This window comes from Peromyscus californicus, unplaced genomic scaffold (genome assembly GCF_007827085.1).
Source record: "Peromyscus californicus insignis strain IS unplaced genomic scaffold, ASM782708v3 Scaffold_4__1_contigs__length_199733344, whole genome shotgun sequence".
In the NCBI taxonomy this organism is placed as follows: domain Eukaryota; kingdom Metazoa; phylum Chordata; class Mammalia; order Rodentia; family Cricetidae; genus Peromyscus; species Peromyscus californicus.
The window spans coordinates 197,865,594-197,937,682 of record NW_026294562.1 but is presented as its reverse complement, the minus strand read 5'-3'; the positions used below and the strand labels follow the sequence as shown (position 1 = coordinate 197,937,682).

Below are 72,089 nucleotides of genomic sequence, written 5' to 3'. Positions count from 1 at the left end.
GCCAGTGTGTGCAACACACCAAGTGATTGCCTCAAATAAAATTTATTTTGGCAACAGTAATAACTTTGTAAGACTGCTGAAGTATTGAAGTGTACACACTCAGTTATGGAATAAACATGATAAGAATGTCAGTGCTTTCATTTGATCTAATGTTTGGATCATGATGCCATAGCACAAATATAAAGTAGGAAACAGCAGCTATTTGTAAGCATTGGGATAAGCAAGCATTTACAGAATGAAAACAGTGATCACACTGTAGCCAGTATTTTGGAAACTGGAATTCTGTATGTTACTGGAAAGAATATAAAATTGCATGTCAATCTATGGCTTTGCCTTCAAAATTCACAATTCATCCATACAATTTACCATCTAACTTTAGATTCCCCAATACTTCCTTTAAGAGTGCTAAGCCTCAGCTGATACTCACATGGTGCTGTCTCTGAAGTAGTGTGAGTGAAAGATCAAGGAATTCATAAAACTCATATGCAGTGAAATAGAAATAAAATAGGAAAAAATAGGAGTTTTTACATCATGAGCCCAATTAGGAAAAGCACGACACAGGTCAGCAGTGATCCAGTCTCTAACAGGCTAACACAGATAAGAACTCATCTTCCTCAAATCCCACCTCACCCACTAGTACAGCAAAACACTATTATCAGTGACACAGTTTTGGATTGTACAAGGGTAAATGACAATTTCATATTTCTATTTCTTGGTGGTGGAATTTAGTAAGGGTCTCATGCTTTAATGTATGCTGGCCTGGAACTTTCAGCAAATATCCAAATAAGCCTCTGGATTCCTGGGTTTGTCATACCCCATGAATTTTTGTTTTATTGATCTATATTGAGTTTCATTTGTGAATTCAAATGATAGACATTTATGTGTTCTATATGGTTTTTTGTTTGTTTTGTTGTTGTTTTTATAACATTGCCTATCACTAAAAAATAATGGGAATTGTTCCAAGGGTTGTTGAAATGTGATTGATATGAAGTGGGAGTCTCTACAGTACAAATATCATGTAACTACAGGCACAGATCATGACATAATCATGAAAAATCCATGGATATATACGTGATGTAAATTGTAAGTTCATTATGATGCTCACTGGAATGCCATCCAGATCCTTTGTTATACTTATTTTGTTGAGAGAACAAAGGCCCTTGAACCCACAGATATCCAGGGAAACCTTGTCTTCTTAATGGAAAAGATGTAAAATTTCTTCTTCTATCCAGAAAGCTGGGAATTGGAGGTGATTAATTGCATGTAGGTCTACATTGTCTGTTGAACCAGGCCATATCAATCTCTCAAAACCAAGACCGGAGATACCTAATAGTCTAAATGACCTATTATCTATATAACTAGAGATATATTATCTATATACTCAGAGGCTCCCCCAACTCCTCATCACAGAAACCAAGAGGTGACTAGTAGCCCAAATGACCTCTATGCTATCTGTATGACTGACACCAGGCCAGATCCTTCCTTAGGCCCTTGAGCTAATACAGACAGTATTTCTCCAGAACCCATCTTCTTGAAAGAAGTAAGATGTACCCTTAGTTGAGTTTCAATCTAATTATGCTTCCTTGTGCACCAGGGATTGTATTATACCAGGACACATTTTTCCAAGTTATATTGTGTTTAAATATACTGATATCAGATTTATCAAAGTTTGATCCAGGTAGATGAAGTCTGATCAGATTTTATTCACATCTTCTTGCATATCACTGCCTGCCTTGACACCTAAAGACAATTCTTCACTTATTGATACTTTACAAAACTTTATGATGTTTGATAATGAAATCAAATAAGGAAGTATATTCACCAGAGTACAGAATTTTACCAAGGATCTTTTAAAACTCAGTATGTTTGGCAGCTTCTTAAGGTTTACCCACCTGGAGAACTTGTCTGGACACACTGACAGCAGGTAGTGCAGACCTGTGAGGACAGAAATGAATGTTCACAGTCCCAGAAAACTACTCCAACATATGAGCAGGCAAGGGCTTGGAATCATCTTGAAATCAATAGTGAAGTGGAAAGAACCCTCTATTTGAGAGTCTGGTAGAAGGACTTCAACCCTTATTCAGTGTAGAGAAGGAAGAAATAATGGAAGAGAGAGAAGGGTCTGGATCCCCATTGACACATTGAGACATATGTGGACCATCCCTGGTTACAATATCCGGAGTCACTCTTTCAGTTTCCAGTGGCTAGCACTTGCTTTTTAAGACATAGGGTTACTTAGAAGAACACACAGTGTGGCCAAATTTGTCACAACAACTGCAAACATATTCTGTCTGATGAGTACTTACTAAAGATTTCATTGAGTTTGGAGACTTCCTAGAGTTAACTTGAAAACTTCAAACAGAGTTGTAACTACAAATTACTGCATGAAACTCTTCATTTGGCAACTTTTGTGATATTAATAACTGTTTGGGGTAGACAATGCCATAGTCTTCATTGCTGAGATAAGATCTGAGGGAAAGTGTTGTGGCAGTGAGGACACTTAAGAAATGTGAACATCTATGGATGGTTATACGTTCACATAAGTTTATGCTCCATAAGGCTATGTCAGCCACACTTTCAAGCATATGGTTGATATTCAGCTTCTTTTCATAACTGGCAATTGTATACAAAGATTCTTGCATTATATTAAAATGCCATGCTCCAATTATAGTCCAAACAAACAGAAACTGCCTGTGGTCAAGTTGGATTGAAGAGAACAGAACAGACTCAATAATCATTTTGGCATCAAACTTGTTTCAGAGGGACCACACTCTACTACCAACTAAATGAAATATTGAACTATATTCCTCTGGCTTTCACTTATTGTTCAGGAAAATAATATTCAATATAACAGCATGGAATAAAAATTACCAAGTTACGGACAAAGCTCTGGTGCTGATGAATTTGCCTTGTGCATGTGAGAACCTTAGTTCCATCTGCACAGCTAATAAAAAATTGTGGGTGGCACAAAGCTATCATCAAAGGACTGGAGAGGCAGAGCAGGGAGATCCTTGAAGCTCCCTGTCCAGCCAGCCTAGAACAGTGAGAGAGTTAGAGATATCTCAAAAATACAAAGAAATATAAAAACAGAAATCTGAGGAAAGACAGCTGAGTTTCTCCTCTGACTCCACACAGAGAGAATCATAAGATATACACACACACAAACACAAATGCACATAAACAGATACACACTCATAAACACATACACAAGATCACACGATCACATACACATAAATATTCATACACTTGCACACAAAAATATTCTATCACACATAGACACTCGCTGTCCCAACACAGACCCTCACATACTCTCTTTCTCTGACACAATCTCCCAAATACAATTGGAATTCATCTAAAATCACACATGTACCTTAACATGAACACACATATACAGAGAGGAAATTTAATTATGAATTTCAAGTTAAAGGCTTATGTTTACTAATTCCTTGATCGAGTCAAAAAATTGATAACATATCAAGATTTTGGCAAGAAACTAATCTAAAATACATTCAGGGAGCATCATCTGAGCACTGTGAAATGCCATACATTGTAATAACTTAAGTTAAAAAGAAAATTTAGGGTGCAGGTGTAGCTCTGTGGTAGCATCCTTGTCTATCAGGAATGAAGTTCAGGACTGTCTTAACATCCTGCATTGAGAACTGGGAAACTCATCCTGATGTTGCAGTGAAATGAGAATGTTACTAAACCAGGAGAAATAGGAGAAGACACATTTGTCCCAGATAAGGGATGTGCATGACTCATAATTACAACATCACTTTCTACATAACACTGTGTTCCCAAGTTCAAGAGGGAAAGCAGCCTCATTGGCCAAGACCCCTGACTCTGAGAAACATGGCTCCTGCCCCAGACCTAGATGTAGTGCTGCCTAGAAACAAGTTTACACCACAGCAGGTCCACATTCTGCAACTTTCCCGGTTTAACGATTGCTATTGTCCTAATGAAATCTATATTATTCACATGAAGCTGTTACACGAGAATATGTTATTGTCATACTGAACAATTAGTCTTTGATTCATGTGACTGATGTGTAAATATAAATTTCTGTGTCAATAGCTACAATCATTTAACACCTTCAAAGTCAAATTTCTTGATTATTTAGAACACTAAATAATCACCTGAGGTTTTGTTGCATTATATTGCTTAAATGTAGGATGTTTAAATAGCAGGTGGGGGATGATTTTCTTAGTTGCTTCTTACAGCTCAGAAAATTTTCCCATATCTTGAATAAAATTTCACTGTATCTGTTCTCACCCCAAAAATCCATTGCCAGACATGAACACCTTATTTGCTGGCTCTGCTTCCTATATGGGATGCCCAATGCTCACTTGAATCACCTTTGCCAAACTCTCTCCCTTATATGCAGCTCTCAATATCCTGAAATCCAGTCCTGTGAGGTAGGTAGGCAGTACAACTCTGAGATAAAGGTCTGAGGCTCTGTGACTTCACCTCCCTTCTGAACAGCAGTTTTCATTTCAACAACAACAGTGGGAATGACAGTTATTGCTTTGGGACAATTAATGAAGTTGATTAGAAGTTTCTTCTGTGTCTCCAAAGAAGTAAATTTTGGGGGAGGTTCTTACATTCTCATGACACCTGAAAGACAACACTGACAAAGAATGTAAAGCATGTTGAAGTTTCATGTATTAGAATCTTGCAAAGAGGTTTGTGTGTTTCATTGAACTCCAGATTTCTCCTGATTCTTCTAAAAAAAGAAATGGATAATTAATTATCATATCCAAGTTTTTCTTCGTTTTACAGCACTCACCAGAACAGAGTAAGTCAGTAACTCAGGGATATCTACTGAAATGTCTGGAAAAGGAAAAACTCAATGTCATAATATGCACTAAAAATCATTACAAACTGCATACAAATTAACTTGAAATGGTGATTTGTAAATATACTAGGAAAAATTAAACAACATCCCCTCCCAATGACTCAAAATCTGAACACATTCCTATCTATCATAGATTGTATATGCAACGAATATTCACAAATAAAATCAGTTGATTTCATTAAGTATTCTGTAAGCCGAGGTTATCTCCTCAGGGTAAAATTACTTAGTGGAAAAAAGAATCACCCAGCATTATTTTTGTCAAGGAAAATGTAGACCTTTAACTGCAGTGGAGAGCACATAAGTTGGATTTGCCAGAGTGTTGACATACTAAGCAAAAAGAGCTGCATACAAGGAGTAGAACCAACCTTAGAGAGAGATGTATGATATGGAAAAATATTTAGAGGTGTATAGGAATTTGAACATAAAATCTCATATACAAAATATGTAGCTACATGCTTTGATGATAGCACTGCTCAATTTCTGTTTAGCTTCAATCCCATATTCGATCACTCTGCTCCCATTCCTCATGGTTAGAATGTAAATGCATATTTTCTACTAGTCTGTGTTGGAAGCATTAATATGAGTTTTGATATTATAGTGGATTAAATTTAAGAAATTGTTTTTCATCTCAGAAGAAACTTTAGATGTTGTACTTTTGAACTGTGTTAAGACTTTTAAACATATAAGAAGAATACATTCTGTATTATAAGACGATCATGAGCCTATGAGAGACAAGAGGACAAATCTAAGCAAATGAGAAATGCCTTAGTGTATGAACACTTGGTTTCTGGGTGGTGGTGTTCTAGAGGGATGTTATGAAATATCTGAAAGATGAAGAATCAATGGAGGTACTACACTAATAGGGACAAGTTGTGAGAATTTATATCCCACGTTCAATACCCCACTTTATTCCTGTGTGCATATAACTGTGATCACTTCCTATTCTGGTGACCAGCTGCCATCCTTCCCCGCCTTTATGCATTCTCCTTCTGGAAGCCTTGGCTTCAATATGCTATTTCTTATATAAGTGGACTCGGTCATGATATTTTGTAACAACAGAAAGTAACGCACAACCTCATTCTCCACATCCCAAATCATTTTATTTTACTGTAACCACTTGTTCTCAATCCCTCTTTCACTCAGCTTAGCCTAAGATCAGTTGCCTTTACTCATAGGGTTTGAATGGCATTCACCCACACACAAACACACAACACACTTGGTGATTGCATCCTTGGAACCAAAATGATGGCACTATTTAAGGAAGTTCTGAAAGCCTTGGAAAGTAAGATCTAATTAGAAGAACAGGGTAATTCTTGAACATGACTGTTGGGGGCAACCTTGGTATTTCAACTTCTAGCAGATACAAAGAGATCTATCTCTCAGTGTTCTTGGATCATGACTTTGGATGTCATCTGTCTTTTCTTTACCTGTCTCAGCTGTGTTACTCTATCTCATAACTCTCACTCTTGTGGTGAGAACTATAGTTGGAAGCTCCACATTCTTGTGTGCAACATAGGCAATCCACTCTGCATGTCACAGATAAAAGGAGTAACACAAGTAGAAAGAGATTGTTGGAGATAAAGCTTCACTAGAAAGATGTTACAACATGAGATGAATGAGGATGTAGATAATAGAATAATAACCTTCCATATTAAAAAAGAACATTGTTGAGAGCTGATTTCCTTCACCATAAAAAATATTGCTGGCAATATAAAGTTTGTAATTCTACTACTATCAGTGAGGCATGTGCATGATTCCCAAAACAACTAATACCAAATCTGTGAGACTCAGTCACAAAACTCACATGAGAACTAATCACAAGCCTTCAATGTGTACATGCTTCTATTTGTCATTAAGAATTTTTGCATAAATGATGAGACCAGGTGCTTTTCTCTCTCTATGGAATGTAGAAGGCATTTACAATAAGGCCAAACAGCCACGGCACAGTGTCTTGGTAGAACTGAACCATGGTCACTGAGCTCTTTTGGCTACAGACTAGAGCAGCTACAAATAGAGAAGGACTTTCTAAAGGAGAATGTTGTGGCCTCCCAGGAGCCATGATGATGGCACTGTCCTTTGGAGTTGGGAGTTAGGATTCACAAGGTACCTGTGAAATTCTCAAAGTGTCCAGTAAGCCCTGATGACAGTTCTCCATACATGTGAGAGTGCTGTTTGGTCTACAGATCCTCAGGATAGTAGAGCACAAGGCAGTGGTTTAACAGATGTTAATCAATGGGTCAAGTTAATCAGTTAATTAATTAAAAAAACTAAACACTAAAGCCTGTTTACTTTGAAGATCTTTCAATAACATAAACTTTTGGAACAATATTTAAGTGTACCTAGAGTTTTCCTGACTGGCCCACAGTCAGGACAAATCTCTGTCACCTGCCAGTCCCACAGCCGCTCAGACCCAACCAAGTAAACACAGAGACTTATATTGCTTACAAACTGTATGGCCGTGGCAGGCTTCTTGCTAACTGTTCTTATAGCTTAAAATCCATTTCCATAAATCTATACCTTGCCACATGGCTCGTGGCTTACCGGCATCTTCACATGCTGCTTGTCCTGGCGGTGGCTGGCAGTGTCTCCTTCTGCCTTCCTGTTCTTTCTTTTCTCCTCTCTGTTAGTCCCGCCTATACTTCCTGCCTAGCCACTGGCCAATCAGTGTTTTATTTATTGACCAATCAGAGCAATTTGACATACAGACCATCCCACAGCATTTAAGAGTCCTCATCTCTTCATCAAGCATGCTGGAGAGTGTCAGCTGCCTGGCAACTGTTTCTTCTGTATACTTTTTCTGAACACAGAAGACAGATAATGCATGTGGGGACATTATCCCCTTTGTTGCTGTATTCCATGCACTTAGTATCTTCATAGATTTCAGTACTCTCATCCTTATCTTCTTGGTCACTTGGTTCCTTTGTCTCATTCAGAACCTGAGATCTGTGACAAGTGGAAGCCAGCCACAGGCCCACCAAGTGCCCTGAGGATTGGACAGGGACATGCCTCTAAGATGAACAGGTATGTATGTTGTAGCTGGAAGTTTTCCTGTGTCCAGCAACCACTCTGTCCCAAGTAAGCACACAGAGGCTTATATTAATTACAAACTGTTTGGCCTATGGCTCAGGCTTATCATTAACTAGCTCTCACAACTTAATTCAACCCATTTTCTATTAAGCTATGTTTTAACAGGTGGCTCCTGGCATACCTGTGTTCCATTATATTTTGCTCCCCAAGCAGCATTCAGCATCTCCCTAGATGGCACCTTCCTCCTCCCTGTTATCTATTCTTGGATTTCCCACCTAGCTATAACCTGTCTTACCGTAGGTCAGAACAGTTTCTTTATTAATCAATGGTAGCAACACATATTCACAGCATAGTGAAAGACCATCCCACAACAGTAGGTGGTGAGGAATGGGAGGGAATGAAAAGCAGAGCAGTTCATGTGCTAAGGAGAGAAATAGGTCTAAAAACAGAGGTGAGGAACAGGCTGATATGGGTGATCTATGCTGTCCCCTGGGACCATGTCATGTCAAGGCCTGTGCTGCCACCAAAGACCATGTGTGGGTCTGTGACCCTACCAAAGCTGTGCTGATGTCCTTTGCTCATGCTAACTACAAGGCTATACCAATGCCCAATGTCTAAGGGCCCACTTGAGGCCATTTTGATACCTGAGGGCTAAGCTGACACCAGGGCCATAGTGACATCAGGCCTGAGATGCAACTGAGGGTCATGTCTGGATACATTGCCATGCTGCAGCCAGTGTCTGGGATGATGTCAGTCTGTGTTACAACCAAAGGATTTCCAGATATCTGCACACTGAAACACCACCTAAGACCACATTGGTGTCCAACAGCCGCAACCCTGCCACCAGCCCATGGTGATATCTGGAACTGAATTGCAGAACCATGGGCTTCATGGTTCTACTGAAGCTGGGGTCTGGGTTGATATCTTCAGCCTGTGTTACCACAAGGCCATGAGAGAGCTGGCCACAGTGGCCTGGGCAACAGAGAGCTGGTCCTACCCCACACAGGAAAGCTCAAGGGAGAGCTGCCTCCACACTGAGAAAAAGCCCCTATCCTCCATGGCCCTAGAAGCAATTTTCTCCCCTTTCCAGATGCTGCAACAAGAGAACTGTCCCCATACATGATAGCGCTGGCCCTACCCCATACTATGTGCATAGGAGATCTGACCCAGACAGTGTGGATATGGAAGAACTGACCTCAAACCTCATCTGACAGGTTGGTCCCAGTGTAGGCCCATGCTGACTAACAAAGCTACCACCCAGCTCCATATCCAGGGCCTTGATTTGGCCCACCACAACATCTACTGCATCTATGACCTGCTGGGGTGAGTGAAGGGACCAGTCCTGCAGATCTATAGCCGCAGGACCTCCATGTTTAGGGACAACAGCAGGATATCCTAGAGAAGTTTTGGTGATGGTACAATATTGATGGTAAACCAGAATCCAGAGGCCTTGAACCAGCCCAACAACACATTGAAATGAACATTTGCACATATAGCCATTTGAGTAAATGGTATACTGTATGATACAATACAACCCCCAAGACTGATAAAAGAATATGTGGTGAAGAGGCAGGACAAACAGGAAAGCAAAGAGTTTTGTATGTTTATTTATTTGTTTGTTTGTTTGTTTGGGGGGAGGAGGCTACAAAGTGGGATGGCAGACCTGGAAAGAATCAGATATGAGTGGGATTAGGGTACATGATATGAAATTCCCAAAGAATTAATAACAAAAATTATTTAAAAAGAAAAAAAGAATCTGAGATCTAATCCATTTACTTAGTCTTAATAAATGCTACTTAAGATTTCTGCACATAAAGTAAGCTTACACAGGTTAGAACATTACGGTGCATTCACCCCTGCTTTGCTCCTATAAGTACCAGTTGAAAACTCAAAACCCTAGAGTGTACCTTAAAAAGACAAGTGGCTTCCATCACAAATTTTAATATTCTTATCAATTCATTGAGATTTTCATGCAAAGCATTTTGATCATATTCATCATCTCTCACTAAAATTATCGCAGATCCATCCCTACCTACCTACTCACCCACCAAATTTGAAATTACTTTATTTGTAAACCTATCATATAAGATTTGTGTTTGCCAAAGTACTATTGAGTGTAGGACCTATCCCTGAATGTGCTCAACCTACAAGAGAGCAACACTGTTAAAGCAATCTGATCCTCTCCTTCTCCTTACAGTTATCAAATGTCAATTCCACTTCTTGTAGTGTTGGGGCTTAATGTCTACCTCCACCCTTCCAACACTGCAAAATACTTGAGTCATAAAATATGGAATCCAGCAGACACTGACTTGGACGTTTCATGTCTACTGATTAGCTTTACTACTGCTACAAGGTGCTATGCTCTCTACTGGAGAAAACCAAAAATCAATATCACCCAGCAATGATCTATGAGAGTTACAAAAAGGACTTATCTGGAAAGATAGGCTCACTTCTACAACAGTGGAAGAAATATGGCAGAAGTAAACAACCACATTATGATAGGATATAAGGCCACTCAGTGAAGAGTCTATAACTACAATGGTTAATGTAGCTGAGAATATGTGACTAGCCTGGCCGTAGGCAATAATGAAGAATATACTACCATTATTCTGGGAAATGATCTTACTGCTAAAATAATACATATCATAAATTTTTAGATATACAACATTACAATGATACAATTTACATAATTATGATAAGATTATTTCATTTTATATTCCTTATCCAGAAAAAGCAAAATCTGGAAATAATGGAATCATGACTCATCACATAGGGGCTTAAAGTAGGAAAAGACATAGACATGATGGCTGTGATATTTATTAGCCACCAGTTGTGATTCTGAGAAATAGCAATGTAACCTTGTAAAATGGAGGAAATGGTATAAAAAGTGAGAAAGGTGCAAAGCAAGACCAGGATGGTCTGTGTGGCTCTGGATTCAGGAGAGGTTCTGGGGGAGGCAGGAGTGCTGAGGATGTGTTGAACCCTCTTCTTGTGTCCACAAAGTATGACAATTATGGAGATGCTGGAGCATACAATGAGCATAGAAAATACGACTTCAGGGAATACCCAAAATGCCGTATACAATGAATCTACTATTTTGCTACCTAGAGAGAAGCAGAATTCAGAATCTGTCTTTTGTGTCTTATTTTTGCTATTCCTTTTGGTAGACATGGACATGGGAAAAATTGTATTTACTACCATGTACAGGATCCAGAAGAGGAAAATGGAGAGGCGAATATATTTTTGTACTTTGATTTTAAGATCTTTACAATAGGAGTCACAAGGACTGATAGTGATGGCCTGGAAGATACTCAAGAGGCAGGTGGTACTGATGGACATGCTCCTGCCAAGTCTGAGAGCATATAAAATAAGTTGACATCCAACATCATTGAAGAACCATTCCCACCCAAAAGCTCTCATTACCTGGGGCACTCCTGTAGAGAGAATGATCAAGGAGTTGCCTGTGAAGACATGTGTAAGAATTAAGTCTACAGTCTTTAATGTGTGTTTATTGTAGTAAATGAGTAGATAGTAGAAAAGAAAAGATACATTTCCCAGTATTCCCATTGCACTCTGAAGTGAAAGCACTATTCTCATTGCCAAGTTCCTGGAGTCCATTCTGTCATTGGCAATTTTACTTTTAAATTATGACTACAATTATGTCTCTGAGACAAATCATGCAAATCAGGCAATACTTGACATTTTTTGACATACTATGCCTGTGCAGAACAAACACTTGAGTTCAAGATTGCAAAAGTAGAGAATATAACTTTACAAGACTGTCTCAAAACAAATACTTTACCATCAGTAACAACTTTCAGTGAAGTTGTTGAAGTTTGTAACTGCTCATATTTATGGAGAGAATTTCTAATACATCTCTATGTTTCTTAAAATCTTCAGCATTAAAAATAAGAGCATATTTCAAAGAAGGAGCAATCCCCAGTTGAGTTCAAGTGGAAAGAATGTTCACTTGTACATTCCAGAATGAATTGTTCTTTATACATCATATTGTCAGAAAAGAGACAAATTTGCAATTTCAGAGGGAAAGACTTCCATGATGTCCATATCCAAAATTAAAGCTTAAGAATACCCTAGCTGTCATCATAGAGCCTTTGTCCAGTGACTGATAGAGGCAGATGCAGAGATCCACGGCCAGGTGCCAGGCTGAGCTCCGGGAATCCAATCGATGAGAGAGAGGAGAGATTCTGCAGGCAGGGGACATCGAGATCATCATGGGAGGACATGTAGAGATGACTGGCTATACTAGTGGAAGCCCATGAACTGTAGACTAGTGGCTGTGGTGCCCCCTGGGACTGGACTAGGCCCTCTGGATATGAAAGATGGTTGTTTGGCTCGAACTGTTTGGGGGCACCCAGGCAGGGGGACTGGGATCCATCCTTGGTGCATGGGCAGGCTTGTGGGAATCTGGTGCCTGTGATGTGACACCTTGCACAGTCTTGGTGCAGTGGGGTGTGGTGGTATTGTGTTCCCCAAAATATCGTGCACCCTAATAAACTTATTTGGGGTCAGAGAACAGAACAGTCACTAGATATAGAAGCCAGAAAATGGTGGCACACATGCCTTTAACCCTAGCATTCCAGAGGCAGAGATCCCTCTAGATCTCTGTGAGTTCAAAGCCACACTGGAAGCAGCTAGGCATGGTAACAAGAGCCTTTAATCCCAGGAAGTGATGGCAGGAAGCAGAAAGGTATTTAAGGAGTGAGGATGAGGAACTAGATCCTGGTTAAGCTTTCAGGCTTTTGAGCAACAGTTCAGCTGAGATTCATTCCGGATGAGGACACATAGGTTTCTAGTCTGAGGAAACAGGATCAGCTGAGGAATTGGCAAGGTGAGGTAGCTGTGGCTTGTTCTGCTTTTCTGATTTTTCAGCATTGAAGCCAATACCTGGCCCTGGGTTTGTTTTTATTAATAAGAACTTTTAAGATTTGTGCTACAGTGGGGAGGGGCTTGGACCTGCCTAAGCTCAGTGTGCTGGACTCTGCTGACTCCCCATGGGAGACCTTGATTTGGGGGATGTGGGGATGTGGGGTGGCTTTGGAAGGAGGGCTAGAGGGTGTGAGGAGGGAGGAGGGGGGATCTGTAAGTGGTATGTAGAGTGAGTAGAAAATTTCTTAATAAAGAAAAATGAAAAGAAAAAACAAAACTAAAGCTTAAACAATGTACATTTTATGTTAAAATGTGAATATTTCTATATTCTCATATGAGAAAAATGTTTATAATATAACATAAAACACTCTAATCATGAGGTTCAAATGATGAGCTAGATAACATCAAATTAAGAGACACAGCACATCAAATTACTCACACATAAACATGATTATTCATTATGTGCTAGGGTGGAGAAGAGAGAAAAAAGGATATGTATTATGTTTGGTTAACTCATACGAAATGTACAACCAACCACATTCCCCTGTGGAATCAACAGGGGAAGGATGTTCAGTATTCTAGTTAGATCCACTACTGGATATATTACGGCAGTAACAGAAATACAAAGTAAAACTAGCATGAAACACCAGCTCTTGGTAAGAATATGGATAAGTTAGCTATGTGACACACTGTCAATAATATTCCCATTGGCTCATATGTCTTAATGGAGAAGATGTACACCTGCTTGTTCACAATTTCACTCCTGTGGGAATGTCTTCCAAGATAAATTTTAAAATATATGTGCAAGAAATGGCTTTGAACCAAGGTCCTCCCAATGCATTCTTTAAGAGTGCACTGCCTCAATTAAACATGGTGGCATATTTGTTTAATCCTTGCACCCAGGAGTTGGAGACAGGCAGGACACTATGAGTTCAAGGTCAGCCTAGTCTACAAAGTGAATTCCAGGACAGCCAGAACTGCATACTTAGACCCTGAATCCAAACAAATAAAGAAAAGGGAATATACTGCCTCGGCTGATATTCACAGTGCTATCTTCTATAGCAGTATAAATAAATAAGAAATACATTAACAAAGACAAATATATAGTAATTATAAGAGTTCACATGACACTTACCACTTTAAGTAAATCTCAAAGACGGTCAGCAGGGATCCAGTCTCTTACAGGTTAACACAGATATGAACACACGTCCCCACAGTCCTATCCTACCAAGAACCCAACAGGATTCTATGATTGATGTAATGACTTAGAAGTATGAAAAATACAGGTGTCACTGTGTTATTTCTATTTCAGAAAGTGTAAACGTTAAGAATGAGTTTCATGATTCCTTGACCTTTGCATTCCTGGGACTACCACGTTCAGCACAATTTAGTTTCTTGATGTATGTGTGACACACTAAGTTGATTTTCATTTGTAAATTTCAGTGTCCTGGGCATTGTGTGTTCTATTTATTTCTTTTGTAGAAAAAAGAAATCTAATAACTTTCACAAAAACAGAAAGTGAGTTTGTTGTAAGGATTACTTGATTATGATTGATATGAAGTGTCTTCTTTCTATAAGATGAAAGTCATAGAGCTATAGGTCCAAGCCAAACCACTCAACAATATTAATGTGATGAATATTGTGACATCATCTTGATACACATTAAAAATGATCTTGAATCTTTGTTGTATTATATGATATTTTAGATACAGAAAACATACAAAGGGGGGCATTTTGAGAATATATAGAGCCCTACAGAGAACAGTTTCAAAAAATAGTACACTGGGCAAAATATTCAGCTACCCACCTGGAGGACTGAGTTTACTTAGGTGCTGGACATACTGGCTAAGGATGGTGTTTTAACATGGCAGATCTGTCAGGAGAGAAAAGAAATATCCAAAGTCACAGAAAATTCTCTATACTGAGATTCCAAGGCCTTAAATTTCCAATTCCTGTAGGTACCCTACTAGTTTCCAGTGGGTGTTGTTTGTCTTCAGAGCCACAAAAATTTTCAGGTTTTCACAGTGTGGTCACATTTATTAGATCAACTGGTGGGCAGAGAGCTCAGGTGGTACATTTATTATATCAATTTTTCTCACAAAGAAGTAATTACTGATTTTAGTTGTCTTGGAGTGATACAGAGAACTGCAAACAAAGGTGGCAATCTATGAATCACTGTTACAATACTGTTCATCTGGCACCTCCTGTGACTTGCATAGAGGTTTGAGGTGGACAATACAGTTCCCCTCACTGCCAAGACAAAACCTGAGGAAAATATTTATAGATGATTGCCTAAAGCAAAACGGTCATTTTGAGCACTTTGAGCATTTTGAACACTTTAAGAATGAGAACATGGCCTGGCTACTTCCACAGACAGTCGCTTAATATTTTACTCAACAGTGATATATCAGTCAGATTTTTAAATATTATATTGCTATAAAATTTTATTTCTATTCTATCCTAAGTTGGCATCATACAAAAATTCAATTTATTCCTACAGAAACTGCCTGGGTCCAAGTTGGATTTGATGAATGCAAGAGATACCTAATATTTGTTGTAACAGCAAATAGGTTTTTATGATTGCTGATCTTAAAACATAAGATATGTCTCAAACAAAGAATTGAACAGAATTGCTTTTATGAGCCTTGTTCAAGACTCATAATCATCTATGAAATATGAAAACTAACATATAAAATAATTTTGTAACATAGAAATTAATTTATTACAATGGTGGACAGAGAGCTCAGGTGGTAAACTGCTTATGGTGTAGGTAAAAGACCTGTGTTCAATCTCCAGATCTCACATAACTGATGTGTTGTAGTACACTTGTAATCTAAGCTCCAAAGAAGCATAGATGGGAAACTGCCTGGGGATCACTGATTAGCCAGGTTAGCTTATTTAGAGAGTTCCAGGCAATAACAAGAACCTGTTTCAAGAAGAAACAAGATTAAATTACCTAAAGAAGTCCAGCAGCACACCCAAGTGATAATTCTCCTGAACTCACAGTGCACATGCACACACAGAGAGAAAAGAACATTAAATTCTTGCTGATTTCAAATGAAATATTATATTTGATAATCTTTAAGTTTATCAAACTGGTAGTAAGAAATCCAGTTTTTGAATTGCATTTAACTACAAAATATATGTAGATAGAATACAAGAATATAAAATACATATGTTGTAACTTTAAACACACAAGAAAATACAAACTGTGGAGACATTCCCATGGTAAACTTTCTGCCCACTTTGTCCAAAGTATGGGTTCAAACAACTTCAGCTATCAAAATTAGAAATTGAATCTCAAATTGACACACTATTCTAGTATCACTAAACCATAAGAAATGAGAGAATATGCATTTGTTCCAGATGAGTATCTTTCAAGATTAACAATTACAATGCCACCTCCCTTCAGCACCAGGTTCCCAAGTTCAAGAAGTTAAGCAGTCTCAGTGGTCATCAGCACTGAGTCCCAGGACAGACCCAGATCCTGTGGCAGTCATAAGTGTAGTGCTGCCTAGAAATGTGTTTCCCTCAGAGGCAGGTCCAGATTCCAGTTCCTCCCCGGGATGAGATGACTTTGATAATCTTTATCATACACTTTAAGCTTTTATACTAGCATCTATGTGTCATCTTGAGAATTTACCATCAGGTTCATGTAAAAATCAGGAGTTGGAAATGGGAAAAGCATAATCACTGCCCTCCTTCATCATCTTTGAAGTCAGATTCATTATCACTGGGATAATTCATCAATAGTCTGACAGTTATTTAGTTACATTGTTTTTACACGTAGGGGATTAGCACAAAGGAAGGGAAGCTTTTGCCTCAGTAATTCTGTTTATAGTCCAGAAAGCCTTCCTCTTACTTTGTTCAAATTTGAACTGTTCTATTTCTACCCAGAATACTATTTGCAGACATGAGTGCTTACCAGACATCTCTTCTATGCTTGTTCTGCCTGCCGGAGTGAAGCACACAAATACTTGATGCATTCCCTCTGCAAACCATCAGTTCACGATGCAGCTCCTGATATAACAGTCAGCTCTGTGGAAGTAGGAGGCAGTTCACCTCTGAGATAAAGGATCATAGCTCTATGACCTCATCTTTCTTCAGAACTGCAAACTTCTCACCTGTAGTTGCAATGATTGCCCTAGCTTTGGGAGTCAAGGACTGTGCTGAAACATTTATTTTTCCATTTGATAATTAATGCCAATGAATGTCCTGTTTCCCAAAGGGAAAAAGTCTTTGGGGAGGCTGTTACATTTTCATGATCCCTGAAGGCTGAGTGAGTGGGACTGTTCAAGGAACATCAAGCTCTCATCATGTGTTATGTCTCCATAGACTTGTTTTCACTGGGTTCTTTTATACAAAGATAAGTCACTTAGTAGTTTTCAGTTCTCTGTGCTGACCCACTTCTAACACTCAGCAAGGCAGAATCACTTAGGAATTTGGGGATATCTCATGAAGTATCAGTAATAGAAAAACAGCATCATGATTTACACTAGAAATCACTGCAATCTTGGTACAACATGTTGCTAGAGTTTTCCTGCCTGGCCCACAGTCAGGACAAATCTCTCTCACCCGCCAGTCCCAAGCCGCTCAAACCCGACCAAGTAAACACAGAGACTTATATTGGTTACAAACTGTATGGCCGTGACAGGCTTCTTGCTAACTGTTCTTACAGCTTAAATTAATCCATTTCTATTAATCTATACCTTGCCACGTGGCTTGTGGCTTACCGGTACTTTACATCTTCCTTGTCCTGATGGCGGCTGGCAGTGTCTCCTCTCAGCCTTCCACTTCCCAGCTCTATTCCCCTCCTTGTCCCGCCTATACTTCCTGCCTGGCCACGGGCCAATCAGTGATTTATTTATTGACCAATCAGCAACATATTTGACATACAGACCATCCCACAGCACTTCCCCTTTTCTTTTCTTAAAAAGGAAGGTTTTAACCTTTACATATCTCCAAAGTCAGCTTGGTATATTTGGGAATTTGGGCGTAGCTTTTCTTACTACTTCCTGCTGGAGGGGGGCGCTGTATCTTATGGGGACATAAAGAATATTTTAGGATTATGGAGTAGTCCATGAGGGTGTATCGTCTGAGCCAGTTGCCTTGAAACAGTTCTGGATGTTGGATTATCTGGGCCATGGTGTCATTGGAGACCTTTCAGGGGGTCTTGGCTGGTCAAATGTGTCTTAATCTGGAACAAATCCATAGCCTCTGGCTTTCTGTGGAAACAAAAGCAGAATCTCCTTTCCAAAGCAACATATCCTTATATCCAAATTTTGAAGTCAAGGTACCTTTAAAATATACATTTTGGCATAACTCAACAGCTTTTGTAATCAAATGTTTTTCTTTAGTTACGAATATCAAAGAGAACATAATCCAGATTTTTTTGTGTGGTAGCCATCTTTACGTGGCTTATTTTTTTTATATTAGCTTGAGCCTATTGCTTTGAACTGCAGCCTTCTAAGCCTGAAACGGCGCTGGTGCTGTGGCTGCTGGCTCCGCCCATTTCAGCTTCCCAACATGGCGGCGGTATGCTTACCGCCAGCTCTGGGAGCCATCGTGGGTCTATGCTTTTATCCAAGTAGCATGTAGCCCAGAAACCTCTTTTTTTTTTTTTTTTTTTTTTGTACTAGCAAAGGCTAAATCCATCAAGCAGCTTAATGTGCCATTTGCAGAGGCCTCATTCCTGCCATACCGCAGGTCGAGCGCGCACGCTAGGAACCCGCCAGTAGCTCAAATCAGCAGCTGCCGCTCATTTGAGAGAGACAATTAGGAAGCTGTTTTTAGCTCCGTTTTAGAATCTTTTTTTTTTTCAGTTTTTAGGTGGAAACTCTTGCCACCACGTTGGACGCCATTTGTTGCTAGAGTTTTCCTGCCTGGCCCACAGTCAGGACAAATCTCTCTCACCCGCCAGTCCCAAGCCGTTCAAACCCGACCAAGTAAACACAGAGACTTATATTGGTTACAAACTGTATGGCCATGACAGGCTTCTTGCTAACTGTTCTTACAGCTTAAATTAATCCATTTCTATTAATCTATACCTTGCCACGTGGCTTGTGGCTTACCGGTACTTTACATCTTCCTTGTCCTGATGGCGGCTGGCAGTGTCTCCTCTCAGCCTTCCACTTCCCAGCTCTATTCCCCTCCTTGTCCCGCCTATACTTCCTGCCTGGCCACGGGCCAATCAGTGATTTATTTATTGACCAATCAGCAACACATTTGACATACAGACCATCCCACAGCACAACAAGATACAAATTAACTAGAAACGATGGTATGGAATATGCCAGTGAAAGTTATAAATACCATCTGGCTTTGATAGGAATTCTGATCAGAGACATATCCTAGAATAAATTGTATATATAACATTGTTCATAAATGAAGGCACCTATGTCCATTAAATTGACATAACCAACAGCTATCATTTGAATCTACAAGCCATCAGTGGAAACTGGAAAAATCTAGGACTTTCCCACGCTATTCAAGATTTTATTTTCATTTAATAAATGCTGGTAATGGTGCTTCACTTTCCTCTAACCCTTCAACTACCCTCTCACCTGCCCTCCATCGTGGACCCACCCCCTTCTGTCTCTGATTAGAGAAAACAAACGAGCTTTAAGGGATAATTATAATATAATAACACGATAATGTAATATAACATATACTTAATATAATAAAACAAAAATAACACCTCAGAATACAACAACACAGAAGGAAAAGTACTCAAGAAGAGGACAAGAAAGAGATAGAGGCTGAGATCCACTTGTTCTCATATAAACACAAAACTGGAAGCCATAGTGTAAACTCAAAGATCATGTAGCTAAAAAAGACAAGAAAAAATAACATTAAAGAAAAAGTTGAAATATCATGAAATTAAAAATGAAAGGTAGAAAAGAACCCGAGAAGACATTATACAACAAGGAACCTTCAAAGGTTGACTTCATTTTCTGTTGCACGTCTCCTGCTGCACATGTGGCCTAACCTCAAGAGTAGTTTGTTTCCCAGTGTATCACCATTAGAGAAAAACTAAATTTTAATTTGCAAGTGGTAGCCAATTGGAGATAGGTACTGAGATAACAATAGGAGGCTGTGTCCACTTCTTCCTTCAGGTCGAGGTCTTCATCTGCTCCAGAAACAGGCCTGTGTGTACTGTAATAGACTGTTTTCATGAATATCTGTGCTAGTGTGATGAGAAGGCCTTATTTCCGATTACAATGTACTCCTCTGGGTCTTATACTCTTTCTGCCTAGTTTTAGGAAGGGTTCTCTGACCCCTGAGGACATCCTGTTTCAGGATGAGTGTTCCAAAGTTTCTCATTCTCTGAATTTTGTCTGTTGTATATCTGGATTTACTATCATCTTATTTAAAAGGAATTTTCTCTGATGATGGCTGGGCAAGTCCTTGTCCTCTGAATACAGCAGAATGTCATTAGGAGTCATTTTATTGCTCCATTCCTTTAGTAAAACAATATTATTGGTTTCCCCCAGACATGAGTTTAGTTCTAGTCTCAGGTTCTTGGTCACCAAATCAGTGTTGTGTATGGATTCTATCTCATGGAGTAGGCCTTGACTCAATTCAGATACTTGCTAGTTACTCCCACAAGCTTTGTGCTGCCATTGCACTAGCATGACTTGAAGGTCGGACACCATTGTATATAGAAGGTTTTATAACAGGTCTAGTATTTACTTTTATACTTTGGTAGCATGCAGACCACCATCCTACACCAAGGACACCAACTTATGGGTGAAGGTTCTAGATATGAACAAGTTTGATGACTCCGTGACCAATGAGTTGTGTATGTGGTGTCTTCAGCAATAGGGCCTCTGACAGTTTGTGGAGAACTATCTATAGCCAAGGCAACAGCTTGGTTTGTTGGGGATTCCTGTGACAACCATTTAGCTACAACTCAATTAGATGTAACACATTCTAGGCATTGGAAGCTTCATTTGGTGACATGAGATGTCCAGTTGGAGTTACGTCTCCATTGCTATGTGGTGATTTCATTTAATGACCTTCATAAATGTATATAACTTAGGAAGATTTTACTACATTAAGTTTCCATACTACCTCCCAAATGGCCCTTAATATTAGCTGTCTCACCCTGTATTTCCTCCCTTGTCCCTGGATTCTCTCCCTCTCACCATTTGCTCCTCAGATTCAAGTCCCTCCTACTACTTGTTCATTCATGGCTATTTTAAATTCCTTTCACAGAGAAATTTCTCTGTCCACCCTAAATCACTTTCTCTCTACTTATCTTCTGTGGTTCTATGTATTGCTGCTTGGTTATCGTTGACCTAAGAGGTAATATCCATGTATAAGCAAAATGCATACTATATTTGACTGTCTGTATCAGGGCTACCTCACTGGGGAGGTTTTTTTTTCATTTCACATACCATCCATTTTCCTTAGAACTTCATGATTTTATTTGTTAACATATGATAATATTGCCTTGCATAAATATGCAGCATTTTCTTCTTCTGTTGAAATACATCTAAGTTCTTCCCAGGTTCTAGCTAATGTGACTAGGGCAGCAATGAACATGGGTGAGCAAGTCTCTTTGTAGTATGATGAAGAATCATATGGATATATGCTGAAGATGGTATAACTGGATTTTGAGTTATATCAATTCCCATCTTCCTCAGTAACCAATCACACTGATTTCCATAGTGGCTGTAATGTTTACACTTTTACCAACAATGATTCAGTGTTCTCTTTACTCCATATCATTGGCATCATGATCTGTCATTCATTTTATTAATCTTAGCAATTCTGGCAGGTTAAGATGAAATTTCAAAGTAGTTTTGATTTGCATTTCCCTGATGGCTAAGTCTGCTAAACATTTCTTTAAGTGGTTTTAATTCATTGAAGTTCCTCTATTGAGAATTCTGTTTATATCTCTACCCCATCATTAAAATTGATTGTTTCTTGATATCCTATTTTTAATATTTTAATGTTTTGGATAGTGCCCCTTTAGCAAAGGAATAATTGATATAATTAATTAATTAATTAATTAATTAATAAACAATTCCCATTCTGTAGCCTGTCACTTTGTACAAATGATAATGTGATTTGAAATGAAGAAGCTCTTCAGCTTAATGTCATCCTATTTATTAATTGTTGATATTAGTGCCTGTGCTAACAATATTTTATTCAGAAAGTCTTTTCCAGTGTGAATGCTTTTTAGGCTGTTCCCCAAGTTGTCTTTGATCAGGTTCAGTGTATCTGCTTAATGTTAAGATATTTGATTTCTTTGGTGTTGAGTATTGTGCAAGATGATATGTATGGATCTCTTTGGATATGAAGCTGAAAATTTTCCTTTCAGGACCAGTGAAGACTTGTATTAGAATTTTAATAGGATGGCATTTAATCTGTAGATTGATTTTGGTAGGATAGCCATTTTTTTCTTTTCTTTTTATTAAGAGATTTTCTATTAGTTTTATATATCAACTACAGATCCCCCTGTCCTCACTCCTCTCCCCAAACCTCCCCACAACCCACACCCTATTCCCACCTCCTCCAAAGCAAGATCTCCCCTGGGGAGTCAGTAGAGGCTGATACATTCAGTTGAGGCAGGTCCAATCCCCTCCTCCCTGCACCAAGGCTGTGCAAAGTGTCTCAGCATAGGCATTAGGTTCCAAAAAGCTAGCTCATGCACTAAGGACAGGTCCCGGTCTCACTGCCTGGAGGCCCCCTAAACAGTTCAAGCTAAACAACCAGAGGACCTAATCCAGTTACATGAGGGTTCCTCAGCGATTGGTTCACAGTTCATGTGTTTCCCCTAGTTTGGCTAGTTGTCTCTGTACATTTTCCAATCATGGTCTCAATATCTCTTGCTCATATGATCCCTCCTCTCTCTTGTTGATTGGACTCCTGGAGCTCACCTGGGACTTGGCCATGGGTCTCTGCATCTGCTTCCATCAGTCACTGGATGAGGGTTCTATCATGGCAGTTGGGGTGTTCGGGTATAGGATGGCCATTTTTATTATACTAACCCTATCAGTCCTTGAGCATGAAAGTTCTTTCATCTTCTGGTATCATCTTTAAATTCTTTAATGTCTGCAAATAAAGATAATTTGATCTCTTCCCTTTCCAATTTGTATTAGCTTGATCTCCATCAGTTGTCTTATTGCCCTAGGTAAAACTACAAATACTATATTGAATAGTTACGGAGAGAGTGTACAACCTTGCCTATTTTTTTCATTTTAGTGGAATTGCTTTAAGTTTCTGTGGTGATATTTTGTTTGTGCTCTAACAAATAAAGCTTGCCAGGCAATCAGAGTGTCATGCTAATCACAAGAGGCCAGGCAGTGGTGGAACACACCTTTAATCCCAGCACTCTCATGCCTTTGATTCCAGTTCTTGGGAGGCACATAACTTTAATCATAGCACTTTGGAGAAAGAAACAGGAAGTGGTATGGCTGGGCAGAGAGAGGAAGTGATTAGATGTGGTGGAGACAAAAACTAAGCCCTTTCAGTCTGTGGATTCTTAGAGATAAAAAGTCTTTCTAGTGCTTCTCTGCTTCTCTGATCTTTCAGCTTTCACCTTGATATATCTGACTCTGGGATTTATTATTAAAACCAATTAGAGTTCACACTACATCTGGTGTCCAAATGTTGGGCACAAATTCATGAAAAAGCTGCTTGTCTATGGCTGATGCCAAGACTCAATAGCAGCTGCCAAAACCATCTTTCCTGTGGCTGCGTCTTTCCAGAAGGAGATGTCTTATTGAATAAGCCATTCTCCATGCACTGCTTTTCACCTTAGACCATTGTTATTTTGTCAAATATAAAATGGTTTAAAATTTATCCTCAAGGAGTCTTTGTAATTAGATAGGACAGATCTATTTTATCTTATCCTTATGTGTTATTTGTCTTGTACCTTTACAGAAACACAGTGTTTTATCTGAAGTATAACTTACTGCTTTTCTCTCCTTGGTTTTGGAGAATGGTGCAGTTGGGAAAACTTCAGTGGATGAAAACTTACAAAAGTTAAATATGCCATGAATTCTGCTGGACTTTCTGAATGTAGAACTTCCCAGGACTGAACCCTAAACTTCTGGTCTACACACTTGTTGCTGTGGTGATACATAGATTAATAGTTATGGGTTGAATTGAACTGTAAGAGCTAGCTAGCAAGAGGCCTGCCATAGGCCATACAGTTGATAATTAATATTAATACTCTGAGTGATTATTTTATAAGCAGCTGTGGAACTATGGAGCTTGGTGGGACAGACAAAGATGGAATGGTGGGGACCCAGCAGGACCTGAGAAACCTACAGCTACATTTGGCTGCCCAGAGTGTTGGCTTGAGTTTCCACCTAAAGCTGGAGAGAACTTAATAAGAGATTTGAAAATGGAGCCAAATACAACTTCCTACTTCATGTCTCAAGGGGGTCGCTGCACAGAAGATGCCATGGTACAGAGACACCACAGCATGGCGGATTCCCACATCAGTACACAGAGTTGTCTTCAAGCTGAGCAGCTCGCTGCATGACGAGTTTAGCTTTTACTCATACAGACTAAAAGGGTTTATGGGTCAGCTGCATACTACCTGAAGGCAGCACGAACCCCAGAGCTGGCAGGGTAAATGTGACTCTCCTGGGTACCTTCATCATGTTGAGAAGCTGAAGTGGACAGAGTCAGCAACCAGGGTTGCCACTTCAGTCCTAAACATGCTGCAGTTTAAAGCAATGATCAAAAAAGGATTATATATTCACAACAAGACAGATTCAGATGGAATAAACCTCTAACAGTTTACAGTGTGTGTAAGAATGTATGTAAGCTTGGAAAAGAGAGGAAAATGAATATAGACAGTTATATAAAGAAATAGACAGTTTTTAAAAAAAGTTTAAAGAGACAGTAAAAGTAAAATATGAAATAAGCCATGTAAAGATGGAAATTACACAAAGAATCTGGATTATGTTGTCTTTGGGATTTTTAACTGCAGAATGACATTTTATTGTAAAGGCTCTCAGTTAAACCTACATGTATATTTTAAAGGTATCTTGACTTCAAAATTTGTGTTTAAGGATACATTATTTTGGAAAAGAGGTTCTGCTTTTGTTTCCACAGAAAGACACAGGGAGATGCAACTGAGAAACTCTAGACCTATAGGCTGAAGATGGATGTCCCAACATTGAAGAGGAAGTTTGGATGACTGTCCAGGCAGCCAGATGTCTCTGTCATTCTAGAATTTTGGAAGTTGCTTACAATGGATTTGCTTAGGTAATATTATATCCTTCTGGAGTCTTTGATGAAATTGAAGACTAGATAGATATAATTATAATTTCCCTTGGTCATGATAAAAGATAAATTATTTATGAAACTTTTGACTCACAAATGTAGGATAGATGATGAAATATATTCTTTAATTTTGCCAAATACAAATAGACTAGATATTGTAACTGGAATTCTTGGTTGATAACTGTTTGTTACATATAATTTTACTATATTAAAGCTAAACTTTCCTTTTTGAATAGATAGAAATGGGGAAGTCCTATGGTATGTCTTTCTGTATGCTGTGAATATATGTTGTTCCCATTGGTTAATAAATAAGATGATTTAGCCTATGACAAGGCAGCTTAGAGGCAGGTGGGAAATCCAAGAGGAGAGAAAGGAAAGAGGAAGGCAGAGGGAGGGAGATGCCAGACTGCCATCCCAGGAGCAGCATGTAATGGGACAGAGGTAAAGTCATGGGACACATGGTGATACATAGATTAATAGTTATGGTTTGAATTAAACTATAAGAGTTAGATAGCAAGAGGTCTGCAATAGGCCATAAAATTGATAATTAATATTAAGCCTCTGAGTGACTATTTTATAAGTGGCTGCAGGACCATGGGCTAGGCAGGACTGAGAAACACGGGACCATGAGGACCGGATGGGAACAGAGAAAACATCTTATCAACTCACATCATAAAATGGCTAATGGCCCAAAATTTTTATCTGTAAAATAATTTAAGACAGATCAACCAAGTATGCCAACCAAAGCCAACTTAAACAACAACCAAAGAGTTGTATTGGATGAGTGCTTACTTACAGGAAGAAATAATGTTTCAAGGACAGATACATCACCAGAACCAATCTCATCAACTAGCTAGATATGTCACATGTCGTAGGGAGAAACTAATGTTAACATTCTGCTAAATGGAGATATTGCAGTGATTTCTAATGACTTAATGCTAAAAAAAAAAGTAGGTCACAATCTCTCTTAATCTTTCTACATGACTTTTTGAAGTGCATGGCAATTAACCTAGGGTCTCCCAACAAGTGATGAGTGTTCAAAGAATGAGAACTACAGAGTACTGAACCATAATTGGGACATACATATCAAATAGGCACACTTAGACTTATCAATTTTCTCTAAAGTTTGAGTGGAAAGATTATCAGAGAGAGGCTTTCGATGCCACCAAGGAAACAATGTTTTACAGATAAATGGCCAAATGAATATGTAAAATATAGCAAGTGACAGCTTGAAGAAGACATTGCAAGTTCAAGCTTGAAGCATTCCCAAAATAGACTGGGACAAGTGGGTGTGAATTTGCACATCTAGCAGAGGAACTTTAGAATTTGATAGCTGTTGGGAGAGGGAGTATAAGTCCTCTTTACTGGTGTGACTCCTGGGAGGTGGACACCCAAGCAGGCCCCTCTACTGGCACACTTCTGTTTTTGGAATTTTAAATGCTGAAGGTTTCTCCATTTATTCTACCATCCTATTGCTGTGTGGTGTTTTCCCCTCCCATGGAAATTGCTTTCCAAGAGTTAGCTCATTGATATATCACATGTCTACCAGGACAAGAAACTTTAACTCACAAAACATAAATATGTTCTTTTCAGAATCCTGCTTCATTGGCTTCATTCTTTAGCTTATTTTAATCAAGACATCTTTACTGTGATTAGCTGTAACCATCAATACAATATTCTGTTTCCAAGTTATTCTAGTGAATTATTGAATCTCAGGGAGATCTGGGAACTGAGGGCAGCAAGATGGACAGAAGGGATCCTTCTTCAGACTCTAGCTCACTGAGTCTCTATTAGCTTCAATCTTTCAACATGGAAGTTTGTTTAGTGGCAGAGGGTGTACCTTAAATTTTGAAATTTTAGGTTTATTGACAAATTTCTGAACAGAGAATGTTCAAGACACTTCCTTCACAGACTTGCCAACAAATATCCTATTTCTTCCAGGTAGATTCTATCTCCCAAAATCTCCAGATCCTCCTTAAATGATTCCATCAGTTTGGAACCAGGTATTCAAACTCTGGTTGTGTGGGGGAATTTTATTCAAACCATATCAGTAAAATCCATTGGGCTAAGATGAGTGAAAGTAACAGTGAACACAAATGACCACAGTGAAATAAAGGGATTTGGGGAGGAAAGCAGCATGTTTGTGTAGGCAACTTTTTGTTGCTATAGTAAAATGCCATGATGAAGCTCACTTATAAACGAAATGTTTCATTTGGGCTAATGGTTGCAGAGGGCATGAGCATAAAGGAGGAAGAAGCATGGTCCAGATAGGAGGGCAAGAGATCACATTGGTATCTACACGGGAAGCAAAGAATGGAAATGAAAGTGGGATAGTGTTATAAATTCTCACAACCTATCCCTAGTAAATACTCATTCCATACAGGGCACACTACTGAAATGTTTCACACACTCCTTACAGATCACAGTCAACAAGAACCAAGTGTTCACATGCCTCAGCCCATGCAACATATGTATCTGTCAAACATCTAGACTACTTTTCTTTTCCATAGGTCCATGGATGTCTTATAATACAAAATTCATTATGTACAACTTTACAGGTGTTAACATAATTAAAAATCAAACATCTAATATTTCTTCTGATACTCAAGGCAATTTCTGAAATCTGATCCCCCCTTTACAAGCAAAACTCATTAATGCTTATAATACAGACTGGTAGAGAGTATGCATTTCCGTTTCCAGAATGAAATGGGCACATGGCAAGAAAATACTGCATCAAAGAAACACAAAAACAGCAGGGATATCACCAAAGCCTGTTGTGGTAATATATAATGTACCCTAACAAAATTTACCTGAATATCAGAGAATAGAACAAGTCACTAGATTAAACATAGAGGCTATGCAGTGGTGGCACACACCTTAAATCCTAGCATTCAGGAGGCAGAGATCCATATGAATCTCTGTGAGTTCAAAGTCACCATGGACTACATGAGAGTGACTCGGTCTAGGAAAGAAACAGAACCAAGCAGTGGTGGCACACACTGTTAGTCCCAGTACTTGGGAAGCACACATGCCTTTAATGGCTGGGTGGAGACAGGTATATAAGGCATGAGGAAACAGGAACTAAAGGCTTTTACAACAGAAGTCTTCTCAGGTAAGGAAGCTCATTCAGCTAGAAGCCTATTGGCAGAGGCTCTTTCAGGCTGAGAAGTTGGTTTGGTAAGAGGTGGTAGCTGTGGCTTGCTCTGCTTCTCTGATCTTCAGGAAACGTTTATTAGGATACATAATATATCACCACAGTCTATAGCTCCATATTTAGTGTCTGGAACTTTAAGGTGAAAGGAGTTTGATCACTACACACCTACAATTTTTTAACACAACACACATATCTGTCTATGGTTATTTCTACTCTTCATATGCGTCTCTGTTTGCTCAGTATCTCAAAAATCTGACATATTGAACCTCCTGTGTTATGTACTTCTATACAGCCTCCACTCTCACAGCTATAGGGAATGACATCTCATGGCATCCTAGGGCCTCTATAATACACACTGCATGTCCTCAGTGGCTCTCAAAATTCAATAGGAAGACTCAGTGATCTACTTGCTCTTGCATTTGCCAGGCCTCCAAAGACAGTACTGCAAGTGAGACAATACCATATCAGACATCCAACTTCGGATAGACCCTTACCACCATCAACCACATTGCAGCGTCTTTGGTATTTTAATGGAATTACATTTTATGAGCAAGAAACACCTCAAGCTTTATCTTATTACATCCAGGATTATTAGCTTGTTAGGATTATTTTTCCCTAAGAACACCTTTCTCCCAGGTCATCTAAGGATCAGGAGAGTCTTTTTTTTTTCTTTTTCTTTTTTTTAGACAGAGTTTCTCTATGCACCTTTGCGCCTTTCCTAGAACTCACTCTGTAGCCCAGGCTAGCCTCAAACTCACAGAGATCCACCTGCCTCTGACTCCTGAGTGCTGGGATTAAAGGAATGTACTACCACCACCTGGCCAGGAGACTCCTTTTAATGGCATTAATCTGAACAATTACAGCATCTCTTTTAGGTGATTCCTATAGCTGGAACGTTAATCTTCCTTGTATTCTTTGACTTTCCAAACCATACACTTTATATTTCATTCTGTCCAATGTGCAGTTTTTCCTGTAGACCAGCATAAGAGTTATCAATAATTAGGGTTCTGTGGAGTCAGTGTTATTCTGTATTTAAATTTCCTGGGCAAAATAAATTAACCAGTCACTCTAAAATTCTGCACCATATAAACTCTCAGGATGTGGCAATAAATAACCATAGAGTTTGTCATATGTCACAAAAATGATTTTAACACAGTTGACGTTAAACTCCATGATTCATTCTGGAATCTCTTAAGCCAGTTTTCAAAGTTTACTTTGCTCTCTGTAAAAAACTTTTCCAGAAAAAAACAAAAAAAACAAAAAACTTTTCCAGATAGCAAGTTGAGTGGCCCATTAAGCTCTGCCTATAGTCCTCAACTGCTTCTCTAATCAAAAGTTCCAAACTTTTTCACATTCCTCCAAAAACAAAGATGGTCAGAGTCTTCACAGCACCATCCCACTCTGGTAACAATTTACACATTAGTTACTTTCCTGTTGCTATAAGACACTGGAAACAACTGACATTAGGTGGAGTAAGTTTGGGCCTTTGTATCCATATAGCCTATTCATCAAGGCTGAGTAGCAGAGCGGAAAGCAAAAGGCATGGCATCAGGAAGCTTAAGTGCTGGAAGCTGAGTGCTCACATTTGAAGTAGGAAGCAGAGACAACGAATTGGAATATACAAGCCTGTTAATATCAAATCCCTCCCCAGTATAGTACTTTCTCCAGGAAGGATAGCCCATCTAATGTGCCCCAAACAGGATTAACAAGAGAGCAACAAGTCTTCATATTCCTGAGGCAATGGAGGATATTTCTCCTTCAGATCAATACATTTTCCATGTAACAAACAGTGACCATGCACAGAATAGTTTTCTATATCTGTAACTTATTGATGTGAATTACTTAAACTCAGAGAATTGTGGCAAATGACACCTACAGATAAATCAGAAGGACATTGTCTTGTGTGGACTTTACAGATCTCATATCTCTGTTGTTTTTAAACACTCAAGGATTTCTCCTGGCGAGAAAGCAAATGTTAAGCCTCTAACTTTTCTTTTTCTTCACTAATTGCAAAATTTTTTTTTTTTTTTGGTTTTTCGAGACAGGGTTTCTCTGTGTAGCTTTGCGCCTCTCCTGGAACTCACTTGGTAGCCCAGGCTGGCCTCGAATTCACAGAGATCCGCCTGGCTCTGCCTCCCGAGTGCTGGGATTAAAGGCGTGCGCCACCACCGCCCGGCCTAATTGCAAAATTTAATGTTCCAAATTTATCTTCAAAATTCATGGTGTATTGTTCTAGTTGGACTGAGTGATTTTTATAATGAATATGTAGCCTTGCATTATGTACTATTTAAAGAACACAGTTGATTTCATTTGTGATAGATAGTTTCATATAAATTCTTTGAAAAGTGGGCTGTGTTCAGAGTTTCTGTTGTTGCCATGGTCATATTTCTAACATTTCCTAGCACATTTCCTTATCATAATTCCATTTAATTTGTAAGCAGATTTATAAAGATTGCAATCATTTTCAGTGCTGATTATGACATCATGTTTTTCCTAATACAGATACTTGGCTGGATATCATGGATTTCTGACTAAGATTGAGCAAGTGTGGTTACATTGGGAGGTATTGGAATTTGATCACTGATATTCAACTTCGCTTTGTGGAGAAGAATACAGAGAAGGATGTAGGGGTAAGACACACAAATCTCTTTGCAATATTCCCACACATGAGAACTTCATATTCTCTGGGTCCTCTGTTGCTATTGTCCTTCAGGGATTATAAGAATTTTAAAAAGCCTGTTCAAACACTGTTTCTTTGGAGACACTGACAGGAATTTCATGATCATCTTTTAGATAGGTAATTACCTATCAAATAAAGTTTGTGAAAAGTTGTTGACTCCCAAAGCAAGAGCTGTCATTGCCTCTGTAGGTGAAATGAAAACTGCAGTTCAGAAGGGACATGAGGTCACAGCCACAGACCTTTATTTCACAGTTAAGATGCTTCCCTCTTCTTGATGCTACATTTCAGAAATTTCAGGATGTTATGAAGTGTACACTGACCAGAAATTTCTGCTCAGAGAATCAGTCAAGTGAGTAGTTTGTATTTGGTCTGAGAAGCAAATCCAGCTACTAAGAGAAATCTTGAGAAGTGATTATATCTGGAAAGTTGATTCAGAAGTGGGAAATATATGCAGTGCAAATTTAAACTTCAGTTTCTATGACTATCTTGCAGTTTAATACCTTTCCACAATCTTTATTTATTATAATATGTTTTACTTAATGAAGGGATTAGTAAATATAAACATTCAAATACGTATTAATGATAATTTAATTTCTTGTGTGTGTGTGCTTGTATATGAGCATGTGGGTAGGGTCATATAAGATCAGGAGTACAGTGTGTGTGTGTGTGTGTGTGTGTGTGTGTGTGTGTGTGTTCAGAGAATAATCTCAAGTTTCTTCTTCTGACACATTTTGCGTTTTAAAAATATTGTAATACTTTTAATCAATGTCTTTAAGTGGCCTGGAACACTCTGAATGTTTTAGACTGGATGGAAAGGGAGCCCCATAGATCTTCATTATTTTCCATTCCAGTGTGTGGGTGACAGATGTGTACTACCACGCGTGGATTTTTATTGACCTGTGGAGGCTCAACACAGGCCCCCACATAGCCAAGGCAGTACTACTCCTACTGAGCCTTCTCCCTAATCTATAAAAAATTAAAACTTTAGGCTACACTATTCCATTAAATATTAGTTCTCCAGTGTAATATCTAAGAATCAATGCATTATTTAAGAGTTAATGCCAGGAATCCAGAGTCTGAGTCAAGAGGACTGCAGAAAGTTATATTCAACACACATTGCAGAATGAAAGCCTTTGAGAAGTCAATTATCAAAGACATAGAAATACAACATTTCCAACTGGCTTTGTCGCAACCCTACATCATATCACCGATAATAGTGTCCAGCTGTGTTTTTTTCCATATTGTATTAGGGAACATGCAATCATATCTATATTAACCAGTAAGAGGCAGGATCAATCTTGATCTGTGCTTTGCTTTCCTAAATACAAACATAATTTATGAACAGTTTCACTTTCTTTGTATTTGTTTGTTGTAAATTTCTTCCTCTTTCATTTACACTGCTTCAGAGCACAGAATCATCTGAATATCAGCTAGGACTGTATACTATTAGAGGACATGTGGGTAGGTCTAACGTTCAAAGCTCAATTTTACATCATAATTGTGACTTTGGCAAAATCACAAGAATGGGATGACTGATGTGTGGTTTTATATTCCTTCTATTATACCCAACTTCTCAGATTCCATAATGCTTCCTCCAATGTGATCACCATTTTCTGTGTGGAAGATGAATGCTGTGCCATTTTTCCCAAAGAAGGAAACAGGAGGATAACCCACCTAATCATCATGGCCCAATTAATTAAAACAAGCAATGATTAAAGTAACCAATTTTTATTTGTGTATTCAGACTACCTTCTGCTGAGATGGGGTTCAAGAGTCCAGCCTTGGAAATAAGGGAGCAAAGGGACAAGGATTTTAAATCACAGGAGTAGCAGGATTCCAAATGAGGGATTTGACAGGCAAAATAGTTGGCCTTACAGGAGGAGAACATAGAAATTACAAGATAGTCATAATGACCTCAGGAAACAAAGATATGATTACAAAGTGATCATAATGTAGTCATAACAACAGTTATTCATAAAAAATCTTTGCAACAAAGTTAGTGTTGCAAGATGGTTATAACTTTTTCAAACACAGACATGGTTACTAATTCCAAAGTAGTATAAAAACCATTTGTAATTAAGGTTAAAGGTGGGACATACCTCAATCCTTGAGCAACAGATGTTAAATTGTAAACAGGAATGAACCCAGTTTGCCTTTGTTATAAGATGACTTTTTAGCCTAATGTGTAGACAAGCTTGTTCATCATTCTCTCCTGGACTTATATATTCCTCTCAACTATTTGATAGGTACTTAGTATTATTTATCTGTGTGGGTGGATAAAATATGTAATGTATCAATGGATGCATGGCCTGTTTATAAATTATGCCTGTTTGATTAGCACTAAAAGAACAAAAGTAACATAGGTAACTGTTTTGTCCCCTTTTCCAGGGAATTTCCTTTATATCTAATATTCCAGCCCATTGTTGAGAATAAGGGGTGACATATTTTCAACTGTCTGAAATTAGGGTTCTATTGTCTGGGCCCAGAAAAAATGAAAAATTCATCAAAGATGGGGAGGGTATTAGGACAATGGAGTATTCATCAGAAGCATCTGCTTTGTTGACGCAACTGAAGAGACAAGCAGCAATTACATCGAATGGACTAGATTACATCAGCTTTCAGTAAGTCCGGAGCTTTCTGATTTTTGTAGAACTTCTTAGGGCTTTCACCATGTAGATCATCTTTGGAGCAATTTGTAGTCTTTAGTTGATTACTACATAATGTCAACCAGCTGGGTGGAATTCTGCCAAGACAGATATAGAGTAGGGACAGAAATTAAAGTTAAGGAACTTAAGGAAAACTTTCACATTTGGATTTTCCCACTCAGGAATAGGTAATATTGGAGACTTACACAGACCTAAATACATTGATGGGTTAGGTCATAATTTTAAAATTTCCTACGTAACTTTAAAAATATTAGCCTTGTGTTAGAAGTTTTAAGTCAAATTATTTTACAGATTTTACACAATTTAACTATATATGAAAAACTTATAAATTCCGAAGTACAAAAAGCTCATATAACAGTCTTACAAATTTTGGAATGAGGTTTACACCTTAGCACAATTTAAACAGCTAAATGAAACCAATACTCTAATTTTTTAGCTGCTCTGTTTTCCTCGTTTTCTGCCACAAAGTCAGGTGACTTCTCTGACATAGGACAGAAACTATCCAATTCCAGGAGCACCTTTTCAGTGCAGCAGAACAACATAAAATTGTATTTTCACATACTCATCCCAAGAGACATCTGAATCATTGCAAAACTGAACCCAGTGACCATAAAAATGTTAAAACTTGATTACTGAAGTAGCCTTGGCAAGATGCAGCAGAGGACTTGGTCCTGGGGCAGGGGAATGCACAAAGCTGCCTAGAGTGGCATACTGTGGAGGAGGGTATCTGAATTACTCAACCCAGCAGTGTGGGAGTGATGGCAACTAGACCTTGGCCTGGCTCCCATGTATGTGTGTCACACAGAAACGCATACAAGGGACAGAGACAGCAAAATCTAAACCAATACACAGAATGTACAAGACATGGAGTCAGTGAGAACAAATTAAATACATCAGCAGGGACCATGACAACAACCAGTGGGGTCTTCCAGAGTTTCTCCATTCAAAAAAAAAAAAAGAGCTTTTTAAGAAATAGAAGGATTTTTCTCAATCTCGTCCTTTCACAACTGAAGCACTAGGAATCCACCAGAGGCTTCTTAGGTTTTGGCTTTCCTGGTTGAAGTAGGTCAGCCCTCTCTTATTTCTGTCTCAGCTCTGAGTAATGCCTAGCATTCTATGTTGTGCCTATCCAATTACTTGGTTCCTTGTACTACAGAAGGGCCTCAATGTTCCTCAGTGTATGCCTACCATAGTACCCTAACAGTGTGTGCTCAAGTTCCAGGCCTCTATTCTTTCTTGTCCCTCAGTCTCATAAGGGCATCCCCAGCATCCCAAGGCTGGTCAGAAAAGGACTAGTGGTTCTGAACGAACTCCTAAGTAAGGAGAAATTACCAGGTGGTCTGTGAAATGTCTCCCTTGTTGCCCTTGATGAATGAATGTTGGACCTCATCAGATATGCCCCCCCCCCCACTTTTCACTAGATGAGGGTATCAGAGAACAAGAACAGACAGAACCAGGCATCACTAAAAGAGTTAGAAGGTTCCTATGACTTACCATAGTAGGCTTCCATGAAAAACAAAAGATACTTGCTGTTTTCGTTTTTTATAATACTGCCCTTTGTTCAGACAGTCCAACACACTGAAGTAATACATTAGGGGCTTTGGAATATGTCTAATGTGTGAATTCCTGGGACCATCTCTTCAGTCCTTGTGGGTAATAGGATTCCTAAGAGGTCCTGAATGGTCCAGTTTCTGAATTTTTCAATTTGTGTTAGGTTCTTGACCTCCAAATTTTAATCCTAAAGATGGGAGAAGGACAAATAACCCAAAATATCATTGCCAAGTTAAGGAAAGTAAGCAATTTTTATTCCGACAAACAAGCTGCCTCTGTCTAAGTCAGAGTTCCACAGGCCAGTCTTAGATATGAGGAACACAAGGGTTTTGGGGGGATTTGGGGGGGTTTCCATTTTTTATTGAGATTTTCTATTTATTTTACATATTAACCACAGATTTCCCTGTCCTCCCTCCTCACAACCCCAGCCTTCCCTCCCAACTCACCCCCCATTCCCACCTCCTCCAAGGCAAGGTCTTGCAGAGCCTGAAATACTCAGTTGAGGCAATTCCAAGCCCCTCCTGCCTGCAACAAGGCTGAGCAAAGTGTCTCAGCATAGGCACTAGGTTCCAAAAATCCAGTTCATGCACTAATGGCAGTCTCACTGCCTGGGGGTCCCCTAAACAGTTCAAGCTAAACAACTGTCTCACTTATCCAGACGGCATAGTCTAGTACCATGGGGGCTCCTCAGCTATTGGGAACAAAAGGGTTTTGCAGCTCAGAGGTTGAGATTTTCTAAATGGGAATTTGGAAGGCAAAACGGGGTTACAGGAGCAGAACATAAGCATAACAGAAGCGTAAGTCAAAAAGGCCTTCAGAAAGAAAGACATGATTGCAAAGTGGTCATAAGTTGTAACAAAAGACAGTCTTAAGAACATTTTGAAACAAATGTAGGCTTTGGAGATAGTTATAACTTTTCAAAACAAATACAAGGTTGCTATTTCCTGAAAAAAGCAATACATAATTACCTATAGTTATGATTGCAGGTGGAGTATATCCCAATCTTTGAGAAACAGAAGTTTGATCATAAATAGGAATGAACCTGGTTTGTCTGAATCATAAGATGGCTTTTAACCATAAGATGGAGGCAGGCTGGATAATCATCTAACTTGTTATGGGTATGTTCTCCTCCTGTAACCCCAACTATTTTGCCCACCAACCCTCCCATCAGAAACCTCAATTTGATCTATAAAAATCTGTCTTTCTCACATTCAAAGATGAACTCTAGAAACCCAACTAATGGGGAAGCAGCCTGTGTACATGAAACAAAAAGCTTGGTTTATTTAATTGCTTGCTTTCATAAATTTTCCCATGATGATTTGGATCAGTGGTCCTTCTCTTTTCATCTTTGAGATTAGATGTATACCAAAACATAGGGAGAGCTGGTGTTTCCTATATGTCCATTACCTCACAATCACATCAGATATTGGATTTAATTAGCACTATTAGACATTCTTCATTCGTTAATTCCTTAGTAAGTGTGATCATTTTCTTCTTGATTTCCATAAAAGTGATTCAATTACTTAAATTCCACTGTCCATTTAAAAGTTTGCCACAAAATATTTCCTGTGTCTTTACTCCACAGTTCTTTATCTGTGAGAAAAAGTGTGCCTGCCTATGTTTATGTCTGTTTTTGCAAAATTTGATGATACATAGCTCTTTTCATAATTCTGTTTTTATTGTATAATAAACATTCTACTATAAAAGAACAGAAATATCCTCATTGTTGTGGATCTATATATTCACTTTATGTTTAAATTTCTGATCAGATGTGCATGGGTTTCCTTCATGCTGTTGCAAGAGTGGTTAAAGTCATTTTATCTTCAATATGACTTGTAATTAAAAGTTCCTTTTAAAATTTAGAAACCAACATCCTTTCTGTTTGTACTCACTGGCCATTGTTTCTGCAGCAGCACCGTGGACTTACTGCTAATATTGACATTTTAAAGCAAAGTTCCGCAACTTCTTTCAATAAATATGTACAATTAAATACATCAGAAGTCTCACTGAAAAAAATATTTTTTACAAATATTGTTGACAAAATAATTTTGTGAGTCAGAGTCCTGTTTTGTTGCTCACAATATCTTTGCTGTCTTGGGAACATGTGATTTTCCCACAACAATAACCAGGTCTCAAAATTTCAAGTCACCATTTTGCTCAGAGAAATGACTTTTGGAACTGTTTAAGGAAAAACTTTTAAATGACAGAATGGACCACAAGGATTTGTTAATAGGGATAGTGTTCTTACTTCAGAGTACAGTTGGAATTGTAGGGAATTTCTGTATTCTTTCCTGCTACCTCATCCATTACTACAATGAACAAGCATTAAAGATCACAAATTTGATTCTTACACACATGTTCACAGCCAACTCCTTGATCATTCTTTCTAAAGGATTGCTCCATACAATGAGAGCTTTTGGGATTCCTCAATGATTTTGGTTGCGAATTTATTTTGTATATTCAAAGACTAGGCAGAAATATGTCCATAGGAATGACCTGCTTCTTGAGTGTTTTCCAGGCCATCACCATCAGCCCTGGGAACTCTTTTTGGTTGTGTCTTAAAGTCAAAGCTTCAAAGCATATTGGTCTCTTCACTTCCCTCTGCTGGATTCACTACATGTCAGTAAATATGGTTTTCCCTGTGTATATGTATAACAGAGGGAATAGCAATAATCTGACACATAGAAGTGGCATGAAATACTGCTCCACATCAAATCATGATGACGTTGCAAGCTCATTATATACAGCATTTTTTGTTCTTCCTGAAATTTTGTTTTCTGTCATCATTGTTTGGTCCAGCAGCTCCATGGTTGTCATTCTGTATAGGCACAAACAACGGGTTCAGCATATCCGCAGCACCAGTGTTTCCCCCAGAGCATCCACTGAGTCCAAAGCCACCTACCGCATAATGGCTCTGGTGTCTACATTTATAGGTTTTTATGCCCTCTCTTCCATCTTACAAGGTTGCGTTGCTCTCATATATAACCCTAGTTGGTGGCTAGTGAACATTACTGCAATCATTTCGATGTGTTTTCCTACTTTGGGGCCCTTTGTTATGAGCTGTGACTCCACAGTGCCAAGGTTGTGCTTTTCTTGAGAAAGGAATCCCAAAACCCACAATCTCACCACAGATATAAATATTATATGGTCTCTTCCCCAAAATATATAAACTTTAAGATTCTCTCTTTACATAAAACATCAACATACAACTAATCTTATAGCCTCTTATCTTCCTAAGGGAAACTGTATTCTAAGTTTGGCTTTTAATGTTGTTGAAACTTGGACTTGTAATATCATAGCAGAGGTTAATGAGACAGGTTGTTCTTTGTGAGAAAATAGTACTCTTTTCAGAAATATTTCTTTGTACAATATTCATTTTACTGTAGAAGTTACAAGTTTTGTACTTTTTTCATTCAGATTTATTGCATCTGAACTAAAACAGAAATATGTCTGAATTTATTAAGAACCGACACATAAGGGTCAAATTTTATAGATTTATCTGTATTGTTATTTCATAAATTGAAGAAGGAAATTATTTACTTACTGAAAATCTCTTCTTCACCCTCACCAAGTGTAGTTCATTCCCAAACTTATTCTAAAAATAAGTAACCTGACAATTCAATACTGAAAGTAGTCGACAAAGCATTATGACACATCTGAGGAACTATGAGAAAAGTATGGGGAATTCCCTCCACCTATGTGTTTAAGATTTTCATAAAATAGACCCAGGAATGGCTGCAAAGAAGATGTGTATCCTAAACTATATTATATAACTCAGATCAGTTCCTAGGTGAATGCCTCTACCTGCACAAAATCTCAGCCTTTGCCTACCTACTATATTACCAGCCAGCAGCTATTGAAAGTGGCTAAGTAAGGTTCCTTGGCAGATTAACCCAAACCAACTGCATGATTAGACCTCTCACTGCTGAGCCATGATAGAAGCAGTTAGTTTCCACATTGTTAATTCTTTGTGCATTTGAAATATGATGACTACTAATTCTGAATTTCCATATTTTTAGATAAAAAGAAAAAGCAAATGATCCAACAATCAATAACCTATTACAAATTGTGACTCTAATTGTAATTATATTCATTAATTTTTTTATTTTTAATCTACTTTCATTTATTGATTGCATTTTTCCAGCTTGATCACAGTCTCTGCACCCTCACTCCTCTACTTCCAGTCCCTCTCCCCAACTTCCCATCTTCACACACTTCAAATCAACTCCTCCTCCTTTCTCTTCATAGTAGGGCAGGTTTCATATGTATGACAGCCTGACATGATATATCAAGTTGCAGTAATAACAGGCACCTCCTCCCCTAATGAGGCTGGTGACACAACCCAGCTCCATAGCCACTTGTCTTTCTAAGGGAAACTCTACTCTGATTTTTGGTTTTAATCTTTTTGAAATAAGTACCTATAACAACATAGCAGAAGTGACAGTATAGAAGGATGATGACACACAGAAACAAAAATTATGGAAGTAGAAACTACATATTGAATTTTGCATTAAGCAGAATATATCCATAGGCAACCCTTTAGCAGGCACTAAAAAACTCAAAATTATTGACAGTACTGGCAAAGCCATCCTCTGATAATTTTCTCTTATCAGTCTGGGAGGCAGGAGAAAATAATTTTCTTGTTCTCTCTTCTTCCCATAACTTCATTTCTGCAAATGATGATATGAACAATATCTGAAGACAGTCACTGACAATCATTGTACAATTAGATGTTTAGAACCATGACACAGGGTAGCTGGAGGAGGTCAGAGTGAGAATTCAGCTCGGGGAATCAGGGAAGAGGAGGCTCGAGGTGGTGTGCAGTGTCTGAACCTTCAGTTAGAAGTGGTCAAATGAGAAGAGAAAATGATATGAAGGGGGGAAGTATTTTACATGTTTTCACAGGTTGGGTTGTCATGGATAGTGACCTAAACTTGTAATCTTCCTGCTGGAAAAAGGTCATTTTAAATCACTTCCACACAAGGACACATTCTATTTCGTGCAGGTCCTGCACTGTATTGCAATTTTTAACTTGATTCTGTTTTGTGTATAACCTTAGCCAAAACACCTTCACACCAAACACTTCATTTGTGTACCCTGTGTTTCAGCATTGGGGACAAAGTGATCACAGAAGGAAGGTCTGGTAAGCATCCATGCTTGGAAAGTGAATTCTAGAATGTAAATAGAAGCAGTGTAAATTGATTCAAAAAGACATCCTGTTCTGTGAGATAAGTTACTGAAGGAAATGCTGTTCAGAATTTTTTTATTTTTTTTTTACTAATCCATTATGTAGATAGAAAATGTGATATTATTTTCTTTATGCATAGGGAAGTGTCAACTATGTTTATAATTTTTCCATTCACCAGAAGATCACCACAGGTAAATGACATTTCCTATTTGACTTTAATATGGTTTCAGTACTGTGCACTGCTTTCTTCTACCTGGACCCACCTTAATGACCTGCCTAGAGACCGAGTTATTCCTCCATAGATCACCCAATGGATCTTAAAGGCACTAATATGTTCTGCCATTTACCTCATTCTAATCCTAAAATAACATCACTGTTCTGAGGGGTCATTGAAAGCAACATCTTTGCAATTGGAGAAACTGTAGAAAATCAACCTCTAGCAGGCACTACTGGGCTAGTAATGACTTTGAAGACCTTCAGAACACATTTCCTGAAAAATTACTTTTAACTAGTCTGATACCTTGAAGAAAACAATTCTCATTTTTGCTGTTTGTTCTCTTCAGGGATCGGTTAGTACAAATTCATGGAGAATCATTGATAATGGCTGAACACTGTGATGTTTAGGGCAGTGAGATAGGGTAGCTGTGAGAGGTCAGAATGAGAAGGTGGTGCAAGGAAACAGGGAAGAGGAGGCTTGGGGTGAAGAACAGAGTTGTAACCATTAAGTTGAAATGTACAAGGAAAAAGAAAAAGAGACAAGATGCATAATCATATTAGAGATGGGAGAAATGAACATATCTTAAATGCAATGCTAGATTCAAGCTGAAAAGAGGACCAGGAGAACAAGAGAGTTAAGTTGGGAATACAGAGATTGGAAAGGTAGTAAACTGGCTGAGAATCAAGCCACAAAGAAAAAATCCTCACTCCCACAGTTAAATGAACAAAGTAGGTAAAATGTCATTCAAAGTACAGAATAAAGTCTACTCCAAGCATGGAATGTCTATGGTGTATAGAAAAAAGACCCCTAAGTCTAGAGGAGGATGTCATCTCTTCCTAGGGTTTAGATCAAGAGTTGAACACCAATAAGGTTTATGTTATTGAGAGATCTTTAAGCTATGCAAATTTGAGCATTTCTTCAACTAAATTAAGGTGCTATAAAATTTTGAATTTTGGATTGAGACCTCACAAAAAAAAAATTGCCCTGGTCAACACAGTACATTGGGGAAGTAAAATTTTAGGGAATTTTTTTGTAGGCAATTTTTTTTTAGCTGTCATTCAAACTGACCCAAGGCCTAAGGAAGAGGGACTGTCATTTTGGTATCCTGGATACACTGAACATTTTAAGACAACTTGAGAAACTTCACTTCAGTTTCAAAGGACACTGTGAATATGTCTGCAGGGGAAGCCATAGAGTTTCCTTTCATGAGGAACTCTGTCACAATTGCCCCAGTCTGCAGCAGCGGGATAAATGTCCTTCCATCCATAACCTCCTAATAACCCTGCCTGCAGCTAATCATGAAAACTGTGCTCAACTTATATGAACTCAGTTTTCCTTTATATGGTTCAGCAGGCAAAAGAGTCCCTGCCCTGTGACTCACTCAATAATTATTGGTCAACAAAAATAAGAATCACCCTATGAGAGGGTTTGGATTAGTTCTTATATAAAACTTGAGGTAAAGTTTGGAGTTGGTAGCATGAGGGCCATGCATATGCAAGGCTGTGATTGGTGAAATAGCAATTGGTGTACGACAAATAATTGCATCTTATAGACGCTATTTAGCTTCTTTTACCTAAAAAATTCCCTGAAATTTTGTTTTATTTATTCTGTTGACCATGAGTACACAGGCTGAGTATTTCCTCCTGAGCACGCAAGATCCTCAAGCTTCTGGCCACAGTAGCAACAGCAGTGCCAGTAACAGCAAAGACTGAAGAGTTTCTGGGAATAACCACATATCTGAGACTGGAAGGAGGGAGACAGCAAAGAGCCAACTCTTTGACACAAGATGATTGGATTAGTAGAACAGAGATGAAATGGATTAAGAATCAGATTATTCTTTCAAGGGCCTGTTCCTCATATTTAACCCTTCCTGTTTTATCTCTCTCTACCAAATTTCCACAGACTCCCTACATAATGCCACCAACTGGGAACAAATGGTTGACAAATAATAATAATAATAATAATAAGTCAGTTAGGAGTTATTTCATCTACAAACTGTATCAGGAAACAAATGAGACTCATTGAGAAATGATAGATATAGAAAAGGATGGTAAGTGCTCACAGAAGGATAAAATGAACAGAGAGGCTAGTGAGTGTAGGTGGGCTAAAGGGACCAGTGTAAAAATCAGGGACTACAGGGTTATGTAATGTGGGCGAGGGTTCACAGGCTAACGGGCAGAGACACTCATTATTTCCACAAAGATTTTGAAAATGCAGCATCATGGTTCCTGAGGTTGTTGGTCATTTGAAAAATAAAAGACTATTAAGAACTGTGATAATTTATTTGGGGATAGTTGCCAGGCAAGGAGAAGGGAGACATAGTTTTTGCTTGATAGCACTTGTGGAAGTAACTGAAGATAAGAAGGGTGCAGACTGAAGCCCTTGAGATAAAGAAAATGAATGTACACCTCAGAAGATTGAGAGGTAGGTGAGGACAACACACACTAGAAGGGTTGGATTTCAGTCACGAATGATGGGTTCATTTCAAACATAATAATCATGTGATTCAGGAGATAGAAGATGCGTTCGATTGAATTCTTCTCTCGTCCTGAAACTGCACTCCATTGTTCAAGACACATACCAAGGATTCTGATGTGGATTTGGATGGTGTAGAACCTAATGGGATGCTATCTGTGCTGGTGATCTGACACATATATTCTTGGGGCTAAGCATCACTGGCCCTGAAAACTGTGCTTTTAATCTTGTCACAGATATCATTTGCATGGTTCTGTAGGCAGAAGAGAGCCTCTATGACACACCAAAAATATTTGATAAACACAAATACAGCATAGGGAAACCACAGCCATGAAGTGTGTATTATCCCCCCATATTTAAAGGCAAATCAAGGAGAGCACCACTAAAAGCATAGAAAAAAATCTACAGTGTGGTGAAAGACATCCAGACGGAATAACAAAAGGTCAAAAAAATACAAGTGGCTGTAGGGTATTGGAAGGGGAGTTGACACTTTTAAATAAGATGAGAAACATTTGTGTTATTTTGCTAACTTCATGGGGATCAACTTTTAGTGCTTAGTTTTTCTTCAACTAAGCTTCTAGGAAATTTAACTGTTTAATTGTATTCTGTCATATTGTTTCCTTGTGACTCTCAGCACTGACAAGCTGTCAAAAAAAGAAAGAAAAAAAAGAGAAATAAAGAAAAAAAGGAAGAAATCAGACCTTTGTATACTACAGAGACAGTCATTGAGTATCATTGATACATTAAGGATTTCATGAAAATCTTGAAAAACTTCAGTCTAGCTTCAAAGCATATTTCCATTATTATTTGGGTGGGAGCTCCACCTCAAACCCTGGCACCCAGGCATCCCTATACCCAAAGAGTCTGGAATGTTCTGGTGGAAGAGCCACCTCAACTCCCCTCCTCTATCTCTTTCCCTTCAAAGCCTGCCAAATATAGCTCCTCCCCCAGAGAGGCTCAAGACCACTCCCACAGGGTATATAAGCTGCATCCCAGAAAACAGACACGTGGTTCTTCAGTTCTGTCATCCCTGTCTCCTCTCTGTGGGGCCAGGGAATCACCTGGGAGCACTTTACCCATTAAACCCGGCCTTTTTCTGAATTGATCTGATTTGGATTGCTACATCAGTGGAGAGGCCTATCAGGGTAGAAAAATCTTATCATCTGGAGGTCCCTCCAAGGGGAGGCTGATATTTTTCCTTTGGTCCAGGGCCACATAGTAGGAAAACACCCCTCTCGCCTACACCTGCTCTCTGCCAGACTGAGATCGACTCTTGGCTAGGTAAGTTTCCCTTTCAAGTCATTGTCTAGGAGGCCCAGGGCCTCTTCGTTTTTCAAGGAGTCCTGCCAAAGACGTGGCTGCTCCAGGCCCCCAACCCATTCCAGTGCAAAGTGCTGCCTTTGTTCCCTAGGTCCTCCTTCTCCAAAAGACGTTCTGTTGAAGAAAATTCCCCACACCCTCCCATTTTGACCCAAGACCAACCACAGTGGACTGATGGTGTGAGGCTTTGTGTCCCTGGCACAGACTTCTGAAATGGGCACTTGCAATTTGAAGCTGGATCCCCAAACACCCCTGGGCTTTCTTTTACAAAACCTATTCAAGTTGGGGCTATCTGATACCATCTGTCCTGAATGTTTGATTTCTCTGAGCACTAAGGCCTGACCATAATACGCCCTTGATAACCTATTAAGATAGCCTCTGGAGGGAACCTTAGAGTTTTCTGTCCTCTGGGATCGTGAAAATTTTTGTTGGCATGGAGATAAATGAACATAACTGCCCTATGTCCATGGTGTTTGAGTTCTGCATCACTGCCTTCTCTACAGCAGCTAATATCTCATGGCACGGATCTTGTTGGCTTGGGTCATGGAGTTTCCAGATTCCTACCTATCTGAGAACTGGGATCCTGAAAATTCTGTCCTGACCATGGTGCAGGAGACAGTGGCCCCTCCCTTACTTCCCTAACCACCTCCTACAGAGTCACATGTTCCCTTCACTGGCCAAATCCCTCCTCCTTACCTGCCTTCTGTTCCTCCCCACACACTGCTCCTCTCTATCCACCAATGCCTCAACCTACATCCTGGTCCCCTTCTACACACTGGCCAATGCCCCCAAGTTTTCCCTAGTTTCTTCTCATACTTGATCTCACCAAATACCTGCTCTTCTCTACCCTCTTCAAGAGGTAGCTGGAGTTGACAGAATTGTCCAAGTCCCCATGCCCCTCTCCCTTCAGGACCTCTCACAAATAAGAAAGTGATTGGGTTGCTTCTCTGCTAATCCTTCTGTTTATATCAAGGAGTTCTGTTGTCTGTCCTAGGCCTACGATCTGACCTGGCATGCCCTTTATGTGAGCCAGTCCTCTACCCTCGCTCCCAAGTCCAGTAGCTAGGCAGTATGCAGACCAAACCCACCTAGTGGACAATACAGCCCCTGTGGGTGAGATGGCAGTGCCAGCTACAGAGCCCCACTGGGATTACCAACCAGGTCAAAATGGCTGCCAGAGAAGAAACCTCAGGGTTCGTTGCCTCCTCCAAGATATGGAAATGGTCTCAGACAAAATTGTTAATTTTGATAAGCACTGAGAGATTACACAGCTAGCTGGCGAAAACCCGGCTATTTTTCTGAACCAGTTACAGGAGACCATGTACTTGCCTTGACCCAGCCACTCCTGCAGGAGCCACAGTCCTGGCCACCCATTTCATTTCTCAGTCAGTGCCAGATATTAGAAAAAATTTAAAAAGGTTGAGGAGGGCCCTCAAACTCCCCTACAAGAATTGGTAAAAATGGCTTTTAAACTTTTTAATGCTTGAGAAGAGATAGATAAGTCATCCCAACAGACAAGGCTGCAACACAAGGCTATGCTCCAAGCCTAAGCCTTAGCAGCTGCCCTGAGACCACCAGGGCCCCCACAAGGAAGACAAGGGAAGTTGGCCACAGGGCTCCATCCTGCCAGAACTCGGCCCAAGTCAACTCTGCCAGAAACTTGCTTCAAATGCAGCAAACAGGGCCACTGGTCACCATATTTCCCTGACCCCCAGATGCCCAGGAGGCCATGCCCTGTCTGCCAGTAGCCTGGGCACTGGAAATCCAAATGCCCCCATGCAGGTTCATCCTCTATGCCATGCCACAGAGGTCCAACCTCACCAACATTGGCAACTGAGACTCTTCCAGCCTTTGAACTCCTAAGCCTGGTGAAGGACAGATACAGCCTAGACTTGGTGACTCCCATTCCCTTCTCCGAGCCTAGGGTGATGCTACAGGTAGCAGATATGTCCATTGACTTTCTTTTGGACACAGAAGCTACCTATTCTGTTTTGACATCTCACTCAGTTCCTATAGTTCCCTTGCCAATTTCTGTCACAGGGGTGAACAGGATCCCTTCCTTCCCACTTAAGAACCTGCCACTTCTCTGCATTCTTGCAGAGAGATTCTTCTCGCACTCTTTTCTGGTTATACCTGCTTGCCCTGCACCTCTGCTTGGTCATGATATTCTCAGCCACTTTGGGGCCACCCTCACCTTGGCCCTCACAACCTCTCCTGAGTCCCAGTTTTGCTACGGGCCACAGGAATATATCATAAGAACTCAGCTGGTTATGGCAAAGCCACTACCTGAAGGAATCAAGGAATTCCTTCAGAGGAAGCCAAATTCCAAGGAGCATTTCGTGTTATTTGGCTTGTTATATATCAGCTGTCTTCTGTCATGAAAATCATGTGTGCCCTCATAGCTTTCCCAATTGATTTTTTCCTAAGAATTGCTAACAGTGTGGACTAATCACTGTTTGTTCATGTATATTCGAGGTATTTGGAGAACAACCTCAGGAAAGGCTTCCTTCCCCCCAGCCCATCCGTTCCTCCCCTTTCAGTGCTGGAATCAGATATTTCCCTTAGCCACATTCAAGGACTAACAGAAACAACAGTCCAGACCACCACATGCTAGTCTCCTGATTTAAGGTAAATTCCACAAGACACCACCTAGGTCAGGTGGACCTTAAGTAATAGCTTTACACAATTTAGCTTGGACCCTCCTTTCTTAAAGCCTTACTAACTTTATATACCCCTACTAACTCCTTACCTAACCACTTCTAGGAATATTTAGATAACCTTGTGCGCTGACAGCTATGCACAGCCAGAACCCCAGTTTAAGCCTCCCTGTAATTGACATCATTGGCAGCATCTGGCCAGGTCCATCCCCAGATGGAGGAAAGTACCTTATCAGAGATACCTCTGTACTCTCTAAAAACAGACTTAAGCGTCCAGACTACCCATTTGAGGAGACCTCGGGGATGTGCCAATTACGCTTAACTTTCTCCTTTCCCAAGTCTTACCTCTAGTTCCAGATCTTCCTTTAATTATCACCAGAGGCATCTAGCTGTACACAGGTTGCCTAGCGACTGAGTACAATTTCCCCCACCCTGCAGAAAAATGGCAGAAAGCTTGGACAGATATGGGTCAAAGGGATAAAATGGCAGTTTTATTTTCAGAGAGGCAGGATAGAACTTAGAGGTATAAGGAGACAGAGAGTAAAAGAGGTGTGAAGAACTTGAGGATGGAGAACTGAGAGGGAGAAGGAGGATTTTGACCAGAGAGAGCATGTGGACGAGATGGAAGATGAGAAAAAGTCAGATGGGGAAGTACTAGCTGGGTAAGAAGAAGATTAGAAGGACGTAGATGAGGCAGAATTAAGATGAAAGAAATAAGATAGAACTTAGAGGGAGTAGTAGATAAATATAGAGAGAAATCAGGCAAGAAAGGAGCTAGGCATGAGAACAGAACTGAAGCTGTGTAGACAGGATTTTATCCCAGAGGAATAGTCAATGGACAAAGAGGTTGGTGTACTTAGATTCATTTCCCAAAAACAATTCTCACTGTTTGTAGTTTTCTCTTCTGAGCCCCTGGGAAGTATAACATTCAGGTGGGTCCTTTTAATATTATACAAGACATTTTCTTCTCCTCTTAATAGCCTCACAGATTCCAACCCAGACTGTCCTGTCCTTACTCTCTTATCCAGTGGATCCCCAAGTATAGGATACCTCAGCTCTGGTGGTGGCTACTCACCACCAGCCAATTCTAATTCACCTTCAGGACTCTTCTTCCTTCCCTTCCAGACCCGTTTCCTATTTCTGAAACCCATCACTGAGGCCTTCAGTCTATTATCATCCACCTTTTATCTCAGAGACTTTTAGTACCTATCGACTCAGCCTGCATCACACCCATTCTTGCTGTATATAAATCCTCCAGTGCTTACCACTTATTTCAAGACCTCTGCATCATCAATGAGGCAGTTATTCCAACACTCCCAATGGTTAACAACCCCTACAACCTCCTGTCTAACATTCCTCCTGCCACCTCCCACTTTACTGTTCTGGACCTAAAAGATGCCTTCTTTACTGTCCCTTTTCATCCTGACTCATACTTCCTCTTTGCCTTCACCTGGGAGGACCCTGACACCCAGTCCTCTAGACAACTTACATGGACCATTCTCCCACAGGGTTTTGGGATAGTCCCCATTTCTTTGGCCAAGCCCTGGCTTGGGATCTCTCCACCTTTGACTCTGGTCCTAGCATACTCCTCCAATATGTAGATGATCTTCTCTGCAGTCTCACTCTGCATCTGTCCCAACAGGCCACCTCTTTGCTCCTGAACTACTTCAGCTCCCTGGGATATCGTGTTTCCCCATCTAAGGCCCAGGTATGCTCTCCCACTATGGTATATGTGGGTGTTCAACTCAACCCAGGTTCTAAGATCCTCACCTCTGACAGGGTCCAAGCCCTCCAGGATTTACAGCCCCCAATGATCACAGATTCTCTCCTTTTGGGGCCTGATGGGATTCTTCCGTCACTGGATCCCTAACTTTGCCATTATAGGCAGGCTTCTATACCATGCAGTTAGAGAGACTTCCAAGGGACCCCTCACCCACCCAGCAACTTTCTGCTGCCACTTCTCTTTACTGCAAGATACCCATCTAATGGCCCCCACCCTTGCTAGTCCAGATCCCTCTTTATACCGATGAAAGGTTGAGAGTGGCCACTGGGGTTCTAGTCTGACCAGTCGGGCCCTCAAACCAGGCCATGACATTCTTGTCCAAACAACTGGACCCCACTGTCTTTGGATGGCAGCCATGCTACAGAGCCCTAGCAGCATCAGCTGAACTCATGCAGCAGGATCTCAAAATCACCCTGTTCCAGCCAGTTATGGTATACTCACGGCCTCTCAGACCTTTTAAGCCATTCCTCTCTCTCCCTCCTTGAGCCCTCACGAGTCCAAGTCTTTCACTTACTGTTTCTAGAAAACCCTCAAATTACTTTGGCCTCCAGTCCTGCCTTAAACCCTGCAACCCTCCTTCCTGTCCCGTCCCCTTCAAGTACCTCCTCTCACTGCTGCCCAGAGGCTGTGGAGGCCTTACACTCACCCCAGCCTGGTCTCCTAGACCAACCACTCACAAACCCCCAACTCACCCTGTTTGTTGATGGCAGTTCTCTTATAGATAGGAAAACACCAGGCAGCATGTGCAGTGGTCACTTCCACTAAAACAATTGAAGTGATCTGCCTACCTATGGGAACCTCTTCACAAAAGGCCGAATTAATCACCTTGACTACAGCACTCCAGATAGCCAAGGGTCAATGAGCTAACATCTACACTGACTCTAAATATGCCTTTTAATAGCCCATACTCATTCTGTCCTTTGGAGGGAAAGGGGCTTCCTCACTATCAAGGGAATTCCCATAGTTAATATACCTCTTATAGCCAAGCTCTTGGAGGACCTCAAGCTCCCTACAGAGGTAGCCATCATTCACAGCAGGGGCACCAGTCCTCCAAGGACCCAGTGGCCTTAGGCAATGTCAAAGTTGACTCAGTAGCCTGGGTACTGACCTCCAGCTCTTCTGGATCAACAGAACATATTTTGCTTTTGACACTTTCCTATCAGCCCTGTTATCAACCAGAAGAGAGGGACAAGCTCTTGAAAAAAGGAGCCACACAGACAAAGGATGGATGGTTCTACTTCAATAACAGCCTCACTCTTCCTCAGGACCAGGCACTGTCTATCATTTCAGACATCCACCTAGGCCCCAAAGCTTTGTTCCACTTCTTAGAGCCCCTCTTTGACCCCACGCATATTTCATAGGTCCACTTCTCCTGCTAGACATGTTCCAAGGTCAATCTACAGGGAGATACTCAAGATGTCAGCCTCTACACCAGCTTTGAGGACACCAACCAGGCGATGATTGGCAGGTGGAGTTCACTCACATGCCCACACATAAAAAAAAAAAACTCTGCTACCTCCTAGGATGGTAGCTAGACACTTTTACAGGATGGATAGACACTTTCCCTGTCTCCAGAGAAATAACAGGCGTGGTGGCCCAAATTCTCGTGGAACACATTATTCCTAGATTTGGCCTGTCACAGACCATAAAAACTGACAACAGACCAGCCTTTACTTCCCAGGGTCATGGAGTTCATGTCAGATGCTCTCAACATCTACTAGAGGAAAGTTGAGAAAGCCAATGGACTCATCAAATAACAGCTCACCAAGCTCTCCATTGAATTCAGGTTATCTTGCGCCCCCCTTCTCCTCATTGCACTTACCTGCCTCCAGGCCACCCCATGCTCTCCTTCAGGTTTGAGCCCTTTTGAGCTCCTTTATGGAAGGCCCATCCTCCTCAATCACCACCTCCCAGCACAAACTCCCCCACTGGCCTGGTACCTCCCCTATCTCTCTACTGTGGTCCCTTCTCTGTTCACATGCTGACAGCCATCTCCCTGCCCCAACACCAACAGACCCAACTGCACCTGAGCCTGCCCCACTCTCCCCAGGGAACAAAGTACTCCTCAAACAGTTAGCACCTAAGTCTCTTGAGCCCCAATGGACAGGACCTTATACTGTGATCCTCACCACCCCCTCAGCTGCCAAGCTCCTGGGACATCCATGCTGGAACCATCTCTCCAGACTCAAGAGGGCACCTATTCAGGATACATGGTCTGTCCAGCAGCTGGGACCCTCCACCCTCTGGTTTTCCAAGATGTCTCAATAAAGGGCCTATCTGCTCTTTTGCTCTGTACATTCAAATTTGCAGTACAATTAGGGCAGATGTTAATGATCTATTTTTTTTTCCTAGAAACTTACCTTCTTTGCTTCCTCAAGAAACAGACGCCTGAGGTCTCCAGGATGACAACTAACTAGATGCTCCTCCACTCACACCTCCTGCTAAATGTGAGCTCACCAATTCCCAACTCCTATCCCAGCCACCAGCTGAGCTTGCTCTCTCCCCACTTGCAGACATGGCTGCCATCAAGACCAGCCCCGATAACTGTGTTTTTCATTGTCATAGGCACTTCGGCCACCATGGTCTTTAGCACCATGGGAGCCGCCTACAGCACCACCAAGAGTGGCACTGGAGTTGCAGCTATGACAGTCATGAGGCCGGAGCTGATCATGAAGTCCATCATCCCAGTGGTTATTGCTGGGATCATCAACATCTATGGCCTGGTGGTGGCAGTACTTACCGCTAACTCCATGACTGATGGCATCACCCTCTGCTGGCCTGAATGAGGGGTTGAGTGGCCTGGCTGCTGGCTTTGGTATTGGCATTGTGGGGGGTGCCAGGGATCATAGCATTGCCCAGAAGCCACGATTGTTTGTGGGCATAATCCTGATCCTTAACTTCTCAGAGGTGTTCAGCCTCTATGGTCTAATCTTGGCCCTAATCCTCTCCACAAAGTAGCCCTTTTCCACTACCAGTCACAGGATAGAATATAAAGACCACTCCTCCTCATTCCAGAACATTCCAGACTCTTTGGGTATAGGGATGCCAGGGTGCCAGGGGTTGAGGTGTAGCTCCCACCCAAACAATTATGACTTCAGGTGAAGCCACATAAATTCCCTTCAGGAGGCCTTTATCTGGGCATAACTGTCCTGGCCAGAGGAACTATGGGAAACTTCCTACAGCCATACCTTCTAATAACCCATCCTGCTGCTGTTCTTGCAGATTGCAACAGCTTCTATGCATCTTGTCATAGCTGTTCTGTATATTGTCTACATGAGAGAAATTTTGATCAACAAGACTGAATTTTATTAGCATTCTGATAGGTTTTTATGTAAAGCTTATAATTGGGCAATGAATAAGACTTGGAGACTGAGAGTATGGATTGGAAGCCATGTGTATGCAGGCATATAATTGGAGAAATATAATTGTGTGTACCAGTTTATGTCTTATTGCCAGATCAACAGGCTGTTACCCCATGGTTTTGGGTTAACCTGAAACCCTTCTCTACTAGGTCTGATGAGTCTCATTTTACCATGTTTTAAGGGAGTTTTCATGTGTTAAAAACCAGGATCTACCTTCAAGAACACACCCCTGATTCATACCCCATTACCTCAAGTTAGCTCACACCTCTGAAGTTCCTAAAATCTCCACACAAGGTGGCATCAACTTGGTACCCAGGGTCAAGAACTTGAGCCTGTGGAAGAGAATAATTTGATCATTAAACTATTTTAGTAAAGATATGAGGCTTATTGGGGTATTTAGAAATAGAGAGAATAAAAATAGAACAGGAAAATTAAGAGCAGTAGGGAGAACAAGAGGTAGTAGAGGATTAAAACAGGCCAGGGTAAATGTTGGAAACTATAGAGCTATGCATCAAGAGTCATAGGCCAGGGTACAGGCAGACATTAAAGTCATGAGCAATTGAAAATGGATGAAAATTGAGCACAGTTATATCCTAGGTTTCCAAGCAGAGAGGACACAGTGGGTGGGATAAGATATTTAGACTGAGGGCAGACACAGAATAAGGAGAAGCTAATTGAAAGTGGCATTGATGGAATTACTGGGAGGGACTGAGCAAGATGCATCCCAGAAGGACAACATGATGGAGTGTACATCATAGACTAGAAGGTCTGTGTGGAACTCAGGGATGTTGGGATGTCTGGATTTCTAAAGATCACGGGAGTTGGATGACAGAAGATAAGGAAGGTTACTCTGACCACAACGTCTGCATCAGATCTATGAATCCCCATGCTCACTTGTCTGTCTAACTGTACTGGACATGGTCATCAGCAAGAACCTGTTACACTAGGTTGTCCAGCATCTCCTGAGATTCTAGCCTGGACTCTGATTTCTACAGATGGAGTGCTAAGTGGTGAAATATCAGGGTTTTTATTTTACTGCATGCCTGTTTGTTGAGGTTGTGCCAAGAAAGGCTCAGCTTGCTGCTAGAAACAGTCCATTCATTACAACACCAAATAAACTCATTATTTCTAGATACTTTAATATAATAAAAATGTTCAAAACACTTTATCATAATTTGGTCAAAATCCCTTATTTTTAATTGTGTTGTAAAACATTCTGGGAAGAATAAAGAGATTAATATAGTCAAGATATATTGTATGCATGTAGGAAAATTTCAAAGAATAAATAAACATATTATTTTTAAAAGTTCAACACTCAACTAACAATTAATCATAAATATAGGACACAAAATGTTTCAAATGACCAATGTAGTTTGGCAGTAATTAGCGGTGGTTGGCATGTAGGTTACTTGGTTCATCCTTGGGGATTTCAAAAGGACCACTGCATTTCATCAAGCTGCTTAATAGATAATTCAGAAGCCAGTCTGGAAAGAATTAAGAGATTCAAATTACCCCTTTGTAACATCTTAGCTTATTTAAAGTCGGTGCTCATAATAATGGCTTATTATTTACATAAACTGCAGGTAGGCCATATAAAGAAGTACTTTAAAATGGCTAATCTTTCCACAGTGACCTATGGATTTGTGAAACTCTTCTAATATTTCTCAGTATATATGAAGAAAAACATACTTACAGGTGCCCTTAGCCTTGTGCATCCAGTATAAAGGCTACATCCCACACCCCTGCCTGTACCCCATGCTTTATCTATGATAGTGGATGCTCCCAATGAAAGCCAGTGAATAGTTTGCCATTTTCCCTTTTAAAGCCAACAAGACCCACAGCACAGGGAAGATATTGTAGCTCTAGGTAGAACAGCAGCATCTGTGGTTCTTACTTTACAAGCTCTCACAGAACAGCCCATAAGCTCTAACCACGCAAAAGCTTTTAACTTTGTAAAAAGTTTAAAGTTTGTAACTTAAAGCTATAAAGTACTCCACAAAACAACATGATTAAGTCTATCAAAGTTATATCCCATGAACATGATAAAACATTTAAGTATTAGATATGTTTCTGTCTCTGTGATAAAGAGCATAACCAAAAGCACCTTGGTAAGGAAATGTCTATTTCATCCAATATTTCCAGGTTGCTGTCCATCACTGAGGAACATGAAGGCAGGAACTCAAGGCAAGAACTTTCATAGGAATCAAGCAGAAGCCATTAAAGGAATGCTGCTTAGTGCTTGCTCCCATGCCTTCCTCAGTCTGCTTTTTTTCAAGCCCAGGACCACCTGCCCAGAGATAGCACCACATCAAGTTTGTTGAGCCCCCTTCCAGAGTAATCATTAATCATGAAAGTGGCTATTTGCCTATATGTCAGTATAATGAAATCCCTCTTCCCAGATGACCCTGGATTTTGTAAGTTTGGGGGAAAAAATGAAAGACAGAAACAAATAAGCAAAGCCAGAAAAATACACAAAGGGAGATTCAAAGTTAACAAACAAATATGAAAAAACATGCTATGTTTTTATTTCTGAATCTCAGCTAATTCAATCAGAGTAATGGCTTCCAACTCCATTTTTTAGCAAATTTTATACTTTTTTCTTAGTTGGAAAATAATAATCCTTTTTATAAATGTGTCACATTTTAATTATCCATTCATCAGTTGATGAAATATTAGGTTGCCCACACTTCTGCAATATTGTCAGTAAAGTAGCAATGAAAATGAATGTACATTTTCCCATCATGATCTCCATGTCCCTTGCTCATAGAATCTCCCTTTTCTCATCGATTGGAGATCCTGGAGCTCCAGCTGGCACCCCGCCATGGATCTCTGCATGTGCTTCCATCAGTCACTGGAAGAGAGCTTTATGATGACAGGGTATTCAGACATCTGATCACCTGTGGAGGTCAGTTCAGGTATGCTCTCCACTATTGCTAGTAGTCTAAAGGGGGTCATCTTTGTGGATTCCTGGGAACTTCTCTAGCACTCTGTTTCTCCCTATTCCCATGATGTCTTCACTTATATAGTATCTCTTTCCTTGCTCTCCCACTCTGTCCCTGTTCCATCTCAAATCTCCCATTCCCCTATATTCTCATCCCCCATCTCTTATTCTCCATTACCCCCCCAACCCCGGTTTGCTCATGTAGATCTCATCTATTTCTCCTTTGCTAGGCAATCCATGCATCCTTCCTAGGGTCCATCCTGCTAGCTAGCCTCTCTGGAGCTGTGGGTTGCAGTCTGATTATCCTTTGATTTACATCTAGATATCCGCTTATGAGTGTGTACATACCATGTTTGTCTTTCTGAGTCTGGGTTACCTCACTCGGGATGATATTGTCTAGTTCCATCCATTTGACTGCAACAGAAAGGATCAACCAAACTAGTGGAAATGCATGAACTGTGGACTAATAGCTGAGGAGCCCCCATGGTACTAGACTTGGCCTTCTGGACAGGCTAGACTGTTGTTTAGCTTGAACTATTTAGGGGGCACCAGGAAGTGGGACCTGGAACCCTTCTTGGTGCATGAACTTGCCTTTTGGAGCCTAGTGTCTATGGTGGGACACTATGCACAGCCTTAGTATAAGGAGAAGAGACCTGGACCTGCCTCAGTTGAATGTACCAGGCTCTGCTGACTCCTGTAGCTGGAGTTTTCCTGCCTGGCCCACAGTCAGGACAAATCTCTCTCACCTGCCAGTCCCACAGCCACTCAGACCCAACCAAGCAAACACAGAGACTTATATTGCTTACAAACTGTATGGCCATGGCAGGCTTCTTGCTAACTGTTCTTACAGCTTAAATTAATCCATTTCCATTAATCTATACCTTGCCACATGGCTCGTGGCTTACCGGCATCTTCACATGCTGTTTGTCATCTTGGCGGCTGACAGTGTCTCTCTGACTCAGCCTTCCACTTCCCAGCTTTATTCTCCTCCTTGTCCCGCCTACACTTCCTGCCTAGTCAATGGCCAATCAGTGTTTTATTTATTGACTAATCAGCAACACATTTGCCATACAGAACATCCCACAGCAGACTCCCTATGGGAGACTTTGCCTTGGAGGAGGTGGTGTGGGGAGTGGCTTGCGGGTGAAGGCTGGTGGGCAGGAGGAGGGAGAGAAGGGAATCTGTGGTTGGTATGTAAAATGAATAGAAAATCTCTTAATAATAAAAAAAATTAAAAAATCTACTATGCATAAAAGCAAAAAACAAGAAAAAGAAAAAAGAATGAATGTAGTAGGATACTGTGTCCTTCGGATTTATGGTCAAAAGTGGCAAGACTGGATCATGTGGTAGATGTATTTCTAGCCTTTTGAGGAACAACCACATTTGGTGATACATTGTGTACCTTAATAAACTTGCCTGAGGATCAGAGGAAAGAGTCAGCCACAAAATTAGATATAGAGATCAGGCAGTGGTGGCTCACACCCTTAATCCTATAACTCAAGAGAAATAGATGCGTCTGCATCTCTGTGAGTTCAAGGCCACACTGGAAACAGAGCCAGAGAGTGGTGGCACACACCTTTAATCCCAGTACTAGGAAGCACGCATGCCTTTAATTCCAGAAAGTGATATCTGAGCAGAGAAAGGTATATAAGGCATGAGGAAACAGGAACTCACTCTCTTGAGGCTGAGGATTTCATAGAGGTAACAACTACTGGCTGGCTGTTCTGCTTGTCTGATCTTTCAGCTTTCACCCTGATATCTGGCTCTGGGTTCTTTATTAAAAGACCATCTAAGATTCAAACAACATCCACACTGTTTTGTATAATGGCTGAATCAGTTTGCACACCAAACAGAGTAAAGAAGTATCTCCCTTTTGGAGCATCCTCCTTAGCATTCGTCATCATTTGATTTAACGATCTGGGTCATTAAGACTGGGTTAAGGTGAAATCTCAGAGTAATGTTAATTTGCATTTCTCTGCTGGCTATTGATATGGAATAATTTTTTAAATTTCTATACCATTGGTTTTTCATGAAATTAGACATAGAGATCAGGCAGTGGTGGCTCACACCCTTAATCCTATAACTCAAGAGGTATAGATCCGTCTGCATCTCTGTGAGTTGAGAACTCTGTTTAATTCTATACCCATTGAGTTTATGATTTTCCTGTCAACCATCATCACTTACCTCATTGCAGACATCCTTGCCTAATTTGCATACACATCCATCTTATGCAACTGTGTTATTCATTCCAAGAAGCTTAGACCTGATCCATGTCATCCTCAGACATTAATGGAACCTCCATTATCTCTTATTCATATATCCAATTTCCCTGCTCTGCATCAACATGCAATAAAGTATTTTAGGATGATTCCTCTTTTAACTATGCCAAACAATCCTAAAGGAAAAAGCACTCATTTTTCAGATATTTTTCAATATTCTATGAAAGCCCTATAAACATCTACCTATGAACATAACATCTGTATATTTTAGGGGACTTTTAACCTACAAAGGCCCTCTTCTTACCCTGATTCACTCTCTTGTTGTTCATTTAACTTCTTTGAATGTCCATCCCATCCTCCTTGGACCAATTTCTTAAACTCATACGGAATGAGATTTCACCAAAAAAAAGTATCTGAATTGTTGGGGTGCCACTGTTTTAGAAGGTAACGGAAACATCAGAAAATAGGATAAAGTTAGAAGAGGTAGATCATGACTGAGTCTTTGCAGGTTAGACTCCTGGATCCTAATGCTTTTCAGACCTCTGGAAATTTCACAATAACTCATGAACAATCTCACTTTTTTGCAATGTCTTCCTTCAATGTCTCAAGTACCTGCTGTTCATGGTAACTCTATTTTTTTTTTTTTTTGCATCTCTTGGATGAAGCCACCTTGATCCTAGTAGATAATGATTTTGAGGTTTTCTCGAGATGGAAATTTTGTCATATAATTGGAAATGGATTAGTGTTAGTTTTTCTTTAATGTTCTGGTTGGATTCTGTCCTGAATCCATCTGGCTGTCTTTTTTTTATGTCAATTTATTTATTTATTTATTTTAATTTATTTTGCAATACAATTCAGTTCTACATATCAGCCACAGATTCCCTTGTTCTCCCCCCTCCTGTCCCCCTCACCTTCCCCCCCACCCCCCCCCCCATTCCCATCTACTCCAGGGCAAAGCCTTCCCCACAGACTGAGGTCAACCTGGTAGACTCAGTCCAGGTAGGTCTAGTCCCCTCCTCCCAGGCCGAGCCAAACAATCCTGCATAGGCCCCAGGTTTCAAACAGCCAACTCATGCAATGAGCACAAGATCTGGTCCCACTGCCTGGATGCCTCCCAAACAGATCAAGCCAATCAACTGTCTCACCCATTCAGAGGGCCTGATCCAGTGGGGACCCCTCAGCCATTGGTTCATAGTTCATGTGTTTCCATTCATTTGGCTATTTGTCCCTGTGCTTTATCCAACCTTGGTCTCAACAATTCTCGCTCATATAAACCCTCCTCATTCTCGCTAATTGGACTCCCAGAGATCCACCCAGGGCCTAGTCATGGATCTCTGCATCCAGATCCCTCAGTAGTTGGATGAGGTTTCTAGCACAACAATTAGGGTGTTTGGCCATCCCATCACCAGAGTAGGTCAGATCGGGCTGTCTCTTGACCATTGCCAGCAGTCTGTTGTGTGGGTATCTTTGTGGATTTCTGTGGGCCTCTCTAGCACTTTGCTTCTTCCTATTCTCATGTGGTCTTCATTTACCATGGTCTCCTATTCCTTGTTGTCCCTCTCTGTTGTTGATCCAGCTGGGATCTCCCGCTCCCCCAAGCTCTCTTTCCCTCAACCCTCGCCTTTCATTACCCCCACTCATGTCCAGGCTGTTCATGTAGATCTCATTCCATTTCTCTGTCATTGGGCGATCCCTGTGTCTTTCTTGGGGTCCTGTTTTCCAGGTAGCTTCCCTGGTGATGTGAGTAGCAGACAAGTCATCTTTGTTTCATGTCTAGTATCCTGCTATGAGTGAGTACATACCATGTTTGTCTTTCTGAGTCTGGGTTACCTCACTCAGGATGATTTTTTCTAGATCCATCCATTTGTCTGCAAACCTCATGATGCCATTGTTTTTCTCTGCTGAGTAGTATTCCATTGTGTATATGTACCACATTTTGTTTATCCATTCTTCAGTTGAAGGGCATCTGGGTTGTTTCCATGTTCTGGCTATTACAAACAATGCTGATATGAACATAGCTGAACAAGTGCTCTTATGGTGTGGTTGAGCATTTCTTGGGTATATGCCCAAGAGTGGTATAGCTGGATCTTGGGGGAGATTGATTCCCAATTTTCTAAGAAAGCGCCATATTGATTTCCAAAGTGGTTGTACAAGCTTGCATTCCCACCAGCAGTGGAGGAGAGTTCCCCTAGCTCCACATCCTCTCCAGCATAAGGTGTCTCAACCAACTTTCAGCAATTACTGATATTGTCACCACATTGTTGGGAATCTGGGATGCTGCTGGAAACTCCAAGAACTTGTCTGCTCTTTATATAACCACCTCAGCCTTTTATAGCCATAATAAAAATCAAAAGGAGTCAACATATTCCACAGAGTGGAATGTCACATAATTGTGGTTGGAGGAACATAAGAGAAAATGTTCCTATTAAAGCTACAAAGAGTGCTGAATAGATTGTGGCATACATACAAGAGTGGTATGGCTTGATTGCACTATTCTTATTAATCTCCAATCACAGCATTGTAAAGATACCATTACTCTTCCTCAAATACATGTTTTTATTTAGACCAATGAGAGGTACTATTCTGACTTGAATAAGTGGTGTAGTATAGGTAGGACATGGCTCATGGCAGACTGTGGTTTGTACCTCCAGAGCAGGTGCCGGCAAGGTGATCAGGAGCTTTTCCATAACAAGAGATTGGGGCACTGATGTGCTGAAACAGATGTGAACTGAGCAAGGCATTCTGTGTTGAAAGTTTATTGCTTAAATAGTAGCTGTGGTTGCAGAGTCTTGTGCTGGTAGAGTTTATCTTCCATAAAATAAATATTATATGTACAGAGCCTTCAGAATATTATGTATCCATCCACCTGATGTCAAAACTGGTGATAATTTGTTGAAAACATATTGAGCATTTATTCATCAAGGCAGCCTGAACCAAAAAAAGTCTGTGAAATGCGTCACATAAAGGCTGTATAAGCCAGGAACCCAAGGGTTTTGCTAGATTTGAATGAAACATCCAATATTGGAAGAAACTTGAAAGATCCTTACAGTTTACCTTATACAAACAAATGTCTTCCCCAAAGTAGTTTTGTATTGTTCCATTTTTCAAAAATTGGATACTGAAAAAGCATGCAATTTAAATATTTACAATAATATTAGAGGATTCTGTATTCTTTATCCAAAGAAAGCAGAGTCTGGAGAGAGGGGAGAATTGACTCATAAGTAAAAAGGGACTCAAAGAGGGAAAACACAAAGTTATAATGCTTGTGATCATTATTGGCCACCAATTTTGACGAGACAATAGAGCACTGCAACCATGTGCAATAGTAGAGAGGGTATAAAAAGCCAGAAAGGTGAACACTAGAACAAGGATGTTTTGGGTGGCTCTGGACTCAGGAGAGTTTCTGTGGAAAGCATAAGTGCTGCGGATATGTTGAACTCGCTGTTTGTGCCTATACAAAAAGACAATCATTGAGCTGCTGGACCAGGTGATGAGGACAGAAAATACAAGTTCGGGAAACACAAACAATGCTATGTATGTGGAGATTGTGAATTTGTCATGACCTACAACAGTATAGTATTTAAAATCTGTCTTTTTTGTTATGTTTTTCCTTCTTAATTTTATGGACATATGCAAAGGGAAAAGAACATTTACCATGATGTACAAGAACCAGCAGAGAGAAATGTAGACACCAATGTCCTTGGGAGATTTGACTCTAAGATTCTTCCAAAAGGAGTTCCTAGGGCTGATCATGATGGCCTGGAAAACACTCAAGAGACAGATGGTGGCAATGGACATGATCCTGAAAACTCTTTGAGCATACATAAAAAGTTGGTAACTCCAATCATTGAAGAAAAGTTTCAACACAAAAATGATCATTGTGTTGCCCATTCCTTTAGAGAGAATGATCAAGATGTTAACCATAATCAGATGCATGAGAATTAAATCCAAGGGCTTTACTTTGTATTTCTTGTAATAAATAGCTATGTAGTAGGCAAGAAGAGAGACATTTCCCAAAATTCCAACTGTACTCTGAATCAAGAATATTAGTCCTATTACCAAATTCTTGAGGTCCATTTTGTTATTGAGCAAAATTTACTTCAAAATATGCCAACAGTCACATCTCAGAGAAAAATTTTGTGTTTTTATTGCTAAGATGGTTTTGTTTACTTGGTGTCACAAATGCACAAGAATCACATTAGTTGAAGACTGAAAACCCAATGTGGTAATCACAACATGAGCTTGTCCACACCACCTCTCACAGTTATTTTAACACCAAGACAACAATCAGTAAGAACTGCTGGAATCTTCAAATGCATGTATATATGAAGCTAATTCGCATTATATTTCACACAAAAGTCAGCACTAAGATTGGGGCAAAATTATCCTGGCAGAAGCAATGACCAGTGAGTTCAATAGGAAAGTATGTTCAATTTTGCAAGTCCACTGATATTGGAGAAAAAGTTTTCTCTTGTCATTTTCTCTAAGGAAGAAATCCATTGTTAATGCCTTTCCCATAACAATATTAATATTAAAGCAGAAATATTACAACAGGAATGAGAATTTTTCTATTCTTTGCTAATTAGGTTTATTATGTAGTGCTAACCATTAGGTGAAAATGATGAATTAGATAATGTTACATTAAGAGATAACCCCTAGATTATACCCCCTACACATTCACATGGAACAATGGTGGTGTAGAGTTAAGATAAAGAGACAGGGGAGAGGAGACACATTCTGAATAAAGAAATGTTATCATACACAATGGAGAGAAAAGAGGTGAATGATTCCAACACAAATTAGTTAGAAGGAGGCAATACTCTATAAATGATGTTAGGGGAAGAATGTCCAGTGTTTCTATCTGATCTATTATCTTACTCATCACTCAGAAGTAGGAATGTGAAGCAGAAGTCACAGGAAACACTAGCTCTTGGTAACCACATGGAAGAAACTTGAATCCTGGCTACGGTGTTCATGTTACTTCACACAATTTCCCAAATGAGAGGCTGAGAGTTTATATAACAGATGTACACCTTCCTGTAGAAAACCTAGCTCTTATAGACTAGATGAGCTTTCGTAGGTAATGCTCAGAACCTACATCCAGTGATTGACTTGAAGGCATATAAATACAAACCCACACTTTGGCAGTAGAGTGATTCACTGATGTCTATACAATGCCATCCTATGCACAATGTAAATGCAATCAGGAGTGCATTGACAGCACTCACACTGAAATCCACTTCGAAAATGTAAGAGATCTTGTTCTAATATTTGAATTATGAAAAGAGCAATACATGGAAGCAGTGTTCTACTCTTTCAAGGCTTAACAGAGACAAGAATCTACTGCTAATAATTTCCCCTCCTGCTATAACCCATCAAGGTTTTTTTTTTCTTTCATGTGTCTGTTTTACTGCATTTTCAACTTGGGCCTCCCCTGAAACAGGCACATACACACATTGAAGAATGCACTTTGGTACTGTTTGAATCACACATCACCCCACTTGATTCCACACCATTTCACTTCTAAAGAAAAACATTTACACATAGGTAGAATTTGCAAACTATGAAATAAATAATGCGAAAATGGAAGGCCAAGGGGTAAATATGGTATGCGCTGTGGTTGTAACCTAAGTTGAAGCTCTTGCCTAATGTGTATAAGGCTCTAAATTCTGGAAACTTCAGCAATGAAATGGGTATAAGCCATCCTGAGATTACAGTGATCTCAGAATATTATGAAACAAGGGGAAATGACAGAAACTGCATGTGTGCTAGAACAGAATTTTGCAAGACACACAATGGCATTGCTACCTTTACTTTAACACAGTGTTCCCAAAATCAAGATGGAAAACAGGGACTGTTAGAAAGACAACATCCTGCCCAGTCACAGATGTAGTACTGCCTAGAAACATTTCCTCCAAGCAGGGTTAGAACCTAGCTCATTCCTAGGATTAGATGTTTTTCTTAAGTTTTGTTTCTAAAGTCTATTTATAAACACAAAGTCATTTTTTGAAATTTGTGATTGCCATACTGCAAAATTATTCTGTGATTCATGTGTACAATGAATGGAAATCTGAATCACATAATTAACATAATCCTGAAGCATCTTGGAAATCAGATTTTATCAGGTTTCACAGTTTTTAATAGGCAGCCTGAGAGAGGATTTAGTTGCACTTTTGCTACATCAAGAATTAGAATAAGTTCAGGGACAATGTCTTTTTCCTACTAACTTGGCCTATATATACCTCCTAAAGTCTCCCTGTCTCTTGACTGAATCTCTACTGTTCTGTCTCTACCAAGCATCAATTTTAAGAGGTGTGCACTTACCATACCTCTCTTTCAGGCTTTCTTTGTCTTTGAGGATGAGAACAATATGGTCCCCTGACTTTTCCCTCTGCAGAATCTTCAGCTCAGTGTATAGCTCCTGACATGACAGCCAATACTATGGATGAGAGAGGGAGTCCAACCCTAACATAACGGTTCATAGATCTGTGACCTCAACTCCCTTCAGAAATGCAATTTTTATCTCAGCCACAGTCATGATGACAGAGCTAGCTTTGGGAGCCAAGCACTTTTCTATTATTTTCCAGTGGATAATTATCAAAGACACTGATGAGTTCCTTGTAAGTGTATCCAAAGAGATAATGTGTTTGGAGAGGCTTATACATTATCCTGATCATGGATGGATGACTAGGAGGGAAGGTTCAGTGAGTATCAAAGTCTCATGAGAGATCCCTCTAAGGAGTTTCACAAGTCTCTTTAAATATGACTAGCCTTCTCTGGGATTTCCTAAATAAAATCAAGTTAATTATTATCTTTTGGATCCATGTGCTTCTCATTTTCAATCTGAACACAGTCATTCATGAGTTCTGGGAATTCTACTGAAGTACAAGTAAAAAGGAAAGAATGACATCATAATCTACACAAGAATTTTTTCCTTTCAATTGAACTCAATGCAAATAAACAGGAAATAATGATATGGAAATATGATTATCTATGTTAGAGTTATAAACCAAGCAACAACTGTAAATCAAACAGAGCCCTATCTTAGAATTATTTCTATATGTAATCATTAATCACAACTGATATCGTATGTATCCAATAAATTTTACATAATGAATTGCCACTTTCTCTTTCTTAAAAGCACTAAATATAGAAGAGAATAATAAAGTCATTTTTAATACTAATAAGATTAGGAGAATTAATTTTTAGCATTTAATGGAAAAGCATAAGAATTAAAGGTTGAAAATTTATCTTCTATCCATGAAGCATCTCACTTTCAGTGTTTAAGGCCAATATAGGAATGAGAGAGATAACATCTAAAGCAAACCACCACCAATTCCAACAGACAAAAAAGCAAACTTTAGCTCAACAGCTGTGGAACATGTATGGGACTGGAATAGGCCCTCTACATATGGGACACAGTTGTGTAGCTTGATTTGTTTGAGGGGCCCCTGGCAGTGGGATCAGGATCTATCCCTGGTAACATGAACTGGCTTTCTGGAGCTAGCTATGGTGGGATGCCTTGCTCAGCCTTGATGCAGGGAGTATGGGCTTGGTCCTGCCTCATCTGTATGTACAAGGATTTTCTGACTCCCCATGTGAACCTTTACCCTTTTGGAGGAGGAGATGGGTGATGGGTCAGTGGGGAAGGCTGGAGTGGAGTGGAAGGAGGGAGAAGAGCCTGATCTGTGGTTGGTATGTAAAATGAATAAAAAATTTCTTAAATAAAAAGAACCTTTGGTCTAAAGTTTTCTCTGTACTTGACTAATTCTCTAGAAAATATTAACAACACAGAAACTTCCATAATTATTACAGGGAAAGAATAGTCCTCAAAATATCCCAAGTAGAAAAAGATATAGTAAAATTTAGGATAATAATTTTTGGATAAAGCATTCTTGCCTGGCTACCCATATGCTGTACTACTTATCTATGCCTAATATAGATATATTGGTTTAATAGAGAACATGAGATCGTTAGTACTCAGATTTCCAAAGACAGATAGTGTCATGGGGGTGGTGTGAATCTAGGTCTACTCTTGCAGGCAGTACCGACCCCAGAGGGCAGGTTGTATAAATCAAGCATAGTGATGGGTGTGATGCTTTACAGGATGTCAGAATTGATACACCTGCATAATCTGATACATACAGACTCACTTAAGTCTCTCACGTGTGGTCCTGTATTTGTCCTCTACCAATTTGGGCCGTCACTGAGGTAAGGAGGAAGAATAAAATTCCGAGGAACCAGAGTAGTAAAAAGAATGTCTAACAACACACAGGATATAGGAGAGTTATTATTTGAGGAAAACAACAAAGAGTATACTGATGCAGGGTTTAGTGGGTTTAGAAGCTAGCAAGAAGCCAATGTCACCTGGGCAGGGACCAGAAAATGGAAAAGAGAGCAGAAAATGAGCCCAGTGTGTATGGAAGATATAGCAGGTATTACAGAGAACAATGAAAATTTTCTTTCATACTTCATAATTTAGATATCATGAAGTGTTTCATTACTCATTTTAGGTAAACATACAATTTTATCACATTAAATAAAATGTAGCTATATTTTTAATGCTGTGGGATGGTCTGTATGTCAAATGTGTTGCTGATTGGTCAATGAATAAATCACTGATTGGCAGTGGCCAGGCAGGAAGTATAGGCGGGACTAACAGAGAGGAGAATGGAGAGAACAGGAAGCTGGGTGAGAGAGACACTGCCAGCCGCCATCAGGACAAGGAAGATGTAAAGTACCGGTAAGCCACAAGCCACATGGCAAGGTATAGATTAATAGAAATGGATTAATTTAAGCTGTAAGAACAGTTAGCAAGAAGCCTGCCACAGCCATACAGTTTGAAACCAATATAAGTGTCTGTGTTTACTTGATCGGGTTTGAGCGGCTTGGGACTGTGGGCCAGGCAGGAAAACTTTAGCAACAAATGGCGTCCAACGTGGTGGCAAGAGTTTCCACCTAAAACCTGAGAAAAGATTCTAAAATGGAGCTAAAAGCAGTTCCTAATTGTCTCTCTCAAATGAGCGGCAGCTGCCGGTTTGAGCTACTGGCGGGTTCCTAGTGTGTGCGCTCGACCTGCAGCATGGCGGGAATGAGGCCTCTGCAAGTGGCACATTAAGCTGCTTGGTGGATTTAGCCTTTACTAGTACAAAACAAAAAAAAAGAGGTTTCTGGGCTGTACACTGCTTGGATAAAAGCATAGACCCACGATGGCTCCCAGAGCTGGCGGTAAGCATACCGCCGCCATGTTGGGAAGCTGAGGTGGGCAGAGCCAGCAGCCAGAGCTGCTGCAGTTTAAGGCAATAGATTCACAATAAGACAGATTCAGATGTAATAGTTTAAAATGTGTGTAAAATATACGTAGGCTTGAAAGAGATTAAAAAAGTGATATATACAGTTACAGAAACGAATACATAGTTTTAAAAAATAAAGTCTTTAAAGAGATAGTAAAATTAATATAAAAAATAAGCCCCGTAAAGATGAATATTACACAGAGAATCTGGATTGTGTTGTCTTTGGGATTTTTAACTGCAAAAAAACATTTGATTGTAAAAGTTGTTGAGTCATGCCAAAATGTATATTTTAAAGGTACCTTGACTTCAAAGTTTGGATATAAGGATATGTTGCTTTGGAAAGGAGACTCTGCTTTTGTTTCCACAGAAAGCCAGAGGCTATGGATTTGTTCCAGATTAAGACACATCAGGTTTGACCAGCCAAGATCACCTGAAAGGTCTCTGATGACACCATGGCCCAGATGATCCAACATCCAGAACCGTTTCAAGACAACTGGCTCAGATGATACAGCCTCACGGACTACTCCATGATCCTAAAATTTTCTTTGTTTCCCCAGACGATACAGCGCCCCCCTCCAGCAGGAAGCAGTAAGAAAAGCTACGCCCAAATTCCCAAATATACCAAGCTGACTTTGGAGATGTGTAAAGGTTAAAACCTTCCTTTTTAAGAAAAGAAAAGGGGAAGTGCTGTGGGATGGTCTGTATGTCAAATGTGTTGCTGATTGGTCAATGAATAAATCACTGATTGGCAGTGGCCAGGCAGGAAGTATAGGCGGGACTAACAGAGAGGAGAATGGAGAGAACAGGAAGCTGGGTGAGAGAGACACTGCCAGCCGCCATCAGGACAAGGAAGATGTAAAGTACCGGTAAGCCACAAGCCACGTGGCAAGGTATAGATTAATAGAAATGGATTAATTTAAGCTGTAAGAACAGTTAGCAAGAAGCCTGCCACGGCCATACAGTTTGAAACCAATATAAGTGTCTGTGTTTACTTGATCGGGTTTGAGTGGCTTGGGACTGTGGGCCAGGCAGGAAAACTTTAGCTACATTTTTAATATTCAGGAAATTTAGCTAAGCCATGGAAATTCTAGTCACTGTCACTTGGGATGGCAAAGGTTGCTTGGGATTCACAAGTGAGGAATCCAACAAGTTAGTCTTGGATATAAGAAGACAGAAAGAATTGTTAGACATTCCACAAGAAATGTCCAGGATCCTAATGTACAGAGAAATCTAAACATATTAGAAAATTCTCTGCAAATAGAGAAAATGTTAACAATATATGTATTTTCAAAATGGGGTATGAGTTCACAAGAAAAGACATTGTATGTAAAGAAGACCAGAAAATACTCAAGTAATCCTCTACAGGATATTTCACTTCCAGACTGACGGTCTTGCCAATAAATTTATCATTAACTGCCCTGTAAGTTATACATTCATTTAAGTTCTTGCAGCTGCACCATACCTTCATCACCCAAGACATACCAGCAATGTGTTTCCTTTTGCACCAATAAAATGAGTTATTACAAAAAATATATTTTAAGAAAAATTAGAACAGAAGAAATTTTGTCTGGTACACATATTTGGTAAAACCAAAATATATTACAAAGGGTTTTTAAGCATTAGATTACCAAAAAAAAAAAAACTATACAATGTATGAGGGATACTCTGCACTTCAAGATGTCCCACTGTGTGACTTCCCTTTGAAGACACAGAAGTCAGTTGCCAGCCGGTGGTTTTTCTCTTGAACCCTGGAGGGTCTGGGAATCAGGACTGCAAGAGGAATTATTCAGTGAAGTTCCAACCCTGGGTGTGAGGAGAGGAGGGGGCAATAGGTGCAAGGGAAGGAGCTGGCTCACTGTCACTCAGTGTCTTGTTGGTGAAGGGTCAAAGGAGGTCCCCAGAACACTTGCTATGGAGGGTGCTCTGGGGAGTGTCCTGCCTCTGGTTCTGCCTTGGGAAAGGACATCCCTGATAGGGGCATTTGGTTCTTTTAGTTTCCAAACTTAGCAGTTTAATGTCACTGACTTATATTATAGGCTTGGGGTGGAAAAGATAGAAAGACCTAGAATCTCATGTTTGCAGTGTAGGGTGGGTTCCATCTAATGGAATAAGTAAGAGAGGGGTTGTAGATAGGCACAGTAAAGCCTCTAATCCATACCTGGGGGTAACTTGACTTTCAAAAAATTAAGAGTACAAACAATACACTTTTAAACTCACAAAAGTCATATTTAACAAATGTCTCCAGATTGAAAGCTGTCTTAGTTATTATTTGAATTGCTGAGATAAAATACAATGAGCAAAAGTAACAAGGGTAGGAAAGATTTATTTCATCTTATAGTTCCACATTAGTCCTTCACTGGGAGAAGACAGGTCAGGAAGTCAAGTCCAGAATCTGGAGGCAGGAATTGATTCAGAGGCCATGGAGGAAGATTGCTTAATGCCTTGCTCCAAATGGCTTGCTCAGTTTGCTTTTGGATAATACCTAAGGCCAATAGGCCAGAGATCGTTCCTCCCATAGTGGGCTTGGTCCCTTATAACAATCGTTAATCAAGAAAATTCCTGATGGATTTGCCTAGTGTCTAAACTTTTTGGAGTGAACAAAGGACGTTCACTCTTCCCAGATGATGCTAGCTTGTGTCATGTCAACATAAAACTGATCAACACAAAAGTGGTAACAGATAACAATCACATCCCTTAATGACTATATATTTCTAGCATGATCTAGGTATGCTAAAGTCACCTTTCAATTTAGACAGCTGCTACTGAGTCTGTCCCCCTGGGTAGGTTTGCCCTGGATCAGGAATTCTGAGTAACAGATTGATGGGGTGGGCCCAACCCATTTTGAGTGAGTTCTCAAAGCAGACTGAGCAAACCATGAGGACTTAACAAGTAAGCAGCATTTCTTCCTGGCCTCTGCAATAGCATCTTCCTCCATATTTCTGTCCTGTTTGAGTTTCTGCCCTGACTTCCTTCAATAGTGACACTGATATGGAAGGATAAGCCAAATAAACTCTTTCCTCCTCAAGTTGGTTTGAATTATAATATTTCATAATGGCAAAAATAACACTAACTTGTAGATGTAACCAATGGTCTTATTAAATAGGAAACACAGAGCCAATTTCTGTGGTGGTATTTTACTTGTATTGAAATGTGATTTTAATTGTATGTTAATAAATAAAGTTGTCTGGGGGTCAGAGCTATTGGAGCCATAGCAAGTGCGTGGCGGCGGTGGCGCACGCCTTTAAGGACCTGGAGGGCGGTACATACAGGCAGTGATGAGGCAGTCACATGTTTGGGTTTACAACCAATGAGAAGGCAGAAAAGAAAGACTATAAAGACATACACACACAGGAAGTAGGTCCCTTTTCGGAGAGCTCTCTTGGCTGGAGAGGATCCCTGAATCAGGAAGGGTGAGGCTCTTAGCTCTGACCTCTTGGCTTTCTTCTCTGAATTGGCTCTGTGTTTCTTATTTAATAAGACCATTGGTTACGTCTACAATTGGCGTCCAACGTGGTGGCAAGAGTTTCCACCTAAAACCTGAGAAAAGATTCTAAAACGGAGCTAAAAACAGCTTCCTAATTGTCTCTCTCAAATGAGTGGCAGCTGCTGGTTTGAGCTACTGGCGGCTTTCTAGCGTGCATGCTCGACCTGCAGTATGGCAGGAATGAGGCCTCTGCAAGTGGCACATTAAGCTACGTGGTGGATTTAGCCTTTACTAGTACAAAACAAAAAAAAAGAGGTTTCTGGGCTACATGCTGCTTGGATAAAAGCATAGACCCACGATAGCTCCCAGAGCTGGTGGTAAACCACCACCATGTTAGGAAGTTGAGGTGGGTGGAGCCAGCAGCCAGAGCTGCTGCAGTTTAAGGCAATAGATTCACAATAAGACAGATTCAGATGTAATAGTTTACAATGTATGTAAAATATACGTAGGCTTAAAAGAGAAAAAAAGTGATATATACAGTTATATAAACAAATACATAGTTTTAAAAAAATAAAGTCTTTAAAGAGACAGTAAGATTAATATAAAAAAATAAGCCACGTAAAGATGAATATTACACAGAGAATCTGGATTGTGTTGTCTTTGGGATTTTTAACTGCAGAAAAACATTTGATTGTAAAAACTGTTGAGTCATGCCAAAATGTATATTTTAAAGGTACCTTGACTTAAAAATTTGGATATAAGGATATGTTGCTTTGGAAAAGAGTCTCTGCTTTTGTTCCCACAGAAAGCCAAAGGCTATGGATTTGTTCCAGATTAAGATACATCAGGTTTGACCAGTCAAGACCCCCTGAAAGGTCTCCGATGACACCATGGCCCAGATGACCCAACATCCGGAATGGTTTCAAGGCAACTGGCTCAGATGATACAGCCTCACGGACTACTCCATAATCCTAAAATTTTCTTTGTGTCCCCATAAGATACAGCGCCCCCCTCCAGCAGGAAGTAGTAAGAGAAGCTACGCCCAAATTCCAAAATTATATGTAATTTTACTTTGTTAAGGTTAAAACCTTCCTTTTTGAAAAAAAAGGGGGGGGAAGTGCTGTGGGATGTTCTGTATGGCAAATGTGTTGCTAATTAGTCAATAAATGAAACACTGATTGGCCATTGACTAGGCAGGTAGTGTAGGCGGGACAAGGAGGAGAATAAAGCTGGGAAGTGGAAGGCTGAGTCAGAGAGACACTGCCAGCTGCCATGATGAGAAACAGCATGTGAAGATGCCGGTAAGCCACGAGCCATGTGGCAAGGTATAGATGAATGGAAATGGATTAATTTAAGCTGTAAGAACAGTTAGCAAGAAGCCTGCCACAACCATACAGTTTGTAACCAATATAAGTCTCTGTGTTTACTTGGTCGGGTCTGAGCAGCTGTGGGACTAGCAGGTGAGAGAGATTTGCCCTGACTGTGGGCCAGGCAGGAAAACTCTAGCTACACTAACTTGTGAGGAACCAGCCCCCACAATTATTTACCCCAGGGCCTCTTGAGTAATGAGGGATAAGAGACTTAGATATAGAGGGAAGAGAAACAGAGAGAAATGCAGGATAGACTCAGGTGGGCCTGGATCCTTATCCAAACAGGCCCAGAACTTTATTCCAAATGTCTGCTTATAACAATGCCAAGAGGTGGAGAAAAAGACCTCCCCCATGCTAGTTACAGTCAGCCCCTTACAAACACCTGGTACCCAGGCCTGTGGTCCAATCAACCTCTTATTTAGTCCTGCTGGGTACAGCCACTAGGAAACCTAGTGGGCTACAACTGGTCCCTCTTCTTTATATTTTAAAAGAACAAACTCTTGATGCAACTGCATCAAACTTAACATAATAATTCCTACTCTTAACCTTCCTACAAACCTACTCTCAACCTACAAATCTACATGAGAACAATTTCTTTACCTTTTTTTTGAAGGCCAGCATAAAATGATGTATTTTTCTAAGTGAGGAGAATTGGTCCTAGAAATAATTAAAAGATCAAAACTATGGCTGTAAATATACAAATTAAAAATAATGTGGTAAAAGATAATATAATACATGCTTTCATTATGAATGCACATGACTTTACTCATT

At 40.0% G+C, this 72,089-nt stretch overlaps 1 protein-coding gene and 3 pseudogenes across 1 annotated transcript; 2 read left to right on the top strand and 2 right to left on the bottom strand.

Moving 5' to 3' along the window:
• Window positions 1-10,588: 10,588 nt before the first annotated feature.
• On the bottom strand, window positions 10,589-11,594 carry LOC128095042 (vomeronasal type-1 receptor 4-like; annotated as a pseudogene).
• Window positions 11,595-37,277: 25,683 nt separating this feature from the next.
• LOC128125282 (vomeronasal type-1 receptor 4-like) lies at window positions 37,278-38,166 on the top strand (annotated as a pseudogene).
• A 13,058-nt stretch (window positions 38,167-51,224) lies between these two features.
• Window positions 51,225-51,667, top strand: LOC128123833 (V-type proton ATPase 16 kDa proteolipid subunit c-like; annotated as a pseudogene).
• An 8,699-nt stretch (window positions 51,668-60,366) lies between these two features.
• LOC128124343 (vomeronasal type-1 receptor 4-like) lies at window positions 60,367-61,353 on the bottom strand. The gene has a single exon (XM_052760484.1). It carries the CDS (start codon window positions 61,306-61,308, stop codon window positions 60,367-60,369), a length of 942 nt encoding a protein of 313 aa, XP_052616444.1. The 5' UTR covers window positions 61,309-61,353.
• Window positions 61,354-72,089: the final 10,736 nt, after the last annotated feature.

Coding starts and splice junctions, on each gene's coding strand:
- LOC128124343 (XM_052760484.1), bottom strand. CDS start 61,308: ATGGACCTCAAGAATTTGGTAATAGGACTAATATTCTTGATTCAGAGT.